Source organism: Notolepis coatsorum (genome assembly GCF_963971535.1).
Source record: "Notolepis coatsorum genome assembly, chromosome: 3".
Taxonomy (NCBI): Eukaryota; Metazoa; Chordata; class Actinopteri; order Aulopiformes; family Paralepididae; genus Notolepis; species Notolepis coatsorum.
The window spans coordinates 78,200,444-78,272,532 of NC_140167.1; the positions used below are offsets into that span (position 1 = coordinate 78,200,444).

Sequence of the window (72,089 nt, forward strand, 5' to 3'; positions counted from 1 at the left end):
ATGTACTAGATACTAACCCTGACACCTTGAAACAGGTCATATACATGTACTAGATACTAACCTAACACCTTGAAACAGGTCATATACATGTACTAGATACTAACCCTGACAACACCTTGAAACAGGTCATATACATGTACTAGATACTTTGATTGATTGATTGATTGAATTGATTGATTGATTGATTGATTGATTGATTGAAAACTTTATTAACAGATTGCAGAATGGGTACAATACAGTACAGCTCAATACACACAATTGTTAAGGGGATGCAGACCAGAGAAAGACTTTCGTCTTGTTTACATCAGGGTCCCCCATTTTCAATTCATCAGGACATATATGACATACATGACATACAGATAGTCAGTACTGCTACATCTATACATTTATGACATACCAGATTTGCAAATACAGTACTGTTTGTGATACAGAAGGAGTCAAGAAAAGGGAGTATATACATTTGACGTAGAAACTGTACATTGGAGGAGGTTGGGTGGGGGGGGGGGTTGGGTACATTGGGATATTGACAACCATACTGGGTAATTTACATTGGAGGTGGTTGGGGGGGGGGGGGGGCACACTAACCCTAACACCTTGAAACAGGTCATATACATGTACTAGATACTAACCCTGACACCTTGAAACAGGTCATATACATGTACTAGATACTAACCCTGACACCTTGAAACAGGTCGTATACATGTACTAGATACTAACCCTGACAACACCTTGAAACAGGTCATATACATGTACTAGATACTAACCCTAACACCTTGAAACAGGTCATATACATGTACTAGATACTAACCCTGACAACACCTTGAAACAGGTCATATACATGTACTAGATACTAACCCTGACACCTTGAAACAGGTCATATACATGTACTAGATACTAACCCTGACACCTTGAAACAGGTCATATACATGTACTAGATACTAACCCTAACACCTTGAAACAGGTCATATACATGTACTAGATACTAACCCTGACACCTTGAAACAGGTCATATACATGTACTAGATACTAACCCTGACAACACCTTGAAACAGGTCATATACATGTACTAGATACTAACCCTGACACCTTGAAACAGGTCATATACATGTACTAGATACTAACCTAACACCTTGAAACAGGTCATATACATGTACTAGATACTAACCCTGACAACACCTTGAAACAGGTCATATACATGTACTAGATACTAACCCTGACACCTTGAAACAGGTCATATACATGTACTAGATACTAACCCTGACACCTTGAAACAGGTCATATACATGTACTAGATACTAACCCTGACACCTTGAAACAGGTCATATACATGTACTAGATACTAACCCTGACACCTTGAAACAGGTCATATACATGTACTAGATACTAACCCTAACACCTTGAAACAGGTCATATACATGTACTAGATACTAACCCTGACACCTTGAAACAGGTCATATACATGTACTAGATACTAACCCTGACACCTTGAAACAGGTCATATACATGTACTAGATACTAACCCTGACACCTTGAAACAGGTCATATACATGTACTAGATACTAACCCTAACACCTTGAAACAGGTCATATACATGTACTAGATACTAACTCTAACACCTTGAAACAGGTCATATACATGTACTAGATACTAACCGTGACAACACCTTGAAACAGGTCATATACATGTACTAGATACTAACCCTGACACCTTGAAACAGGTCATATACATGTACTAGATACTAACCTAACACCTTGAAACAGGTCATATACATGTACTAGATACTAACCCTGACACCTTGAAACAGGTCATATACATGTACTAGATACTAACCCTGACACCTTGAAACAGGTCATATACATGTACTAGATACTAACCCTGACACCTTGAAACAGGTCATATACATGTACTAGATACTAACCCTAACACCTTGAAACAGGTCATATACATGTACTAGATACTAACCCTGACACCTTGAAACAGGTCATATACATGTACTAGATACTAACCCTGACACCTTGAAACAGGTCGTATACATGTACTAGATACTAACTCTAACACCTTGAAACAGGTCATATACATGTACTAGATACTAACCTAACACCTTGAAACAGGTCATATACATGTACTAGATACTAACCTAACACCTTGAAACAGGTCATATACATGTACTAGATACTAACCCTGACACCTTGAAACAGGTCGTATACATGTACTAGATACTAACCCTAACACCTTGAAACAGGTCATATACATGTACTAGATACTAACCCTGACCATGAAAACACAGCTAGCCTGCAGCAATAATATACATGTCTAGAAACATACTCAACTTCATAACATGATGTTATAATGGACTGGATCGGTTTATTGACTAGTAATATTAGATGATGTTATAATGGACTGGTCCTGGATCAGTTTATTGACTGGTTAATATCAGAGGATGTTATAATGGACTGGTCTTGCATCAGTTTATTGACTGGTTAATATCAGATGATGTTATAATGGACTGGTCCTGGATCAGGTCCTGCTGATGTGATGTTTGTTTTGTATCTATAGGATGGGGCTGTTTATTACGCCGCCAAACTGACCGCCCACATCTCTCCTCTACCAGTCTGCAAGGGCTGTAAGAGTAAGTACACAGACAGACAGACATACATACAGACAGACATACAGACAGACGGACATACAGACAGACATACAGACAGACATACAGACAGACGGACATACAGACAGACATACAGACAGACGGACGGACGGACGTTTCTCCCTCTCTCTTCTACTTACACAGTACCGTATTTGTATGTCATAAATGTCTTGATGAATTGAAAATGGAGGACCCTTACAGTATGTAAACAAGACGAAAGTATTTTTCTGGTCTGCATCCTCTTAGCAGTTGTTAGTATTGAGCTGTACTGTATTGTACCCATTCTGCAATCTGTTAATAAAGTTTTCAATCAATCAATCAGATCGGAATCTAACCCCGCCCCTCTCGGTCCCGTCCCCAGGTAAGGACTACCGAGGCGTGGTGGCCAATGAGAGGCTGTTCCAAGTGCCTTCTGGGTGCAGCTTTAAGTGTAACTCTCAGAGTGTGTTGGTGATGTCATCTCAGCTGACAGTCAAGCTGGGTCCTGTGCGGATCCAGGCATTCAATGCAAGAAGGCTTTGTCAGTATTCCAATGTACAGTGTACAGTGTCCCCCACCCACCCCCTACCCAACCCCCCACCTCCAATGTACAGCCCCCCCCCCCCCCCCCCCCCCACCCACCCAACCTCACCCCACCTACCCAACATCCTCCAATGTACAGTTTCTACGTCAAACGTATATACACTCTTTTCTGGACACTTTTAGCTCCACAAATCATGTTAAACCCAGATTCGGCTCAAACAAGGGACTAAACACGTTTCGCAATTATGCCACATCAATGTGGAACGCCCTACCCAAAGCTGTAAAGGAATGTGAATCACTACCCACTTTCAAAAAAACTCTCAAAGAACACCTACGGGAGACTGCAATTCGAAACTGGCCCCTGTAAATGTCCTAACACAACCCCCTCCAATGTACAGTAAATGACCAAGTATGGTTTTGTCAATATTCCAATGTACAGTTTTGCTTGTACAGTTGTACAGTTCGTTTCGATTAATTAACTACAGAAAGAATTAAAAGTTCAAAAAGAATTGATGCATTTAATCGCATGATGATTTTTCTTTATTGTGTAAGAATATTGCCTTTCAAAGGAGACCAGACTCATGCATGTGCTATAAGTATAAAGTATAATAAATCGCAAATAACTTTTTTTCTTTGTCTGGTTTGTTCATAAAAATAAATAAAAATAAGAGAAATTGAGATCAATCAAGAGTTTATTTTTTTCCAATGGTCAACTGTTCTGGAATGTACTTGAAAGTACTGCGTTTTACTTTTACCTCGAAATTGCTTGAGTTTACAAACGGTCCTTTGCGCTATATATATATTATTCCTAAAATTGCTGCACTTTGTTAGAAATTGCATTGATCTGTTGGTCTGTGTAGTAGCTAATACATGATTTGCTGCTTAAACGTATGTATAATGTATATTTATTGATTCACTCGTATACCAAAATTCATTTCAATTGAAAAATGTTGCTTTTCGCATCAAATATTGATATGCGATTAAAATGTGATTAATTTAAATTAATTAACTATAAAGTCTCGAATTAATTCGATTAACATTTTTAATCGAGTCCCACCACGCTTACAAATGAAAAGGTAATGAGTCCTATATACACTACTATACAATATACTATACCATATAGTTATACTATATGACTAAACTATCCTATACTAACTATACTATACAAAAACATAGTTATGTTTTATTTCTTTTCTTTAAAGTGACCTTTTTCTTTGTATTTAAAGTGACCTGTAGTGTGTTTGTGTGTTAGATAGTGCAGGATGTGTGGTGTGTGTGTGTTCATGTGTGCCTGAATTGTATATGAATGTATACAACCTAGGGCGGCTACGTGGCGTAGTGGGCAAGGCGCTCGCCACGAATGCGGAGACGCTGGGATCGCCTGTTCGATCCCAGCGCTCCACATTGCTTTCAGTTTAGCTGGTCGTCCGTACTAATACACATTGGCCGTATTAGGGGGTGGGAAACTGATGGGTGGGGATCGGGCGTTGTGGACAGCGACTCCTACAGGTCGGTTGGTGCGCCTGCGCAGTAGAATCAGGAAGTGTCGGGGGCAGCGTGAGCCTCCCACGCGTTACTCCTCGCCACTGAGAGATCGACCTGCGCAGGTGAAAAGATGTGACTGCTGTTACCTCAAGTACCGGAGGGGACTTGTGCTATGTATGACTTAGTCCACATTGCAGCCGGCTTGTGGGAGGCAAGAAACAGCGTTCGTGACAGGGGAGGGTTGAATTGGATGACACGAAAATTGGGATGGGAGAAAATATAGAAAAATGGGAGAAAAAGTGGATAAAAAAAAATGAATGTATACAACCTGTCTTTAACTATGTCTATGAATGTATACAACCTGTATAACTTATGAAGGATTCAATTATTAGTTAAACAATTATATTTCTTGTTATCCATTCTGGTTTTTAGGTGTTTTATTCAACTAAATTTAAATTAGAGACCTCCTCTCCTCTCTCTCTCTCCTCTCTTCTCTCTCTCCTCTCCCTCCTCTCTCTCCTCTCCCTCCTCTCTCTCCTCTCTCTCCTCTCAGCTATAGAGTGCTGGGCAGACATTAAGAAGCGAGTGATTCCTATCGTTGTTGGTTCTGCGGTGATGACGGTCCTCCTGATCACCTTGATGAGCTGGCTGATTTGCAGGGACCACCGCGGACAATCAGGCTACAACGCTATCTGACATCATCACAACAGTATCTGACATCATCACAACAGTATCTGACATCACCACAACAGTATCTGACATCACCACAACAGTATCTGACATCACCACAACAGTATCTGACATCACCACAACAGTATCTGACATCACCACAGCAGTATCTGACATCACCACAGCAGTATCTGACATCACCACAACAGTATCTGACATCACCACAACAGTATATATATATTTTTTTTTGAACAAATGTTTTTTTATTTTTATTTTTGACATGACATACAAACATTTACAGTAGAAATCCACTATAAATCACAGGGCTATTACCGACATAATACTAACAATAATGACAGCCCGGTTTTTTAAATTAAAATAGATGTAGATTAAAGATTAAAGATATACACAGATTAATTACAATACAATACAACACATAAATGCTCTTGCTCGTTCTTCCCCCCCCCACCGGACCCCCTTGAATACATACATCCATTATTCCGTTTGATACCAAGTGTAACTGAGGGGTACAATTCCCTGACTGTATTGTTAGATATGATACTTACTACCACTACCTCTTGTACTTTAGACTCTGGCCACCCAGTACTAGGCATAAATAATTATGGTAAACACTCCCACGTAGATGAAACGATCCAACACAAATGTACCAAGTCGAAAGTCTGCGTTTAATAATAATTAATACATAGCAAAAGGTATGTAGAGCAATCACTTAATTACATTTATGATTTGAAATAGGATGCACTTTTATGGCAAATGAGTATTCGTTGGTATATCAATAGAGAACGTCCAATCTCTGGTGGCGCAGGCGGTAAATATACAACCTGGAATATTTAAGGAATAATAGCAATGATACTTTAATGATTATAGAACTGGATACACTAGGGGGGGATTCCGGTCGCTTGTAAGACAACTGGAGAAGGGGGGGGGGGGTAGAGTCTGGCTGTATCCGTCTGGCCGAGGGTATCCTGGGAGAACCCACGGTTGTGCGGCTCGGTGCCTCAGCGATCCTCGATCCACAGATGAAAGCAGTTGGACTCTCTGTGGGCCGGCTTCCTCCGGTCCACGATGGAGAGACGTGAAGCGACCTCGTCGTGTAGAGCGTCTCCTCACCTGTCGTCCTCTCTGGGGGGGGGGTTTCCAACACACGGCAGTGTTGGTCTTTATCCATAGAATAATCACTGTATACAAAGCATAATCCGTGCCTGGGAAGGCGGGCTGTCGTCGGTAGAATAATCCGGTATGCAGGTCCACTCGCTCGTCGGCTCTGGGGCTCCTCGGGTGCAGCCTCACATGGGGTCGGCCACCCTGGATAAGCAGCCAGTTCTACCCGAAACGATGGGGGTACTGACTACGATAGTATTCTCACCACACGAAGCACTACATATGAATAGACTATTATTAGCTTAATAGACTACGTCCAACTCGACGATATAGTGCCAAATATGACTATTCAAATATTAATATACACGATGTCTCAATACCGATGGTAGGCCGAACTTGGCCTTACTCCCACACGTGGCGTCGCGGGGAGGCTTTACGTCTGTCACTCTATTGGAGGGTAAGAAACTGGACTAAAAAGAAGTCCTACTTTAGTAGCGCAGTATATATACGCACTATGAACAAATAGTACCATTAGTGGTGCGGTAGCCAGATTCCTACGCGGAACTAGGACTTGTTCGTACATGTTGAGCGGTACGTTTGAACTGGGTCTGGGGGGTATGGCAGCCTGGCACCAAGGTCTCGACCAATAGTAGAATGGAGACTATTATGGGATGTTCAGTAGGCTAGATTGGATATTCAATGCATATTGTACAAGGAATATACAAGGGATATCAGGGAATATTAGAGAATATACAAATACAATTAAATATATATATATAAATAAATATATATATTCGGTTTAATCTGGCCCTTCACAACAGCCACCCCCTGATTGGTCCCAGACCTAATCAGTTAAGCAGAGACAGATTAATCGCGTTGTCTATTTACACATAAGGGTTTGCTGTAGGGGTCAGTCAACTTCACAAAGTCATAGGGTTATAGGGTCATGGTCATCATCGATTGTGTCTGGGAGTCGGGGCAGTTCTATGAGCCTCGCCACGGGACGGGTGTAAGTGCGACCCTGGACAAGCACTTCAGCTGCTCGGACCTTGCCGTCGGCACCGGTGATCACTTTGCTTACGCGGCCGGCCGGCCACATAGCTCTGGGCAGTGATTGATCAATAATCATGACGACTGTTCCTTCTGTCAAATTGTCTCTCTCCCACTTCTGGCGGGTCTGTAGAGACGGTAGGTAGTGCAGTAGGAATGTCCTTTGTTGTGCACTCTCTATGGTAGTGCAATCATCTATGTTGGGGTCTGCGGAGATAACAGTGCTCAATCCACAGAACATAGGTTTCTTATTCTCAGCCTCCTCTTGACTGGCTTCCCTCGGGATAGGCGTGGGCCACTCTCCTTCCGGGAGCTTTAGGAATGCTGGGCCGTCACTGTAGACATTGCGACGGGTGAGGTCATCTAGGGGCATTCCCCGGGTGATGACGTCAGCTGGGTTCTGTTTTGTGTCAACGTAGCGCCACTCTGTTTCTCCGGTTAACTCTTCGGTTAAGTCTTGAATCTCGGTGACTCTGACTCCCACGAAGACTTTGTACTTGCATGAGTCCGATTTGATCCAGGCGAGTACTGTCGTGGAATCTGACCACAGGATTGTTCTAGACACCGGTATGGTGAGCTCACGTTGGATGAGCGTGGCTAGGTGCGCTCCGGCTAGGGCTGCGCAGAGCTCTAGACGTGGGATAGATTGTTGCTTGCGTGGGGCTATTCTCGAGCGGGCGAGGACAAATGCTGTGTAGATCTCTCCCCCCTCTTCTTGGGCCCGCAAGTAGGCTACTGATCCGTATGCGACCTCTGAGGCGTCACTGAAGACGTGTAAGTCCATTTTACATGTCTCTGGCCTCACCGTGGGTGGGAAGTAGCTTCGGCGCATATTAACGCCTGGGAGTGAGTGGAGCTCCATCTCCCACTCTCTCCAGGTGGATGCAAGGTGTGCGGGAATGGGGTCGTCCCAGCCCTGGTCCTTGTCCCACAATGCTCGTACAATCATTTTTGCCCTGGTGGTGTACGGTAGAATACATCCTAGCGGGTCATATTGTCGGGCGAGTGTTGTGTACACACTCCGTCTGGTGGTCGGCGCCGCCGCCGGCCTTCCCTGCTCCGTAGTCAGGGGCTTGTGTCTGTAGTGAAGCGAATCTGTTTTGAATCGCCACACCAATCCCAGGGTCATCTCCTGGGCTTCTCCCGGGATTGTAGCCATCCAGGTCTCGCTGCTGGCTGCCTTGTCCTCGGAGGAGAGGCTGCGCAGTACTTGCGGATCACTGCTGGCCCACTGCCTGAGATCAAAGCCGCCTTTGATCAATGAGGCGCGGAGTTTAATCAGGAGAGCCTCGGCTTCTTCCTGGGTTGAAAGGCTTTGTAGACAGTTGTCTACGTAGAAGCTGTTCTTTACGCTGTGTCGGACCTCTTCGTCCGCTGCTGGGTCCTCTGCTACATGTTTCTGTAGTGCAAATGTAGCACAGCAGGGGCTGCACGTCGTTCCGAAGGGGAGGACTTCCCATTGGTAGATGGCTGGGTGCTCATCTCCTGGCTTCTCTCTCCATAGGAACCGTAACAGGGGCTTGTCCTCCTCTACTAATCTCACCTGCAGGAACATTCCTTTAATGTCCCCGCTGATGGCCACCTTTTCCTGGCGGAAGCGGAGTAGAACGCCGAGTAGGGAGGGGCCGAGTGTGGGACCGGGCAGTAACTCTTTATTCAGATTTTGGGATCCGATCTGGTAGCTGCAGTTAAATACTATGCGGTCTTTACCGTTGTGATGGACCTTGTGGTGAGGCACGTACCACGATTCAGTGGTCTGGTCAGCCTCTTTAATGTCCATCTTTGTGACGTGTCCCGCTGTGATGAGCTTCTCAATCTCGGCGCGGTATACACTCTCTTGGGCGGGGTTCTTGGCTAAGCGCCGCTCCGTGTTCAGCAGGTACCGTTCTGTGGCGTCTGTCTTGGCGTGGAAAGTAGGCATTCCTTCTCGCCGCAGGAGTGGCGTGGCGTATCTCAACACGCCGTTGACCGGGACTCTCTTGGTCCCTGTCTCGAGGAGGTGAATGGCGTAAATGTCATCTTTAGAGCGAATGTCTTTCTTTCCGTTCTTAAAGGGCATTTGTTCCAAGGTCCATAGCCGCTCTACGTGTTGCAGGAGTGCGGTTTCTCCCTCTGTGACTCGGGAGTGGAGACATCTAGTGGCTGTACTTCGGTTGAGAGATTTGGCGAGCGGGCCTTGGAGAGTCCATCCCAAACGGGTCTCGACTGCTGCAGGACAGCCTCGGGGTCCGGTATGAACCCGGTCTATCGGGACAATGAGGTCTGCATGGTCGGAGCCTATCAACAGGGTCGGCATAGCATTGTCTATGAGCGGGATCGGTAACTTGCGCAGATGTGCATATTTCTCCATCAGCTTGGCGACGGGGTATGTGTACCGCGACAGTCCTATTTCTTGGCTGGTGAAAGCGTCTGTAATCTGGTACCGTCGCTCAGGCTGGCCGCTTGCTGCGATAGAGAATGAGACATTCTCGCCCTTTATCGTCTTCAAATCTCGTCTTATTGTCCGAATTGTCATTTGGGTTTCGCTTCCCCGCAGCCCTAGCTGGGCCGCAGCGGAGGCGAGCAGAAGGGTCTTCTCTGACCCGTCATCGAGGACGGCGTAAGTGTCCAGGACTTTATTCTGGTAGCTTAGTGTCACACGCACTACTTTTAGGAGTACTCGGGCTCCACTGCTGCTGGCGGGATCGATGTACATGACACTCGCTTTGCTGCTGGATGGTGCGGGTGAAGGGCGCCGTCTGTTACTGTCGTGAAGTATGTCCAGATGGGCTCCATCGCACTTGGTGCACCTTTTCTTTAAGCGGCATTCGGCTGCCATGTGTGAGCGCGCACAGCGAAAACAGCGCTTGTTGGACTTTATCCATTGACTTGCTTCCTCCGCGTTCAGCTTGGGGAAGGAGTCACATTGCGCTAGCCAGTGTTCTTTCTCACAGTAGGGGCACACTATCTTCCACTTCTCCGTTCTGGAGGGGGTACTGTGGCTCCTGCTGCTCGGTACTGACTCCGATTGGTGCATCACAGTCACCGATCTTCTTCCATCATTTAGTCGTCTGGTTCCTTCTCTGGAGCCAGGGGTGCTCCGTCCGAATGTATCTAGCCGTAGGCTGCTGACTTCTCTCGCCAGGAAGTCTGCTAGATCGAGGAGGTTCGGTTCGGGGCCATTCGGGTCTCGGTGGTCTCTCTGCCGCCTAAAACGCTCCTGTCGAGCGGGCGGCAGCTTCTCCAAGATCCTTTCCACATTTGAGTTGGCGTAAAGTTCATGCCTCCCCTTCTCTCTCTGCGCTCCCAACATCCCTACCAGGGACTGCACTCTGATGGACAGGTCGTCCAGTGCTCGATTGTCTATTGCTGGGGGTAAGCGGTCGATGTGTCGGATCTCCTGGATCACGTAATCCCATATGCGCCCATACCTCTGGTCCAATGCTACCAGCGCTGCTGTGTATGGGGTGGTGGAAGTCGCGTAGGCGAGCGCTATATTATGTGCGCGGGGTACCTTTAAGTGCTTCAGTAGGATGGCGTATTTATGGCGTTCATCCAATACATCCACCAACATGGTCTCCAGACACATGCGGAGTTCTGTATACTGGGCCCGGTTCTCTTGGGTGAAGTCGGGTACCATAGGCGTGCCAATGTATGACGCTGACTGTGGATACATCGGCGAGCGTTGGGGGAGAGGCCTCCTAGGCGAGTCTCCTCCCGCTCCTTGGTATGGGCTGGTACCGGCAGTGTACCATGGCCCGCTTGTCCAGGTGCTGTTCCTCGGTGCGGGTCGTGCGTCGTGCTCACCCGTGTATAGAGTCGGGGGTCTGTAGCGCAGCTCCGCGGGAGTATAGCCTGGGCTGTACCGGACCTCCTGGTCCGGTAGAGTACTGTGCTGTCGTCGGGCGTGGTTCTCCTCCTCTTCCTCTTCGTCTTCAGTTAGGTCATCCAGTGCTTGTAGTCTCTGGTTTAGCCTCTCCACAGGATATGCTGCTCCTTCCCGGTTGCTAGGTCTCGCTTGGACCGGTGGGGGGAGGTGGTCTGTGGGGGGTATAGACCTCGTCTGTTGGTCAAGTTCAGGGTTGTTTACTCGGCTAGGGGATGCCGCCCTGGAGGTGTGTCTAGACGAGTTCCTGGAGCCTCTGGCGGAGGGAGAGGGTGTTGTCCGTCTGATCAGCTGTTCTATTAGTTGCGCTTGCTGTCTGTCGCGCTCTGCGTCCCGTAGAGCACCAGCAGCTGCTCGCTGGCTGTCTGCTCGGTCTCGGGCCACATTCTCTTCCATCTGAATGCGTCTTATTTCTAGACGTATATGCTCTTCTTCGCTCCGCTGCTGGATCTGCAGTCGGTCGCGTTCAGCAGCGGCGTTCAGGCTGATGAGGAAGGCCTGCTGTAGGGTCCTCTCTGCCTCGCTGGGAGAAGGCGGTTGTATAGGGGAGCCTTCCCTCGGGGTACTCCTTGCGGAGCCTTGGAGCTCTATCTCCACGGTGCTCTCCCCGTCTTCTTCCGTGCCGAGTTCTCTCTCGGTAGCGTTGTATTCCTCCCGGGACTCATCGGGGACTACTTCTTCAGTACTGGCGGGGTGTGAAGTCATGTCTGGTTCCCACTGGTCCCCACCGTGAGCTTGGTCAGTTACATTAGAACCCGTAGGGGCCTCTATGGTCGGGGTAGTCTGGGCGTTGGGGTTAGACATACTTTTACTTTCTAGTTTTACCGCGTTTACTGTTAGTAGAAGACTAGGTTGTTGACTGACAGCGTAAGTACTGAGGGAGCCGTCGTTCGCGCTGCGGGCGTTGGTTAGGAGGATCGTTTCGTGGAGTGTTCATCATAGGCCATTTCAATATTAATAACACTATATTAATATTACACTAATTACCATCCGGCTCGAAGGACCAATTGTAACTGAGGGGTACAATTCCCTGACTGTATTGTTAGATATGATACTTACTACCACTACCTCTTGTACTTTAGACTCTGGCCACCCAGTACTAGGCATAAATAATTATGGTAAACACTCCCACGTAGATGAAACGATCCAACACAAATGTACCAAGTCGAAAGTCTGCGTTTAATAATAATTAATACATAGCAAAAGGTATGTAGAGCAATCACTTAATTACATTTATGATTTGAAATAGGATGCACTTTTATGGCAAATGAGTATTCGTTGGTATATCAATAGAGAACGTCCAATCTCTGGTGGCGCAGGCGGTAAATATACAACCTGGAATATTTAAGGAATAATAGCAATGATACTTTAATGATTATAGAACTGGATACACTAGGGGGGGATTCCGGTCGCTTGTAAGACAACTGGAGAAGGGGGGGGGGGGGGTAGAGTCTGGCTGTATCCGTCTGGCCGAGGGTATCCTGGGAGAACCCACGGTTGTGCGGCTCGGTGCCTCAGCGATCCTCGATCCACAGATGAAAGCAGTTAGACTCTCTGTGGGCCGGCTTCCTCCGGTCCACGATGGAGAGACGTGAAGCGACCTCGTCGTGTAGAGCGTCTCCTCACCTGTCGTCCTCTCCGGGGGGGGGGGTTTCCAACACACGGCAGTGTTGGTCTTTATCCATAGAATAATCACTGTATACAAAGCATAATCCGTGCCTGGGAAGGCGGGCTGTCGTCGGTAGAATAATCCGGTATGCAGGTCCACTCGCTCGTCGGCTCTGGGGCTCCTCGGGTGCAGCCTCACATGGGGTCGGCCACCCTGGATAAGCAGCCAGTTCTACCCGAAACGATGGGGGTACTGACTACGATAGTATTCTCACCGCACGAAGCACTACATATGAATAGACTATTATTAGCTTAATAGACTACGTCCAACTCGACGATATAGTGCCAAATATGACTATTCAAATATTAATATACACGATGTCTCAATACCGATGGTAGGCCGAACTTGGCCTTACTCCCACACGTGGCGTCGCGGGGAGGCTTTACGTCTGTCACTCTATTGGAGGGTAAGAAACTGGACTAAAAAGAAGTCCTACTTTAGTAGCGCAGTATATATACGCACTATGAACAAATAGTACCATTAGTGGTGCGGTAGCCAGATTCCTACGCGGAACTAGGACTTGTTCGTACATGTTGAGCGGTACGTTTGAACTGGGTCTGGGGGGTATGGCAGCCTGGCACCAAGGTCTCGACCAATAGTAGAATGGAGACTATTATGGGATGTTCAGTAGGCTAGATTGGATATTCAATGCATATTGTACAAGGAATATACAAGGGATATCAGGGAATATTAGAGAATATACAAATACAATTAAATATATATATATAAATAAATATATATATTCGGTTTAATCTGGCCCTTCACAACACCAAGGATTAAAAGTTCATATAATGCTTTATCCTCTCCACCACTTCTAACCAGATTGCTATGCTGGCTTCATTAACACCTATAATTCGTGCTGTAGATATCTCTAGATAAATCACATCAAGATAGGTAAGAATCCATACCCTCCGGCACATTTTATCAGGTTGAATCCAGCGTGATGCTATTCGCTTTTTGGCAGCCGTAAGACCGGACAAGATTATCCTTTTTACAAGTACAGAGTGTGATAACTGAGAGACATCATTCAGCAACAATACAGAAGGCATTACAGGTATTGTCAAAAACAAAAATCCTGATAATAGTGTGGTTATTTTTTCCCAAAATATCTTAACAGGCGGGCATTCCTAATACATATGCATAAATGTACCACTATCACCGTTTGTACATAAGGAACATCGAGAGTCTTGTTTAAGCCCCATACGGTTCAGTCGAATAGGAGTTAGGTAAATCCTATGAATAAAATTAAGATTAATCTGTTGATGATCTGGGTTACATGACGATAGCCGAACGTTTGCCCAGACTTAAGTTCAGCCCAATCAAAATCTACTTCCAAGTCTGGTATATCCCTCCTCCAAACTGAGTCTAGGGGAAGGACTTCATACGAAGATGTAAGTAAGTGACGGTAAAAGTCAGAGACAAAACCTCTCGATGTCTCCCTTTCATAAAAGAATTTGTGATATCTGTGGTGCTCAAGTGGTACCTTTAATGGGACTCCATGAGCCTTCAAACATGCTAATAACTGTCTGTAGAAATAATATGTGGAACTGGTGAGGTTAAATTTGTTATGTATATCTTGATAGCTACAGAAACCCCGTTCGTTGAAGATATCTCCCAATGTATGTATGCCATTCTTTTCCCATTTGGGAAATCTGATTATCTGTAAATGTCCTTTTGTTTTACATCATGTTTCATGAATCTTCTCTGTGCTGTCGTTCTCATCCAGAAATAATGTTCGAAAAATAAAATAAAAATACTTTTCTCATGTCCCTCTGAGTTTGTGTGTGTGTGTGTGTGTGTGTGTGTGTGTGTGTGTGTGTGTGTGTGTGTGTGTGTGTGTGTGTGTGTGTGTGTGTGTGTGTGTGTGTGTGTGTGTGTGTGAGAGAGAGAGAGAGAGACACACACACACAGAAAGAGGGGACAGAGAAAGACAGAGAGAGAGAAAGACAGATAGAGACAAAGAGAGATAGAGAGACAGAGAAAGACAGAGAGAAAGAAAGAGGCAGAGAGAGATACAGAAACAGAGAGAGAATGCAAGAAACAGAGAAAGAGACAGAAAGACAGAGAGAGAGACATTTACATTCAGTCATTTAGCTGACGCTTTTATCCGAAGTGACTTACAAGTTCTGTACGACAAGCCATCAGGAACCCCCTCCAATGTACAGTAAATTACCAAGTATGGTCTTGTCAATAATCCAATGTACAGTGTTGTTTGTACAGTTGTACAGTGTCCCCCACCCACCCCTCCTACCCAACCCCCCCCCCCCCACTCCTACCCAACCCCCCCCCCCCCCCACTCCTAACCAACCCCCCCCCCCCCACCCACCCAACCACCTCCAATGTACAGTCCCCCCCCACCCCCACCTACCCAATCCAATGTACAGTTTCCACGCCTAATGTATATACTCTTTTCTTTCTGGACTCTTTTTGTATCACAAACAGTACTGTAATTGCAAATCTGGTATGTCATAAATGTATAGATGGAGCAGTACTGTCTATCTGTATGTCATGTATGTCATATATGTTACGATGAATTGAAAATGGGGGACCCTGATGTAAACAAGACGAAAGTCTTTCTCTGGTCTGCATCCCCTTAACAATTGTATGTATTGAGCTGTACTGTACTGTACCCATTCTGCAATCTGTTAATAAAGTTTTCATTCATTCATTCATTCATTCATTCATTCAAGGCACTATCAGCTCTATCAGCTGAGTAACAATGTTCATCAAAGTGTTGAGTGCTACAGTGTAGGTTCGTTTATTAAGGGTTAGGGTTCGATTTAAATTTTTTAAATTTTATTTAAGATAATGGTTGAAGAAGTGCGTCTTTAGTCGATGGCGAAAGATTAGACGGGTTTCGGCTGTCCTAACTAACTGGGGTGGGTAGTTCATTCCACCATTGTGGGGCATGGACACACACACAGAGACAGAGAGAGACAGATAAAGAGACATAAAGAAACAGAGAGAGGGACAGTGAAAGACAGATAGAGACAAAGAGAGAGAGAGACACACACACTAGACTAGAGTTAAAACTAGATAAACTTGACAAACAGCGCCCTCGACTGTCTCTTTGCTCTAACTGCATGCTCTCTCCCCTCCTCCGGATCCACGCTTCTCATAGGCTAGTAATAACACTACGGGTCTCTGATTGATTGATTGAAAACTTTATTAACAGATTGCAGAATGGGTACAATACAGTACAGCTCAATACACACAATTGTTAAGGGGATGCAGACCAGAGAAAGACTTTCGTCTTGTTTACATCAGGGTCTCCCATTTTCAATTCATCAGGTGTCCTCTAGGAAGGACATATTAATGAACACACTATTCTAATGTTATGTATCTGTATTGAAATACCATAGCTCCCCACATATCTTTAATAATCCCGTATATCAGTATAACCTAATAGAAATTTTAAGCAAATTGTACATGTGTACAGTTTGAAAACTGTCCCGTTTCATAAACACAATCCCGGGTTTCTCTCCCAACTAAACACATCCATCGAGTAGCGTCCAGCTTCAGCGGCGGAGATCCTCTCACTGGGCAAGAAACTTCCGTACTTTCCGCCAGGCTGCCATAGGCTTGCCCCTTGAGAGGATTCTCCGGAGCTGCAGCTGGACCCTATTGCATCCATCCATCCTTTCACCCAGTTAGCTGTAGGTGTCTGTTAGCCTGCTAGCTAGTAGCGCTTAGCCCAGCAGACATGGCTGCTGTCATACTGAAGTTCCCAACCCTGCAAAGTCTGAGGAGATTCACTCAGTAAGACCGACTTTATTCTGACGTCTGCTTGTTATTTCAACTGTAACGGGTTTGCTGTCTGTCTGTGTATCTGAGCTACATAGTTAGCTCTGCTATTAGCCTGCTTAGTATTCTAGTGTATTAGCTACACAGCTAGCTTAGCTCAGTAGCTAACAGGCAGGTGCTGAGAGTCGCAGTTAGTTTGTTAGTTAGTTTAGTTGTTTAGTTGTTTGCTTCACGGCTTTAGTCTCAGTGCATTTAGCTCATGCTAAGTTCCCATATGGATCTCAGGCTGGCATCCTCAAGCTAGTTGGTTATCTGTCCATCTGGTTCACTGCAAGGTTAAATAAAGGTAGCTAACGGCTAGCCAGCTGGTGTCGCTAATGCTAGTTGCAACTTGCAGGTACACTTTGTTTTGGTGTCTAAACTGTAGTCACTACAGTAGTAAGTAAGTATTTATAAAGCACCTTTCATACATGTTATGTAGCTCAAAGTGCTGAGTAGTGTAGTCAGTGGACTGGATACTGTAATGTTGCTGTGGTATTATATTCACCTGACACCTACAGGATGGTTAGCCTGGCGAGCCTCCTTCCAGGATCAAAACTAACTGCAAATAAAGAAACATCAACGTTTGAATGAATGAATGAAAAACTTTATTTAACAGATTGCAGAGTGGGTACAATACAGTACGGCTCAATACATACAATTGTTAAGGGGATGCAGACCAGAGAAAGACGTTTGTCTTGTTTCATGCAGGGATATTTAAATAGCACACAGTGCGGTTGTATGTAAAGTCATGTAGTGTAATTAATCCTAGCTGCTCTAGGATCTGTTTTGTCCTACACAGTACACCAGACAACTGACAAAAGAAGCCACTCAACTCCTCATGCAATCAATACTCATGTCTCGCCTCGACTACTGCAATGCACAGTGCTCGCTGGTCTACCGACCACCGCCATCAAGCCACTTCAACTCATTCAGAACACAGCCGCCCGCCTGATCTCCAACCTACCAAAGTCAGCCCATGTTACCCCACTTCTTAGGGACCTGCACTGGCTCCCCATCGCTGCACGAATCCCCTTCAAGGTCCTTGACCAGGCATATCGCGCAGCGAAGGGAATGGCTCCCTCCTACCTCCGGTCAATGGTCTCTAACTACACACCCTCAGGACCCCTATGTTCTACATCTTCTAACTACACACCCTCAAGACCCCCCCGCTCTACATCTTCTAACTACACACCCTCAAGACCCCTCCGCTCTACATCTTCTAACTACACACCCTCAAGACCCCCCCGCTCTACATCTTCTAACTACACACCCTCAAGACCCCTCTGCTCTACATCTTCTAACTACACACCCTCAATACCCCTCCGCTCTACATCTTCTGGCCGCCTCAGACCTACTTCTATCCCAGCTCCGTGAGGGTCATCAAAGCTGGCTATTCTCCGTCCTCGCTCCACAATGGTGGAACGAACTTCCCACCACAGTCAGGACTGTACTGTCTTCTACTATCATGATGACATGCACTCTTCCACTAATTACTGTTCCTTGCCTATGTTACTACCTACTATACTAATATGTCTCTACTACTATGCACTCAACACTGCAGCACCCAAGTTTCAACACTATTTGATGAACATTGTTACTTGGCTGAAAGAGTTGTACCCTTCCTGCTGACTTGTCGTACAGAATTTGTAAGTCGCTTTGGATAAAAGCGTCAGCTAAATGACAATGTAAATGTCTAAATGTAAACTGGTACAATCTGTTCTAACTAATCTTTTTCTTCATTTGACTGATTCTACGGGTAAAGTGGTAATCAGCTGTGTGTGTACACACATACGCATTTACCATTTATATACACACACACACACACACACACACACACACCCCTCACCCTGCCTGTGTGCTGGGGTGGTTATTGTGAGCTGTTAGCCTGTAGGTTCATCTGCTCTCTATTAAACCCTCTTTCCTCTCCTTTCTCCCTTCTCCTCTGCTCCCATTCTGTTCTTTTCTAGCCCTCACAGGAAGCTGTCATGGACCAAAGAAAACACAAGGTTTATCACAGGAGGTGAGTAAAGCGCTAACCCTTCGTATGGTGTGTTTACTGATACCAATACCGGTAGAGAAGACAAGATAGTAGCAGTAATAGATATAAGGCAGTAGTAGTAATAGTTGTAGTAGATATTAGGGATGTGCATGACTGACCAAAATAATTTTCGAATAGTCTACTGTTCTTAACACTTTCGCGGCCACTGGGATGAGTTTAATTAATCTCAAGAGGACCGGGGAATGTAAACAGACGTGGGGCTGTTTGTAGAGCTAAATCTATACTTTATAGTATTGCTGTCTGTCCATTCTCATTGTGAATTGAGACCATAAACCGTCCCTTCAAAATGGCTTAAAGAAAAAAAAATCATCAATACGTTCTCATTTTATAGCGCAGTGAATATAAGCTTTATACCGGATTTGGTCTAGTATATTTCCTGGAAGCCGAGATAATGGGCTAATAACGTTAAATCCAATGGCATTTCGGTTATAGATACGCTCCAGTTAAAACTCAAACTGCATATGTTCGGTACGATCCTCACGCATGTATGCATGAAAGGGGGGGGGGGCGGGGGACGTCGTTTCTGATTATTGATTAGCAATAACCGCGTTAGCCTAGGGCTGGGCGATATAACGATAACTATCGCAATCAATTATTTCCTCGAAATAAACATGAAACGTGGTCGCAAAGTTTCGATATATCGATTTTCCAAGCTTGGATATCAGCACACGCGCACTAACAACCAATCAGTGAAGGAGATGGCGACAGCGAAGGAGACCCGCGGTGCACCTCTGGGTAGTAAACAAGGCTGCTAGGATCATTAGCTTTCACGCCGCTATTTTATAGTTTACGTGCGGAGTGGGTGTGTGGCGTGAATTCTGGGGGTAACTGTTAGAGTAGTGTGGGGTAATAGGGTATGCTGCGCCGCGGTGGACGTCGTTGCAATGTATTGGGGCGGAACGGAGTATTTTAGGGTGATAGTTAGTACATTGGAAACAAGGCTGGCTAGGATCATTAGCTTGCACGTCGCTATTTTATAGTTTACGTGCGGAGTGGGTGTGGTGTGAATTCTGAGGTAACGGTTAGAGTAGTGTGGGGTATGCGGTGGACGTCGTTGCAATGTATTGGGGCGGAACGGAGTATTTTAGGGTGATAGTTAGTACATTGTCCTGGGATACACCGCTTGCTCTGGCTAACTGTGTTAGTTCCATTCTTATAATGCATATGATCCAGTGGCGGTAGGTTGCCCCCTGGTGGAATATAATAATCTATGCACTGGGCCGTGTTTACTGCGTAGAGGAACGGCGCCGGGCATAAGAAGTTAATTAAACTTGACAGAAATTATATCGACACGCTGGATTCGCCTGTTCGAATCCAGCTCCCGGTGTTGCTATCAGCTTGGCTGGCCTCTCACACTAATACAATTGGCAGTATTAGAGGGTGGGAAAGCTGAAGGGTGGGTCCTGGGCGTTGTGGACAGCGACCCCTACAGTTCGTTCGGGGCGCCTGCTCAGCAAGGGTAGGAACTAGGGAGAGATAGTGCGGCCTCCCACACGCTACACTCTCCCCGGTGAGAACCTGCGCGGCCAGGCTGGCCTGCCGGCAGGCTGCACATGCGTCGGAGGAAAGCATGTGACAGTCTCCCGTCTCTCGGACCAACAGTAGGGGAAAGTACGCAACAACCAGGAAGGCTGGGATGGGAGAAAAATCGGGAAAAAGAGGGGAAGAAAGATCATCAAAAAAATATATATATATATATCGACGATAATTATCGATATCGAGTGATATGAGAATAATTTTATTATTTTATCGCGATAACGTTTTTGGCCATATCGCCCAGCCCTACGTTAGCCTGATAGGCCGAACGCCTGGATGGCTATCAAAACAAGGCCCGATCGGGATGTACTTTACGTGAAAAAGATCTTACCGCGGTCCGGTGGGATCCCCCCGAGCATTTCCCCGTTATCGATCACCATCTGGTAGATCGATATGTCCATTGGCTGATGATAAATCCCCTTATTGCATGGTGAAATCTGCGATGCAAAACGTAATCCAAGCTACAGGCTGCAGATCCAGAATCCTGCTAACTGAAATCTCCATTGAAAGTAAAAAAAAAAATAGTCCACCGTTCGGCCACAGGGAACACTGCATTATCGCGATAGCGCCCCTAAGAGGATCTGGCCGGTATTGCACTTTGTCGAATTCAAAGAATAGGGTACATCTGCAGTGCCGCTCGGCGACCTTGAATAGGTTATTAATATGGAATAAAAGCAATAACAACTTGCCACGGATTTATCCGTGCTTCTGTCCACAACGGGTGGAATCGAAACACGGATAAATACGTTGTTTGTCCCCATTGTGTTAAGACCGAATATTTGAAAATTCGCCCCCCCCCCCCCAAAAACACACGAAATTGTTATTTTCTGTTTCAGTTTAAATTCTGTTATTATTTTTAATAGAATGGATAATTAAAATCAAAGGGTATTGCACATAAATAGGCACTTCAGATAATCCTTCAGAATGTTGATCGGCTCAGCTGACCGACAATAAATCAAAATGGCACCATTCACCATCGTAGCCTACAATAACAGCATTGCATTGGCTTATCAACCGGTTTTAATAAACAAACAGAAACAGTAGCATGTGCATCTTTTAGATAAATTAGTAGTAGTAGTATGGAAATTAGGCTGCCTCTAAATATACAAATTAATTAAATAAGAATGGTTTGCTTCACTTAAAAAAAATATATATATATATACATATAGGTGCAGCTCAGTAAATTTGAATATCGTGGAAAAGTCAATATATTTAGCTGTATTGATGCAGTAATTTGTGCAAAAGGAGCCCCAACCAAGTACTGAGTGAACATACATGAACATACTTTTCAGAAGGCTGACATTTCTATATACAAATATTTATGTCTTATGTAATAATCAAACTTTCTGAGATACTGAATTTTGGGCTTTCATGAGCTGTAACCATAATCAAAATTAAAACAAATAAAGGCTTGGAATATTTCACTTTGTGTGTAATGAATCTATACTCTATGAGAGTTTCGCTTTTTGAATTGAATTACTGAAATAAAAAAACTTTTCCACGATATTCAATTTTTTTTGGTCCACTTTTTCTCCTTATTTTTCTCCCATTCCAATTTCGTAATTCCAATTCTTCCCTCCCCTGTCTTGAACGTTGCTAGACTATGCCTCCCACTGGTCGGCTGTAGTGAGGATAGAAGCCTTGCATCACGTGTCCCCTCCGGTACACGAGGAGGCAGCCTGTCGCATCTTTTCACCAGACAGCTCGAACTCTCAGTGGCGAGGAGTAACGCGTGGGAGGCTCACGCTGCCCCCGATACTTCCTGTCTCTGCTGTGCAGGCGTCACCCAACCGACCTGTAGGAGTCGCTGTCCACAACGTCCAATCCCCACCCACCGGCTTTCCCACACTCTAACACTGCCAATTGTGTTAGTATGACGGCCGGCCAAGCCGGTAGCAACGTCGAGAGCTGGCGAATGTAGAGACTGGCACAACTATTTGAAAATTCAATTTCTAACTCATCCCTAGTAGATATAAGGTAGTAGTAGCAGCAGCAGTAGTAGTAGCAATAGCAGTAGCAGTATCACTATTAGTAGTAGTATCACATGTGATTGACTGCTTGTGGTGTGTACTGTAGGTGTGGGTCGTATAGAGAAAGTGTTGATTGCCAACCGAGGGGAGATCGCGTGTCGAGTGATGAGGACGGCAAAGAAGATGGGTGTTCGCACTGTGGCCGTGTACAGTGAGGCAGACAGACACTCCATGCATGTTGCTATGGTGAGACTACACTGTCTCTGTCTCTATCCCTGTCTCTCTCTCTTTGTCTCTCTATCCCTGTCTCTATCCGTCTCTCTCTCTGTCTCTATATCCCTGTCTCTCCCTCTGTCTCTATCTCTATCCCTGTATCTGTCTCTCTTTCTCTCTCCCTCCTCTATCCCTGTCTCTCTGTCTCTATTCCTGTATCTGTCTCTCTCTCCGTCTGTCTCCATCTCTCTCTGTCTCTCTTTCTCTCTGTCGCTCGCTCTGTCTCCATCCATCTCTCTTTGTCTCTCTGTCTCTCTCTTTCTCTCTGTCTGTCTCCATCTCTCTTTCTCTCTCTCTGTCTCTCTCTTTGTTTATCTCTGTCTCTCTCTGTCTGTCTCGTCTCTGTCTCTCTATGCTGCTATGACTCCTGACTTTAATAAAGGAACAGTTGACTTGTCTCCTCCATGCTGCTATGACTCCTAACTTGTTGTCTCTGCAGGCGGACGAGGCCTACCACATCGGTCCTGCTGCCTCCCAGCAGAGCTACCTCTCCATGGAGAAGGTTCTGGAGGCGGCCAAGACCTCTGGCTCACATGTAAGTACTCTTAAATAACATGTAAGTACTCTTAAATAACATGTAAGTACTCTTAAATAACATAACATGTACGTACCCGTACGTATTACAATTGACTCGAGCCTAGTAACGGACACAATATTTCTGACACTGGGAATACATTCCCTGAGATCCATAGAGGTCCCTAGATACCAAGAACATGCAAATGGACCTTGTAGAAGTGGAGCAATCTTACATTAACTTGGGTATGTATTTTTAGGTGGGTTTTCTGAAAATATGGCTAGGGCTTAAGAGGTTAATAACATGTAGGTACTCTTTAATAACATGTAAGTGCTCTTTAATAACATGTAAGTACTCTTAAATAACATGTAAGTAAGTTGCATTATATTAAAATCCCATGTAAGTACTCGTGTGTGTGTGTGTGTGTGTAGGCGGTCCACCCTGGCTATGGTTTCCTGTCTGAGAACACAGAGTTTGCTGAAGCCTGTAAACAAGAAGGAATCATCTTCATTGGACCTCCATCCTCTGCTATCAGAGACATGGGCATTAAGAGGTACCCCAACCCTCCCACACACACACCACTAACCACCTATTGGCCCTTAGAGCCACCCACCATAGAGCCATATTTGTCTTTTTAGGGGGGGGGGGGGGGATATACCTGGTCAACAGTAGGTCATCTGAAAGTCTTATGTTATATCAGTAGACATTGATATCAGGAAGAGGGTGATTGATGAGTCAGTAGACATTGATAACAGGAAGAGGGTGATTGATGAGTCAGTAGACATTGATAACAGGAAGAGGGTGATTGATGACTCAGTAGACATTGATAACAGGAAGAGGGTGGGACATTGATAATAGGAAGAGGGTGATTGATTGATAGCAGGAAGAGGGTGATTGAGTCAGTAGACATTGATTACAGGAAGAGGGTGATTGATGAAGATGGTTGTATTTTTGTAAATGGCTTGATAGAATAAAGTACTTTTAAAAATGTAAATCTCTTTCTTTCTGTCTCTCTCTTTCTCTCTCTCTCTCTAGCACATCCAAATACATCATGTCAGCTGCTGGGGTGCCAATCATTGGTGGTTACCATGGTGATGACCAATCAAACGAGAGGCTCCAAGCAGAGGCTACTGCGATTGGCTACCCAGTGATGATCAAGGCGGTGCGGGGAGGAGGGGGGAAGGTGAGGTCTGTCTGTTTGTCTGTCTGTCTCTATGTCTGTCTGTCTGTCTGTCTGTCTGTCTGTCTGTCTGTGAGTCTCTATATGTCTTTCTGTCTCTATATGTCTGTCTCTGTCTCTATATGTATGTATCTCTGTCTGTCTGTCTCTATATAGTCTGTATGTCTGTCTGTCTGCCTGTGTCTGCCTGTCTCTATATTTCTGTCTCTGTCTGTATGTCTCTATATGTCTGTCTGTCTGTCTGTCTGTCTGTGTGTCTGTGTGTCTCAACCTCCCCTTCCTCTCAAAAATAATTGAGCGAGCCATTGCCTCCCAATTAAAATCCTACCTCGACAACAATAACCTTTATGATACATTTCAATCCGGATTCCGCACCAAACACAGCACCGAAACTGCTCTTCTAAAGGTCACCAACGACATACTCCTCTCTGCCGACTCTGGTTCCCTCTCCATCCTCATTCTCCTAGACCTCAGCGCTGCTTTTGACACCATCAGTCACCCCATCCTCATCACTCGTCTCCAGTCCTCCGTTGGCATCTCCGGAATCCCCCTCACCTTGCTCCAATCATACCTCTCACACAGGCACCAATTCATCTCTATCAACAACTGCAAATCCCCCACTGCCCCCATCACTCATGGTGTCCCCCAAGGCTCAGTACTTGGTCCCCTGCTCTTCATCCTCTACATCCTTCCACTTGGTCTGATTCTCCGCCAACATGGCCTGCGTTTTCACTGTTATGCAGACGATACTCAGCTCTACCTCTCCACCAAGACTATCACTCCAGCCACTCTCTCCACCCTCAGCACCTGCCTCACAGACATCAAAACATGGATGCAAAATAACTTTCTTAAACTAAACTGCAATAAATCAGAAATCATCATTATCGGTCCAAAATCCCTCACCAGCCACACCCAGGATTTCACCCTAAATATTGATGGTACCATTGTCACCCCCTCCACTCACGTCCGTAACCTTGGCATCATCCTGGACTCCACCCTTTCTTTCCTCCGCCATGTGAACCACATAACCAAATCGGCCTTCTACCACCTCCGGAACATTGCTCGTCTCCGCCCCTCCCTATCACTCTCCGCTGCTGAAACACTGGTTCATGCATTCATATCATCAAGACTAGATTACTGCAACAGCATCCTCTACGGCTCACCAAACACTATCCTCAATAAACTCCAATATGTCCAAAACTCTGCTGCCCGCATGCTCACCTCCACCCGTCGCTCTGATCACATCACCCCTGTCCTCCACGACCTCCACTGGCTTCCAATCAAATACAGGATACATTTTAAAATACTACTCATCACATTTAAAGCCCTCAACAACCTTGCCCCTCCCTACCTGTCCGACCTCCTCCACCGTCACACGCCCACCCGTCGCCTTAGGTCTGCAGATGCCAACCTCCTGACACCTCCCACGACCAGGCTCCGGACCTGGGGCGACAGGGCCTTTGCTGCTGCTGCCCCCTCCCTCTGGAATGCCCTCCCCAGCCATATCCGTGATGCAAACACCCTGACATCTTTTAAATCAGCCCTCAAAACTCACCTTTTCAATCTTGCTTTTGACCTCTAATTCTGTCTGTGTTATTTTATTTTTGTCATGTATTATTTTTGTTCTGTTTTTTGTTTTGCCATAGTTTGTCTCTCCTGCCCATGTAAAGCGTCTTTGAGCACCTGGAAAAGCGCTATATAAAATAGATGTATTATTATTATTATTATTATATGTCTGTCTGTCTGTCTCTATGTCTGCCTCTCTCTATATGTCTGTCTCTATGTCTGTCTGTCTATATGTCTGTCTCTATATGTCTGTCTGTGTCTCTCTATATGTCTGTCTCTATGTCTGTCTGTCTCTCTATATGTCTGTCTCTATATGTCTCTATGTCTGTCTGTGTGTCTCTATATGTCTGTCTCTCTATATGTCTGTCTCTATGTCTGTCTGTCTCTCTATATCTCTGTCTCTATGTCTGTCTGTGTGTCTCTATATATCTGTCTCTATATGTCTGTCTCTATATGTCTGTCTGTGTAAGTTAGTACCACATGTTTTGACTGAATCAACTGGGTTATTATTATTATTATTATTATTACCATGATGATGATGATGATGATTATTATTACTATTATTATTTTTACAATTGTCATTATTATTAGTATTATTATCATCATTACTATTATTATTATTTGATATGTAGCTGAGAACAAAAATCCTTCAATGTCATATATTATTGATGCACAAGTTGGGTAACTCTGTATGTGTGTTTATATATCCTCTTAAAGGGGAACTATTTTACTATTTCTTTCACTATTTGGGCACTTTTACACAATTCCTGTGAGTCTATGGAACACCTCTGTAATATATATATTTTTTTTTATTCATTGTTTTGTATTTCTAATCAAGTCCTCAAAAACAGCATTTTTCTACCTCAAGATTTCGAGCTGTTTTGAGCCTGGGCTGCAGGTGCCACCTAAACCACTGCAGAGCGTCGTCGTCTATCTCAACATTAACATGCAGCAGTGACTATATGACATCACATATAGGCACATTTTCAAACGACTCAGTTCAGTGAGGGTGAATATTGTGAGAGGAGAATTGGAAGAATGCGCCAATATGAGAATTTTGAGACATAGATCATATTAATATAAGTTCACATAGCTAGGAAACAATGCTAAACACTCAAAAAGGCCATTTATAAGATAGTTCCCCTTTAACACATTGGGCGCCGGGCATTGTGCCCATCATTATACCCAGTCTGCCAGCACTGTAACCCTATGGAGATGTTTACCTTCTTTGCAGGGCTATAACTTTTAAAATATTATTGCTATATTGACATTACTATGGCCCATTCAACATCGATTATCTATCGTTCCGGATGTGGGAACGTTATATTTTTTCATTCATACATTGTTGTGTTAATACCTTCGAGAATATAAGTATGTTTTTAAGCTTTTCTGCTGTAATTCCAAAAACGCTAGTTATAGGCCCTGACGCATATGATAGATTATCGATTGGCGTTTCTTTCCTATACACGCTATATTAAAAAATTCAAATGTATATCATCGGTATACATTATGCTTCATCATGCGTGAAGGAAAGGGGGGGGGGGTTGTTTATAATTCCTTGATCGTCAGTAACGGCTTTATTTAGTATGGGTTGATATATTGATCAGACTGATTGCAAACAAGGAAATGGACAATCGGGCTGAAAATAACGTTAGTGTCCTCTTACCGTTCGCCGATGAGACTGGAGGAAAAATATCCCAATTATTTGACACCGATCTCCTAGATCCATTTCTGGTTTGTATGGCGCAATAAACGGCGAAATCATATCGATTATTGCGTTTCGAAAGCGATCCAAATGCGAGTGTTTGTCTGGATCCACGTAACAAGATATGACTGCCGGAGGGATTTCCTCGATGCACCGATTGCCACTTCCGGTTTGACGTGAGTGTAACTCGCCCGACCATCCACCAGGCGGCGGTATTGAGGCATTGCAATCTCAGACAGGGTGCCGCTGCAGTCCGGAGGGAGGCTGGATGAATTATGAATGCCATGGCGAAAAAATGAAATATTGATCCCAAAAACGATTTACGCCGTTGTTGGCGTTCAACGCATGGCGGGCAATAACGACTTACACCGTTTATGGCGCACAATGTGTTAAGCCCGATGGGTCTGGTACCGGACCCAAAATGACATCACGCCATAAATCTATCTCTACATGTCTGGTTTTCTTTACAGACAAATCAAAAACACACTTTTGTGGACTTACAAAAAAGAAAAAAAAGAAAAAAATCACAAATGTACATATTCAGGGGCGGCCGGGTAGCGCAGCGGACTAAGCGTCTGTCTATCACCACAGAGACAGTGGGATCGAATCCAGCTGTGGTGCTTCCGGGTTGGCCGACCGTCCATACTAACACAATTGGCAGTGTTAGCGGGTGGGAAACCCGGCGAGGGTGGGTCCTGGTCGTTGTAAACAGCGACTCCTACAGTTCAGATCTGGGAGAGGTAGTGTGACCTTCCACACGTTACACTCTCCCAGTGAGAGTCCGTGCTGCCAGGTGAAAAGAAGTGGTGGGCTGGGTACACTGTGTCGGAGGAAGCATGTGATAGTCTCCGCCCTCCCGGACCGACGGTAGGGGGTAGAGTGCGCAACGACCAGGAAGGGGATTGGGAATTGGCATAACGACTAACATTGGGATGGGAGAAAAACGGAAAAAGAAGGGGGAAAAAAAGATTAAAAAAAAAAAAATAAAATGTACTTAAAATGTTCAAGGTAAGCTCACACACAAAATCCACACTTAATGACCGAAAAAAGGAATAGGCTGAAGGCGAAGCACATTCTTATTTTTGCCTATCCTTTACAATTCTTAAAAACTAAATATATTTTAATATTGAAAGAAAAAAAAATTAGAATATGCTGCAAGATATAATTTTTTGAAAAAAAACAAATGTTTGATGTTTTACTCAAAACTGTACTCCTGATTTTTTTAAGGCTTTTTTAAATCTCCCCTGAGAAGTACACAACTTCAACCCGTCACTAAGGCTATTCCATAGTTTAACTCCCAAAATGTAAACGCATCTTTTACATTAGTTCTTACTTTTTTACATGATTTAAGAATAAATAACCCTCTTAAATTATACTTTCCTTCTCTTGGTTTAAAGAGACATTGAATACAAATGGGTAGGCTTTTTCTCTTAGCACAAATTTTTTTCCATGGTTTTTATGTACATCATCATCATTGAACAATCATACAGGAGAGAAAAATGGAGAGAGAGACGTGGGCATATAGGAATGGCGAGGATGTAAAGTATGTTAGACCTGCTGCTTGCAGAGTTTACATAGAAACAGCGCGACTCGCAAGAGGAGTTGTCACAGGCTGTAGGACGCAGGGCTGAAGAGCTAGATGTCATAGCTTCTAAAATTGAAGGTGGGGGGTATCGGGCTCAGGCGTTCAGCCCCTCCCTTCCAGCTGGAGTTGACGTGAAACACGGAAGTTATCAAATGCGAGCGAAACGCACACTGTCGAGTCCTGGCTCTAGGCAGAATCATGAATAGTGGTTTAAGATAAGTTATTTATATTTTGAATGTGATTCATTAGATTACACGTTGCACATGTTATGACTTTGAACGTCTGCCATTTCCACCGCAAAAGGCATACAAGTAACAACAATACGATCATGAATATGCAAATCGAATATATTTGTGTGTGTATATTTATATATGTGTATATATACTGTATATGTGTGTCTTTATGTGTATTTGTATATGTGTATCTATATATATGTGTGTATTTATATGTGTGTGTGTAGGGGATGCGTATAGCGATGTCAGAGACAGAGTTCTTGGAACAGCTGGAATCTGCCAGAAGAGAAGCCAGGAAGTCATTCAACGATGATGTCATGCTGGTGGAGAAGTTTGTAGAGGACCCCAGGTAATACACACTAACACACACTAATACACCCTAGGGTTGGGTACCGTTCACTTGGGAATCGATACCGGTACCCGACGGTACCCTTTTCCGTAGCCCCTTTCGTGACTGTGATGCACCGAGTGAATACACAGTCCCTTGTCCAACCATGTAAAAATCCTACAATTAAGTCTGTCTCGCTTTTCTATATCAAAACGCTTCTCGTACAAGTATCGCAGAGACATTTCAAAGGTACTCGCAGTTGCACGAGGGTTTCGGACAGACAAACGCTAGGGTTTGAAAGCTCGGCGTTGCTAATAAACATTTTAAATATTTTTTATAAACTGGTCAACACTGGGCACATATTGATCTAACGTGAATCGGTAATCTAGTACCATGTAATTCGGTCGATACCCTTAAAAGTACAGAGTTCGGTACCCATCCCTAATACACACTAGCACACACTAACACACACTAACGCACACTAATACACACACTAATACACAAACACTAACACACACTAACACACACTAATACACACTAACATACACACTAATGCACACTAATACACACACTCTTCTCTTCTCCTCTGCTTTCTCTCCTCTCCTCTCCAGACACGTGGAGGTGCAGGTGTTTGGAGATCACCATGGTAATGTCGTCTACCTGTTTGAGAGAGACTGCAGTGTTCAGAGGAGACACCAGAAGATTATAGAGGAGGCACCAGGGGTGAGAGACCTAGAGAGAGACACAGGGAGAGAGAGACTCAGAGAGAGAGAGAGATACACACACACAGAGCGATAGAGATAGAGAGAGAGAGACACACACACAGAGAGAGGATTGTTTATGATTGAAGGATTGTTTATGATTAAAGGAGTGTTTATGATTGTAGGATTGTATAGGATTGTTTATGATTGTAGGATTTTATAGGATTGTTTGATTGTAGGATTGTATAGGATTGTTTATGATTGTATAGGATTGTCTATGATTGAAGGATTGTTTATGATTGAAGGATTGTTTATGATTGTAGGATTGTATAGGATTGTTTATGATTGTATAGGATTGTTTATGATTGTAGGATTGTATAGGATTGTGTATGATTGTAGGATTATTTATGATCGTAGGATTGTTTATGATTGTAGGATTGTTTATGATTGTATGATTGTTTGAGTGTATGATTGTTTAGGATTGTAAGACTGTTTCTAAATGTGTGTGTGTGTGTGTGTGTGTGTGTGTGTGTGTGTGTGTGTGTGTGTGTGTGTGTGTGTGTGTGTGTGTGTGTGTGTGCGTGTGCGTGTGCGTGCGTAGCCTGGTATCAGTGCAGATGTCCGCAGGAAGCTTGGAGAGGCTGCAGTCAAAGCAGCCAAGGCTGTTGACTATGTAGGAGCAGGTAAGACACACACTACTATAAACACATGCACACTACTACATACACACGCACACTACTACTACACACACACACACATAAGCACACTACTAAACACACACATGAACACATGCACACTACTACACACATACACACTACTACACACACATACACACTACTACACACACATAAACACATACACACTACTATACAAACATACACACTACTACATGCATGCATAAACACCTACACACTACTACACACACATAAACACATACTCACTACTACACACACGCATAAACACATACACACTACTACACACATAAACACATACACACTACTACACACATAAACACATACACTACTACACACATATAAACACATACACACTGCTACACACATATATACACACATACACACTACTACACACATAAACATATACACACTACTACACACATATAAACACATACACACTACTACACACACACAGACACACAAACGCACACATTTAGCATATAATGTCTATTCTAGGTACAGTAGTTTATCATTTCTCTCTCTACTCTAGATACAGTAGAGTTTATATTATCTGTCTCTATTCTAGATACAGTAGAGTTTATATGATCTGTCTCTACTCTAGATACAGTACAGTTTATATTATCTGTCTCTATTCTAGATACAGTACAGTTTATATTATCTGTCTCTATTCTAGATACAGTACAGTTTATATGATCTGTCTCTATTCTAGATACAGTACAGTTTATATTATCCGTGTCTATTCTAGGTACAGTAGAGTTTATAATGGACTCTCAGCACAATTTCTACTTCATGGAGATGAACACCAGACTGCAGGTTGAACATCCCGTCTCTGAGATGATCACTGGTACTGACCTGGTGGAATGGCAACTCAGGGTATTATATATTACGTTCTACTATGTCATATGTTATATTATATTATGTTATACTATGTTACGTTATACTATGTTATATATATTGTATTATATTGTTATGTTATATTGATAGAGTGGCAACTAGGAGAAAGAAAAAGAGACACAGAGATATTGGTATATAAATATAATTGTGTTTGTATTATGTGTTTGAAGCCAAGTGTAACCTTAAACTGACTTGTACATGCCTTACCCTCTGTTCTATTCTATCTTATCTCATCTATCTTATTCTATCTTATCTTATTCTATACTGTCCTATTCTATTCTATCCTGTGCTATTCTATCATATCCTGTTCTATACTGTTCTATCCTGTTCTATTCTATCATATCCTGTTCTATACTGTTCTATTCTGTTCTATTCTATAATATCCTGTTCTATACCGTTCTATTTTATTCTATCCAGGTAGCAGCAGGGGAGCGCTTGCCCCTCCTCCAGGATGACATCATCTTAAGGGGACACTCCTTCGAGGCCCGTATCTATGCTGAGGACCCTAACAACGACTTCATGCCAGGGGCGGGGCCTCTGCTCCATCTTTCCACCCCCCAGGCTGACGCACACACACGCATAGAGACCGGAGTCAGAGAGGGTAAGACAAACAGACAGACAGACAGACTGTATGTGTATATCTGTGTGTGTGTTTTTGTATGTATGTAAATATATGTGTATGTGTATATCTTATGTGTGTATGTATCTGTGTATGTATTTATATGTGTATATCTGTGTGTGTGTGTGTGTATATATATATATATATATATATATATATATATATATATATATATATATATATATATATATGTGAGTATATCTGTTTGTGTATGTATATATGTGTGCATGTGTATATATTAAGGCTGTCAAAGCTGTCAAACGCCAGATTATATTAACCCTTTATTCGCCAATGACGTGTTACCACGTCATTCTCCGCCATGCGTAATCTGCCAATGACGCCATAAGGCGTCTTTGAGATCAATATTTCAAAAATCTGTGATGGCAATCATATTTCACCCACGGAGACTTGAGATCTCCTGTTGATCTCCTCTCAACTCTCCAACGGTTCAAGAGCGCCATCTGGTGGCCGATCGGCGGATCGCCCAAACAGGAAGTGACGCGCCGGAAGTGGTGCTCATCCATATTCGGTCCGGGCACTCGCTATCGTTAGCGGGACTCCAGCTCGACACACTGGACAGCGATCCGTTGCCAATAACTCGATAAACAACATGATTTGGACGCATATAGCATTATACAACCTGGACATGGATTGCGTATATCAACATCCCATAATCGTGAATATTATGATCCATATAAACTGCTGTGATCTATGTATCGCCCATACTACATGAATGATTTCAAGTCAAGTCAAGAGTTTTATTTGTCACGGCATACAAGTATACAATGAAATGCGGGTGGTCTTGCCCGCAACGATGTGGAATACAGTAGTACAACATATAATAGAATCCAATAAAACAACATTGTGCAATAAACAGGTAACATAGTGGGGCATCTCTGTATTTGTACATAAGTTATTTACAGAGCATGGAGGACATGCTAGGTCCTTTGGTAGTGCAATACAGTAGTGCAGTAGTTAAATACACATTTAACGTCGGCCACGGACTTATAAACCCCCCCCCCCCCCCCCCCCCCTCCGGTCACCAGCAGATGATGAGGCATGACGATTAGGACCTTGCACAATTGAAAGTTTTAATATGACGTCAATCGGTATCAAACTACATTTGATGATGTAATATGTATTTATAGCTATAACTCGCGTTCTGCAGAATGCTGCAGAAAACGATAAAAACATATTTATACTTTAGACCGTATTTTAGTATGAATATGTGAATGAAAAAGTAGAACGTTGCTACATCCTAAACGATAGATACTTGACGTTGAATGGGCCATAGTAATGTCAATTTAGCAATACAATTTAAAAAGTTATAGCCCTGCAAAGAAGGGGAACATCTCCATAGACTTACAGTACTGGCAGACAGTGGATTAAGATCAGAATAATCCCTGGCAGATAAAGTGTTAACGCCACTATTTTTTTAACTCACAATTAACTTTTTTTTTTTTTTTTTTTTTTTTTTTTATATACTAGACTTCACTCAGGTGTATTATTGATACTCTCATTGATACTATGTTTGTTTCTGACTCAAAGTGTGTGTGTGTGTGTGTGTGTGTGTGGTGTGTGTGTGTGAGAGATAGAGAGAGAGATAGAGAGGGGGGGTGAGAGAGATGAGGAAGGGGCAAGAGAGAAATATAATAATATAATATAAATATCGCGATATATTTTAATAATCGATATCGAATATCGAAATTTAAAAAAAATCTAAAAATCGTTTTTTTTTTTTTTTTTTTACCTGCAACAGGGCAGTTTTAAAACCAGAGACAGTGGACAGACTTGTCTTTCTTGCCTGCAACTTAAAGTAATGGCTTTGCTTGTCCAAATGACAATACTGACCAAATTCAGATTTCTTTTTCTCTTGTCCATTTATCTAGAATAGAGACAGATCATATAAACTGTACTGTATCTAGAATAGAGACAGATAATATAAACTGTACTGTATCTAGAATAGAGACAGATAATATAAACTGTACTGTATCTAGAGTAGAGACAGATCATATAAACTCTACTGTATCTAGAATAGAGACAGATAATATAAACTCTACTGTATCTAGAGTAGAGAGAGAAATGATAAACTACTGTACCTAGAATAGACATTATATGCTAAATGTGTGCGTTTGTGTGTCTGTGTGTGTGTAGTAGTGTGTATGTGTTTATATGTGTGTAGTAGTGTGTATATGTTTATGTGTGTAGTAGTGTGTATGTGTGTATATATGTGTGTAGCAGTGTGTATGTGTTTATATGTGTGTAGTAGTGTATGTGTTTATGTGTGTAGTAGTGTGTATGTGTTTATGTGTGTAGTAGTGTGTATGTGTTTATGCGTGTGTGTAGTAGTGAGTATGTGTTTATGTGTGTGTAGTAGTGTGTAGGTGTTTATGCATGCATGTAGTAGTGTGTATGTTTGTATAGTAGTGTGTATGTGTTTATGTGTGTGCAACAGGGCAGTTTTAAAACCAGAGACAGTGGACAGACTTGTCTTTCTTGCCTGCAACTTAAAGTAATGGCTTTGCTTGTCCAAATGACAATACTGACCAAATTCAGATTTCTTTTTCTCTTGTCCATTTATTTTGTTTGCTTTCTAATTTAAAATACATTTTGAAACCGTCTGTACACAGTAGGCTATGTGTGCTAGCAGAACTAGACTCCAGTCACGAGTAGGGATGCTCGATATTGGCTTTTTTACCGATACCAATATTCCGATATTGTCCAACTCTTAATTTCCGATACCGATATCAACCGATACCGATATATGCAGGGTTTCCCCCCCAAAAAACGGAATAATTTCAGGTAACTAATAATTTCACTGGATATATATATAACAAATATTGTTATTGTTTTTTTTTTTTTTTTAAACCGATACCGATATTTTCCGATATCACATTTTACTGCCGATATCGGCCGATAATATCGGTCGGCCGATAATATCGGACATCCCTAGTCATGAGTCACAGTGCACATGTTTGTCCACCAAAAAAGCGCCAAAAGATAGAAAATAAACTAGCAGAGCCAGAACTGTTCAACTCCTCTGGAGCCACAGCCAGCAGAGAAGCCGGTTTACTTTAGCTTTTAAACCAGCTGCAGCCTGAGAACTGGAGTGTGAGGGGATGTAACACTAAAGATGGCAGCAATGACAAAGAATTGCTGCAAAATAAACATACATCTGTTGTTAAATTTTTTTTTTTTTTTTTTAATTTTTTTTGATACTTATAACAATTCGATAATTATCGATATCGAGAAATAAAATAAAATTATCATATCGTTATCGCGATATGATTTTTTTCCATATCGCCCAGCCCTAATTTCATGCACTTTATTCATTGTTTTAAATTATTATTTTCTTTTAAGTAATTTTTTGCATCACTCTGTTTTGAATTTGATGCAAATTTGCAATGCATGAGGGTCATCCTTTTGTGTTAAATGGCTGCATAAACCAAGCATTTGTTGACTCATGTTAAGAGTATTAAAACTTGGAACTTGAAAAAGATCTGTTTAACACTTTGGATGCCCAACCCGAGTTTTCTCGGGTTTACCCCCCGCCGGTTGAATGCCCATAACGAGAATATTCGTTTTTTTTTATTTATTTTTTTTATTAGCGATCTGAATTCATATTTCATCAACCGAGTCTACCGTTGGTAAATCAGCCACCCCCGGCACTCGGATGTGAAAAAAGCGCCCCCTATCGTCTCCCAGATGGTAATTCACCCTTTTGGATTGGACTCAATGAAAATGCATGGGGAAAAAAGACCCAGACTCCACATTTTACTTCTCACGCAAGCAACCGGGGCCGATCAACTTCATTCTGGACCCTCAGAGCAGCGGGGATTATGTGTTTTACTGTATACGCAGTGGATCAATAAAAGGATCGATTTTTGGAATGGTCGATCAGGAATTGGAATAATCCATTTGGATACCATCTGATCTCAGGTAAGGAATCTATTTGACCAGTATTAGGATAATCAGACCTTTTTTCACGGAGATATAAGCTTTCCCCCTATATGTGATATGGCTGTTTTGACTGTGCGAGTGATCAGGAAATAAGAGAATAGATTTACAGCTTACTTATACTATCGATAATCTAGCGTTTATTTGAAAACGATTCATAAATAGGCCGAACAATGACAACGTTCTAGAATATTACAGTACATCAGCTTTTAGCAGGGATTCTTTTTTTCTTCTTCTTGAAAACGAGGGCTTTTCAAAATGATATAAAACGGAAATGAACCGATAAAAAAACAATCCGCTTCGACAATGTTGACTGGAAATGGGTCATTGATAATGCGACGGGCAGATTAGACACATAGCCATAATTTAAAACATAGATTAGGCGATATTAACATTAACATTGAAGTGGTGCTGGGCATTCAAGCACTAAATGTGCGCCCCCTGCTGGGCATTCAAAGTGTTAAGGTAGATAAAAAAATAATAAAAAAAAATTATTAATTTGCGATTAATCACGAGTTAACTATGGACAATCATGCGATTAATCGCGATTAAATATTTTAATCGATTGACAGCACTATATATATATATTAGTGCTGTCAATCGATTAAAATATTTAACTCGATTAATCGCATGATTGTCCATAGTTAACTCGCGATTAATCGCAAATTAATAGATTTAAAAAAAACAAAAAAATTTAACAGATCTTTTTCAAGTTCCAAGTTTTAATACTCTTATCAACATGCGAGTCAACGAATGCTTGGTTTATGCAGCCATTTAACACAAAAGGATGACCCTCATGCATTGCAAATTTGCATCAAATTACATTTTTTTTTAAAGTTAATCGTGAGTTAAAAATAATAGTGGCGTTAATAGAATCGGGCGATAACGTGTTAATACCGCGTTAACATATATATATATGTGTGTATTCTAGGTGATGAGGTGTCCGCTCACTATGATCCAATGATCGCTAAGCTGGTCGTCTGGGGAGAAGATCGTCCTGCCGCTCTGAAGAAACTACGCTACTGTCTACTGCAGTATAATGTAAGATATACACACTACACTACACTACTGTGAGGTGTCGCTCACTATGATCCAATGATCGCTAAGCTGGTCGTCTGGGGAGAAGATCGTCCTGCCGCTCTGAAGAAAACTACGCTACTGCTACTGCAGTATAATGTAAGATATACACACTACACTACTGTCAGTATAATGTAAGATATACACACTACACTACACTACTGTAGTATAATGTAAGATATACACACTACACTACTGTACTGCAGTATAATGTAAGATATACACACTACACTACTGTACTGCAGTATAATGTAAGATATACACACTACACTACTGTACTGCAGTATAATGTAAGATATACACACTACTGTACTGCAGTATAATGTAAGATATACACACTACACTACTGTACTGCAGTATAATGTAAGATATACACACTACACTACTGTACTGCAGTATAATGTAAGATATATACACACTACACTACTGTACTGCAGTATAATGTAAGATATACACACTACACTACTGTACTGCAGTATAATGTAAGATATACACACTACACTACTGTACTGCAGTATAATGTAAGATATACACACTACACTACTGTACTGCAGTATAATGTAAGATATATACACACTACACTACTGTACTGCAGTATAATGTAAGATATACACACTATACACACTACACTACTGTACTGCAGTATAATGTAAGATATACACACTACACTACTGTACTGCAGTATAATGTAAGATATACACACTACTGTACTGCAGTATAATGTAAGATATACACACTACTGTACTAATGTAAGATATACACACTAAACTACTGTACTGTAGTATAATGTAAGATATACACACTACACTACTGTACTGCAGTATAATGTAGATATATACACACTACACTACTGTCAGTATAATGTAAGATATACACATACACTACTGTACTGCAGTATAATGTAAGATATACACACTACACTACTGCAGTATAATGTAAGATATACACACTACACTACTGTACTGCAGTATAATGTAAGATATACACACTACACTACTGTACTGCAGTATAATGTAAGATATACACACTACTGTACTGCAGTATAATGTAGATATACACACTACACTACTGTACTGCAGTATAATGTAAGATATACACACCTACTGTACTGCAGTATAATGTAAGATATACACACTACACTACTGTACTGCAGTATAATGTAAGATATACACACTACACTACTGCAGTATAATGTAAGATATACACACTACACTACTGTACTCCAGTATAATGTAAGATATACACACTACACTACTGTACTGCAGTATAATGTAAGATATACACACTACACTACTGTACTGTAGTATAATGTAAGATATACACACTACACTACTGTTCTGCAGTATAATGTAAGTATATACACACTACACTACTGTACTGCAGTATAATGTAAGATATACACACTACACTACTGTACTGCAGTATAATGTAAGATATACACACTACACTACTGTACTGCAGTATAATGTAAGATATACCACTACACTACTGTACTGCAGTATAATGTAAGATATACACTGTACTGCAGTATAATGTAAGATATACCACTACACTACTGTACTGCAGTATAATGTAGATATACACACTACACTACTGTACTGTAGTATAATGTAAGATATACACACTACACTACTGTACTGCAGTATAATGTAGATATATACACACTACACTACTGTACTGCAGTATAATGTAAGATATCACACTAACCACTACACTACTGTACTGCAGTATAATGTAAGATACACACTACACTACTGTACTGCAGTATAATGTAAGATATACACACTACTGTACTGCAGTATAATGTAAGATATACACACTACTGTACTGCAGTATAATGTAAGATATACACACTACACTACTGTACTGTAGTATAATGTAAGATATACACACTACACTACTGTACTGCAGTATAATGTAAGATATATACACACTACACTACTGTACTGCAGTATAATGTAAGATATACACACTACACTACTGTACTGCAGTATAATGTAAGATATACACACTACACTACTGCAGTATAATGTAAGATATACACACTACACTACTGTACTTCAGTATAATGTAAGATATACACACTACACTACTGTACTGCAGTATAATGTAAGATATACACACTACTGTACTGCAGTATAATGTAAGATATACACACTACACTACTGTACTGCAGTATAATGTAAGATATACACACTACACTACTGCAGTATAATGTAAGATATACACACTACACTACTGTACTGCAGTATAATGTAAGATATACACACTACACTACTGTACTGCAGTATAATGTAAGAATACACTTTTCACATCTCATCCTCCTTTCTCTCCATCCCCCTCTCTCCCCCTCTCTCTCTCTCTCTGCCTCTCTCTCTCTGCCTCTCTCCTCTCTCTCTCTCCTCTCTCTCTCTCTCCTCTCTCTCTCTCTCTCTCTCTCTCTCTCTCTCTCTCTCTCTCTCTCTCTCTCTCACTCTCCCCTCTCTCTCCCCTCTCTCTCTCTCTCTCTCTCTGCCTCTTCTCTCTCTGCCTCTCTCTCTCTCTCTCTCTCCTCTCTCTCCTCTCTCTCTCTCTCTCTCTCTCTCTCTCTTCTCTCTCTCTCTCTCTCTCTCTCTCTCTCTCTCTCTCTCTCTCTCTCTCTCTCTGCCTCTCTCTGCCTCTCTCTCTCTCTCTCTCTCTCTCTCTCTCTCTCTCTCTCTCTCTCTCTCTCTCTCTCTCTCTCTCTCTCTCTTCTCTCTCTCTCTGCCTCTCTCTCTCTCTCTCTCCCTCTCAGATCGTAGGTCTGAACACCAACATAGACTTCCTGTTGAGTCTGTCAGGTCACCCTGAGTTTGAGGCAGGTAACGTGACCACAGGGTTCATCCCTAAGCACCACGCCGCCCTCTTCCCCCCAGCAAGGCCTCTGTCTGGGGCCACGCTCTGCCAGGCCGCCCTGGGCCTCATCCTGCAGGAGAAGACACACACTGAGCGCTTCCTACAGGACTCCAGCGGTGAGTGGAGATGATGGTTATTTGGCTGGTTGGATCACTGGGTGGATGGCTGGTTTGTTTGTTGGTTGGTTGTTTAATTGGTGGGTTGTTGAGAGGTTAATTATGCGCGTGGTCAAATCTGAATGGTTCATACAAATTCATTGTTAAAGCGTTGCTAATCAAGTACAAATTCAGGTTCAGGAGTTTGGTAGGACTTGATGTCTCTGGCCAGGAGAAGAACCAAGCTCCCCACAATTCGGCCGGCTGGTTGGTTGGTCAGTCGGTTGGTTGGTCGGTCGGTGTTATTAGTAGGGTTGAGTACCGAACTCTGTACTTTTAAGGGTACCGACCGAATTATACAAAGTACCGATTCACGCATATCGGCGGTCGCTTCCTCCGCTGATCCATACCGAACTGTTCCCTCCTGGTAGACAACTCTTAGCCTGGCCGGGAAGCCTATAACTGTTCCGCAACTGTAAGTTACTTCCGGGGTAGGCCTGATTGGCCCCGACAGGCACGTGACGCGCAACTTTCTCTGCCGCGCGGCACGCTCCGCGGAGCGGAGCGGCAGAGCTTGCGGAATTATGTCACCGCCCTAATCCGCCATGATTTTCATTCGGCGCTTCAGCTCACCTGGCAGAGCAGCGGTCCTGCGGTCCGTTCTTGACGAGTTCGAATCCCATCAAATTTTTTTTTTTAACGTGATTTTTTTTTTACCGTGTATTCTTTCGCCGGTTAAGGTTAGGCATGGTTAAGGTTAAGGTTAAGGTTAGGCATTGTTTCGGAGTTGGTTAAGGTTAGAACGGTTAAGTTTAGGCGCTGTTAAGGAGCTGGTTATGGTTAGAGTTTGTCTTAGAGAATGGCAATATTCTTTCTATAGTTAAGGTTAGGCATGGTTAAGGTTAAGGTTAAGGTTAGGCATTGTTTCGGAGTTGGTTAAGGTTAGAACGGTTAAGTTTAGGCGCTGTTAAGGAGCTGGTTAAGGTTAGAGTTTGTGTTAGAGAATGGCAATAGACAGCCTATTTCCGCGCGACAGCTCTCAGCAGCCTCGTTGCGCGTCCTGAGTTTGCCGCGTCACGTGCCTGTCGGGGCCAATCAGGCCTACCCCGGAAGTAACTTACAGTTGCGGAACGGGTACAGGCGGCCGGGAACGGAGTTTGAAATACATTTTTTCTTCTCCTTCAGCACCGATTTCGCTTCGCCTTATTCCCTTCGCTTTTTCAAAGCATCAGGCGCATAGACATGATAGAGGTTTACCCTTCTCCCGAAAAGTTGAAATCCCCGCTTCTGCCATGCCAGTTTCAGTATTTCTTCTTTCATCCTGTAGCTTGACATTTTGACTACAATGGACCTCGGTGAGGCGCCTGAGGGCGGCTTCGAATTTAGCGGAGATTGCGTTCGTCACCAACGCTGGAGACGCTGGGTTCGCGTGTTCGAATCCAGCTCCCGGCGTTTTCACCAGCTTGGCTGGCCGTTCACACTAATACAATTGGCAGTATTAGGGGGTGGGGAAAGCTGGCGGGTGGGTCCTGGGCGTTGTGGACAGCGACCCCTACAGTTCGGTCGGGGCGCCTGCTCAGCGAGGGTAGGATCTGGAGAGAGGTAGTGCGGCCTCCCACACGTTACACTCTCCCAGTGAGAATCTGCGCTGCCAGGCTGGCTGCCGGCTGGCTGCACATGCGTCGGAGGAAAGCATGCGACAGTCTCCGGCCTCTCGGACCAACAGTAGGGGAAAGTGCGCAACAACCAGGAAGGGGGTTGGGAATTGGCAAAACGACTAACAGTGGGATGGGAGAAAAATCGGAAAAAAGGAGGGGGAAAAAAATATTTTTTTATAAATTAACGTCAATAGCGCTGCTAGCCGGGGGAGCTAGCTGGCTATCTCCGTCTTCTTGGAGTAACTCATACTGCATTGACTTCTTCGTCTTTCCTTTAGGCATTCTCAAGACCCACAATCTTGCATCAAATTGTCACAAAATGTTTTGCTGATTCGAGTCGTAGTGGGCTACTTCTGACTTAATTTGTCGGGAGCGCGTTTTCTTATGCTGCCATCTCCTAGCTTGCTAACCCGGACGTCCCATGAACCTGTACTTTCATATCATGTAATACATTTTTTTAAATAAATTAAGATCCCTCTAAAGGACCCAGAGTCTGTGCTGGGTCACATATCACAAAATAGCTCAGACCTCAGAGGGTAATACATTTGGTGAAGAGGTGAGATTTGAGTTGTGATTTGAAGGAGTCCAGGGATGTAGCGTTGCGGATGTCTGGAGGGAGGGAGTTCCAGAGGGTGGGTGCGGCAACACAGAAGGCTCTGGGACAGACAGTGCGCAGGTTGGTGGTGGGGATGGAGAGGAGACCAGAGGACTGCAGCCTCCGGGGTGGGATGTAGTGATGGAGGAGGTCGGCTAGGTACCGGGGGGCAAGGGAATGAAGGGATTTGTAGGTGATGAGGAAGATCTTAAAGTCGATGCAGGACTCGACTGGAAGCCAGTAGAGGTGGATGAGGGTGGGAGTGATGTGGTGCCAGGGCTTGGTGCGGGTGAGAACCCTAGCAGCTGAGTTCTGAACATATTGCCCTACAAGGACTGCACTAGGGTCCAGACGGAGGGGATGAAGGGGTGAGTGTCTCTGTGACAGAGTCGGGGAGAGATGGGCAGAGTCTGGAGATATTTTTGAGGTGGAAAAAAGCAGATTTGGTTATTGATTCGATGTGTGAATTAGGGTGGAGTCCAGTATTACACCCAGGTTTGCGGACTTCTGGGGAAGGGTGGATGGAGCAGCCATCCACTTCTAGAAGGAGATTTCCAACCTTCCGGAGCAGTGACTGCTTGGCCACAACCATGACCTCTGTCTTCTTGCTGTTTAGTTGACATTAAACATTTAAAAACATAATACATGATCATGTGATTTATTTTGTGTGTGTGTGTGTGTGTCTCTGTGGGTGTGGGTGTGTGTCTCTGTGGGTGTGTCTCTGTGGGTGTGTGTGTGTGTGTGTGTGTCTCTGTGGGTGTGTGTGTGTCTCTGGGTGTGTGTGCGTGTGTCTCTGTGTGTGTGTGTCTGTCTGTGTTTCTGTGTGTGTCTGTCTGTCTGGTGTGTGTCTGTGTCTCTGTGTGTCTGTGTGTGTGTGCCTGTGTCTCTGTGTGTGTCTGTGTGTGTCTGTCTGTGTCTCTGTGTGTGTGTGTCTGTCTGTGTCTCTGTGTGTGTGTGTGTGTCTGTCTGTGTCTCTGTCTGTGTCTCTGTGTCTGTCTGTGTCTCTGTGTGTGTGTGCCTGTGTCTGTGTGTGTCTGTCTGTGTCTCTGTGTGTGTGTGTGTGTCTGTATGTGTCTCTGTGTCTGTCTGTGTCTCTGTGTGTGTGTGCCTGTGTCTCTGTGTGTGTGTGTCTGTCTGTGTCTCTGTGTGTGTCTGTGTGTGTCTGTCTGTGTCTCTGTGTGTGTGTGTCTGTCTGTGTCTCTGTGTGTGTGTGTGTGTGTGTCTGTGTCTCTGTGTGTGTGTGTCTGTCTGTGTCTCTGTGTGTGTGTGTGTGTCTGTCTGTGTCTCTGTGTCTGTCTGTGTCTCTGTGTGTGTGTGCCTGTGTCTCTGTGTGTGTGTGTCTGTCTGTGTCTCTGTGTGTGTGTGTGTCTCTGTGTGTGTGTGTGTGTGTGTGTGTGTGTGTGTGTGTGTGTGTGTGTCTCTGTGTGTGTCTCTGTGTGTGTGTGTCTGCGTGTGTCTGTCTGTGTCTCTGTGTGTGTGTGTGTCTCTGTGTGTGTGTCTGTGTGTGTGTGTCTCTGTGTGTGTGTGTGTGTGTGTCTCTGTGTGTGTGTGTGTCTCTGTGTGTGTGTGTGTGTCCAGACCCCTCCTCTCCGTTCGGCTCCAGCAGTGGACGGAGACTCAACACCTTGTTCCACAGAAACATGACTCTACAGCCGGGAGACAAGAGTGAGCGGAATAATAATAATCATTATATTTACACCATAAAACATTGATTTGCTTCAATAACCATTCGTCCAATCAACGGATATGGTGCCATTTGGCCAGTTATAGTTATATTTGGCCAGTATATATATTTGTAGTTATATTTGGCCAGTATAAATATGTATAGTTATATTTGGCCAGTTTTGACTGTATATGTATAGTTATATTTGGCCACTGGCCAGTATATATATTTATAGTTATATTCTGCCAGTATATATATGTATAGTTATTAGTGCTGTCAGGCGATTAAAATTGTTTATCTAATTAATTACAGGATTTGTAATTAATTAATCGCATTTTATGCCTGATATTCTATATTCTATAATCATATTTCAAATTGCATGTGTCCGTATGGCAGAATTCAGTACTGTATCTACAAAACCTTCTGTTTAATCATCTTCCATTTATTAATTTGCTTAGATTTTTCAGGTCTGGTCAATTTTAGCATGGTGTTATTCACAGTCAAAGATACATTTTTTTATTGATATTCTCATTTGGTTCATTACAATTTACTCAAGCCTATAACAGACACAGTATTTCTGACACTGGGAATACATTCCCTGAGATTCATAGATGTCCCTAGAATCAGATACCAAGAACATGCAAATGGACCATATTAAAAAAACGTCTGTAAATGTGTATTCTACGTTCTTAAGGAATGAATGAGATAAAAAAATAAATAAAAAATGTAAATTAATTTTGAGTTAATTTTCATAACGCGATAATTTGCTGTGTAATTAATTAATCTAATTAATATAAACTGACAGCCCTAATAGTTATATTTGGCCAGTATAAATATGTATAGTTATATTTGGCCAGTATATACAGGTGCAGCTCAATAAATTAGAATATTGTGGAAAAGTCAATATATTTTGCTGTATTGATGCAGTAATTTGTGCAAAAGGAGCCCCAACCAAGTACTGAGTGAACATACATGAACATACTTTTCAGAAGGCTGACATTTCTGTATACAAATATTTATGGCTTATGTAATATTCAAACTTTCTGAGATACAGAATTTTGGCCTTTCATGAGCTGTAAGCCATAATCATCTAAATTAAAACAAATAAAGGCTTGAAATATTTCACATTGTGTGTAATGAATCTATAATCTATGAGAGTTTCGCTTTTTGAATTGCATTACTGAAATAAAATAACTTTTCCACAATATTCTAATTGATTGAGCTGCACCTGTATAGTTATATTTGTCTAGTATATATATTTATAGTTATATTTGGCCAGTATATATATGTATAGTTATATTTGACCAGTATATATATTTATAGTTATATTCTGCCAGTATATATATATAGTTATATTTTGTGTCTCTTTAGAGGTGGACGTCGTGGTCATATACAACAAAGATGGCAGCTACAACATGCAGGTGAGGGTTCCTGAATTTACCCAAGGGCATCAATAAAGAATTATGTTATTTGATCTTATATGATGGTGGCATTATTTTAAAATTGATCATCAAATAGATTAGGTTAGATAATATTAGATTTAATTTTATTTACACTCCTGAATGCAGGATGGGTCAGCCAGGGATAGAGAATAATTTATTACGTGTACAGCGCATGAGAACATGCTGTTTGTTGTGTTGAACAGTACAGTCAGTATGTTATGTGTTGAACAGTACAGTCAGTATGTTATGTTGTACAGTCAGTATGTTATGTAGTATGTTATGTGTTGAACAGTACAGTCAGTATGTTATGTTGTACAGTCAGTATGTTATGTGTTGAACAGTACAGTCAGTATGTTATGTTGTACAGTCAGTATGTTATGTGTTGAACAATACAGTCAGTATGTTATGTGTTGAACAGTCAGTATGTTATGTTGTACAGTCAGTATGTTATGTGTTGAACAGTCAGTATGTTATGTTGTACAGTCAGTATGTTATGTGTTGAACAGTACAGTCAGTATGTTATGTGTTGAACAGTACAGTCAGTATGTTATGTGTTGAACAGTACAGTCAGTATGTTATGTGTTGAACAGTACAATCAGTATGTTATGTGTTGAACAGTACAGTCAGTATGTTATGTGTTGAACAGTGCAGTCAGTATGTTATGTGTTGAACAGTACAGTCAGTATGTTATGTGTTGAACAGTGCAGTCAGTATGTTATGTGTTGTACAGTCATTTTAAAGTTCTCTGTGTTGCTAATGAGATAAAGTTTTCTATTTTCAGATTGGTGGAGATGTGTACCATGTGACCGGTGAGGTGGAGACTGAGGGCGGAGCTTCGTTTCTCCATTGTTCTGTCAACGGGGTGAAGTCCCGCCCCAAACTGGTCATCTTAAACAATACTGTCCATCTGTTTTCTATGGTACGTTCTATGTAGAACCCTTATATACCCTAGAACCATATGTGACCCGGCACGGTCTATATAGATGAAATGAGAGGATAGGTGACACACCAAAATCCATTCGGCCCAGTACTTTGTTGGCGGTGTGTAAATATGCCGAGAAACATTAATATCTTTGGAACTCTTTGTGTTAAATTGTATCTGATCGGGAGATGATCTTCTCTCTGTCACAATTGAAATTGTATTTCTCCATCGCACAAAAGCTGGCTGGCAGTCTCATTGAATAATCTACTCCAGTACGCACTCCGAAAGTCTGTAAACTTGTGCATAACAGAGTATAGAGAGATGGTTCTATAGCAGAGGTCCCCAACCATCGGGTTGCGGACCAGTACCTGGCCGTGGATCATTTGGTATTCATAAAATACTTCCAGGTATTTTACTTGCCAAATTGCCACTTCCTGCCGGGGCCTCACTCTTTAAAAAAAATAACTCTCCTGCCATAATGCTCCCCTTCGCGTAATTCACCTGTGAACTCTAGCACACCGTTACAGTAGGCCATATTAATTTGCACATGTATGAGTCTATTCAGATTAAGCACATTAGGCAGAATGCACTTTAAACCCTTACACCATATTTTTTACTTTGCACTACATGTTTACCTAATTTAATTTAAGTTGTGTATAATATATTTTTATAGTGTTTGGTCTTTTACTTTTTTACTCTTATGGCATGATTTATCTGAGCTGAGAAGAATGTGAAGTTTGCTTAACATGACTATAATGTCTGTGCCTCGTCATATATTTAAGCCCAGACTTGCCGTCCTGTAACACGGTTCATCTGTTATCAATAGTCTGTTATATCTTTCATTCATACCATTCTGTTATCAATAGTCTGTTATATCTTCCATTCATAACATTCTCTCTCTCTCTCTCTCTCTCTCTCTCTCTCTCTGTCTCTCTATCTCCCTCTCTGTCGCTCTCTCTCCCCCTTGCTCTCTCTGTCTCTCTCTCTCTCTCTCTCTCCCTATCTCTGTCTCCCTCTCTGTCTCTCTCTCCCTTGCACGCTCTCCCTCTCTCTCCTCTCTCCCTTGCTCTCTCTGTCTCTCTCTCTCCCTTGCTCTCTCTGTCTATGTCTTTATCTGTCTCTCTCTATCTGTCTTTATCCATCTCTCCCCCTTGCTCTCTCTGTCTTTCTCTCTGTCTCTCTCTCTCTCTCTCTCTCTCTCTCTCTCTCTCTCTCTCTCTCTCTCTCTCTCTCTCTCTCTCTCTCTCTCTCTCTCTCTCTCTCTCTCTAGGAGGGTAGTTGTGAGGTATCAGTTCCTGTACCAAAGTTCCTAGCAGGGGTCAGTGGTTCAGGGGCCCAGGGTGGAGCAGTGGCCCCTATGACTGGAACTATAGAGAAGGTAACACATTGTTACTAGTGCTGTCAGGCGATTGAAAAAATGTATCTAATTAATTACAGGATTTGTAATTAATTAATCTAATCACATTTTAATCGCATAACCATTTTATGCCTGATATTCTATATTCTATAATCATATTTCAAATTGCATGGATGGCAGAATTCAGTACTGTATCTACAAAACCTTCTGTTTAATCATCTTCCATCTATTAATTTGCTTAGATTTTTCAGGTCTGGTCAATTTGAGCATGGTGTTATTCACAGTCAAAGATAAAAAAAAAACTGTATTGATATTCTCATTTGGTTCATTACAATTTACTCAAAATAAAAATGTAATTCAATCAATCACCGCGCAGATTGATTGATTGAATGAAAATGTTATTAACAGATTGCAGAATGGGTACAATACAGTACGGCTCAATACACACAATTGTTAAGGGGATGCAGACCAGAGAAATACTTTTGTCTTGTTTACATCAGGGTCCCCCATTTTCAATTCATAATGAATTGTAAGTAAGGGTGCAACTTGCACCGTGCAATCCATTCTTTGTGGATCTAGCCCACAGTATTTCTGACACTGGGAATACATTCCCTGAGATTCATAGATGTCCCTAGAATCAGATACCAAGAACATGCAAAAAAAGTCTGTAAATGTGTATTCTACATTCTTATGGAATGAATGAGATACAAAAATAATATTATAAAAAAAAAATATATATTGTAATTAATTTTGAGTTAATTTTCATAACGCGGTAATTTGCTGTGTAATTAATTAATCTAATTAACGCGATAAACTGACAGCCCTAATTGTTACACATAGATCATATTGTTGTCTTGTTGTCTCCAGGTGTTGATCATATTGCTGTCTTCTTGTCTCCAGGTGTTGGTCATATTGTTGTCTTGTTGTCTACAGGTGTCGATCATATTGTTGTCTTGTTGTCTCCAGGTGTTGATCATATTGTTGTCTTGTTGTCTCCAGGTGTTGGTCATATTGTTGTCTTGTTGTTTACAGGTGTTGATCATATTGTTGTCTCCATGTGTTGGTCATATTGTTGTCTTGTTGTCTCCAGGTGTTGGTCATATTGTTGTCTTGTTGTTTCCAGGTGTTGATCATATTGTTGTCTTGTTGTCTCCAGGTGTTTGTGAAAGTAGGAGACCATGTGAACATAGGAGATCCTTTAATGGTCATGAACGCTATGAAGATGGAGGTAAGAAACATGCACACACATTACATTACAGTAGATTACATTACAGTAGATTACATTACAGTAGATTACATTACATTACATTAGATTCAAATGTATTGTCATCATACAGCACAAGTACAGTACAATGAAAATAAGTCTGGCATCCAACCAGAGTGCAAATGTAGCAGTAAAGTGCGAAAACAATGTACAGGTGATTAAAACTGGGTATAAAAAATATAAATTAGTACTACTGAGTAATAGTGCTAATCAGATGTATGTACAGAGTTGTAGTATTAATATGTACAGTGATACAGGTATAAAGACACTGGTAGTAAGTCATACTGAACAGCAGTGTAACTAGTAAGGGATATGTACAGATACAGTATATATATATAGTATCTACAGATATGTAAGAAGGATTATATGCAGTTATGTACAGACAGATGGATATATATATATATTATGGTCAGCTGTGTGGGAAAGTCCGTGGGAGAAAGTTGGTGTGTGTGTGCGTGTAGAGTCCAGCCCAGTGCAGAGTGCGCGGTTGTTAATTTGTTCTGTCCGCTTGTCATCATGCCTTTACAAGCTTCAACGTTTTATTCATCATCTAAATTTGGCAATACAAGCTTAATATTCAACGTTAAAGGTCACAGTAAGCCAGTAAAGTAAAGTAAATATATATTGAGCATAAATTTGTAAAATGTGCAACCATAGTTTCACCTAGTGGTATGAGACATATTCGTCGTATGGCTGGATGTACCGAACCGTGACGTCCGTATCGTGAAGTCGCGGGACGAATACACGTACCGTTACACCCCTAATATATACGGTATATACAGCATTATTGTACATGCTATCATACATAGTTATATGGGTTTAGGTTATATGCAGGTGTATACTGTAAGTAGGTATAATGGAGGATTATATGCAGGTATATTCGGACAGATATGGATAAGTATATATACATGTGGTAAATATATAATGTATATATATGGTATATACAGTGCTGTTGTACATGCTATCATACAGAGTATGGGCAGACTATAGTGGGTGGGTAGTTATTATGATTGATGACTGATGACAGTGTAGGGCAGTCCACAGTGAAAGCAGCAGGTATAAACTGAGTCGTACAGTAACAGAGCCTGGGGTTCAGAGTTCATATGGTGGGGGAGTGTTGCTAATGGGTGTGTGTGTGTGTGTGTGTTCTCTACAGCACACCATCAGGGCTCCTAAGGCTGGTCTGATAAAGAAGGTGTTCTTCAGCGAGGGTTCCCAGGCCAACCGCCACGCAGCCCTGGTGGAGCTAGAGGAGGAGGAGGAGGAGGGTGGAGAGGAGTAGACTCTCTCTGGAGGAGAGGGGGGAGGAGGGTGGAGAGGACTAGACTCTCTCTGGAGGAGAGGGGGGAGGAGGGTGGAGAGGAGTAGACTCTCTCTGGAGGAGAGGGGGGAGGAGGGTGGAGAGGAGTAGACTCTCTCTGGAGGAGAGGGGGGAGGAGGGTGGAGAGGAGTAGACTCTCTGGAGGAGAGGGGGGAGGAGGGTGGAGAGGAGTAGACTGTCTAATGGTGTGTGTGTGAGTTTCAGGTAAAGTTACTGTTGTCATGGAGATGTATACAGTGCTAGCTAGCAGATAGAATGTTGTAGATAAGAGTCAACATGGCGCCTGCAGACCAGAAGTCTAAATATGGACCTGTTCCTTCCATGACGTCAGATACGACATCTCTTCTAGTTCACCTGTAATAACCAGACGGGCCGGTTCACCTGTAATAACCAGACGGACCGGTTCACCTGTAATAACCAGACGGACCGGTTCACCTGTAATAACCAGACGGACCGGTTCACCTGTAATAACCAGACGGACCGGTTCACCTGTAATAACCAGACGGACCGGTTCACCTGTAATAACCAGACGGACCGGTTCACCTGTAATAACCAGACGGACCGGTTCACCTGTAATAACCAGACGGGCCGGTTCACCTGTAATAACCAAACGGACCGGTTCACCTGTAATAACCAGACGGACCGGTTCACCTGTAATAACCAGACGGGCCGGTTCACCTGTAATAACCAAACGGACCGGTTCACCTGTAATAACCAGACGGACCGGTTCACCTGTAATAACCAGACGGACCGGTTCACCTGTAATAACCAGACGGACCGGTTCACCTGTAATAACCAGACGGACCGGTTCACCTGTAATAACCAGACGGACCGGTTCACCTGTAATAACCAGACGGACCGGTTCACCTGTAATAACCAGACGGACCGGTTCATCTGTAATAACCAGACGGACCGGTTCATCTGTAATAACCAGACGGACCGGTTCACCTGTAATAACCAGACGGACCGGTTCACCTGTAATAACCAGACGGGCCGGTTCACCTGTAATAACCAGACGGACCGGTTCACCTGTAATAACCAGACGGACCGGTTCACCTGTAATAACCAGACGGACCGGTTCACCTGTAATAACCAGACGGACCGGTTCACTTGTAATAACCAAACGGACCGGTTCACCCGTAATAACCAGACGGACCGGTTCACCTGTAATAACCAGACGGGCCGGTTCACCTGTAGATCCAACATGATGACAGATAGATAGATAGATAGACAGACAGACAGACAGACAGACAGACAGACAGACAGACAGACAGACAGACAGACAGACAGACAGACAGACAGACAGACAGACAGAGAGATCATGACGACTCCTTCTGGGTCTCAATGTAAAGTTGCCTAAACACAGTCTAAAAAAATTGTTGATTCAAAAAATTATTATGGATACGTTTTCCTTTATTTTGTTTTCCTTCCCTTATCTTTTGTTGCGTAATTATGCATTAAAATGTGGATCTTTGTTTTCTCTCCATCCCACTGTTCTGGGTCCTGATGTAATGTTGGTGTTATTAATATATTGTAGCTCTTATGTCATTTGTTTAATTTAAATGTAAATGCAGCACTATTGGCGTATTACTAACTATTACTGACCACGTGAGAGCCTGTTTCAACACTCCGATCAGAGAAGCTAGGAGTTGATGGAGGTGATGGTCCCAGTGTGTTACTGGCAGTGGCGACTGGTCATTAGGGGCAGAGCCCCACCGCGTGTAGCTTTATGCCAAGCAAGCAGTGCAAAAATTTACCGTAGTGGCATGCAGTAATGCGCCTTTCATTTTCCGCCGCCCAGCGCCCAGGTCGCGCGGAAATAGGCTGTCTATTGCCATTCTCTTTGACAAACTCTAACCTTAACCAGCTCCTTAACAACGCCTAAACTTAACCGTTCTAACCTTAACCAACTCCGAAACAATGCCTAACCTTAACCTTAACCTTAACCATGCCTAACCTTAACCATAGAAATTATATTGCCATTCTCTTTGACAAACTCTAACCTTAACCAGCTCCTTAACAGCGCCTAAACTTAACCGTTCTAACCTTAACCAACTCCGAAACAATGCCTAACCTTAACCTTAACCATGCCTAACCTTAACCGGCGAAAGAATACACGTTAAAAAAAAATCACGTTAAAAAATATTTTCGATGGGATTCGAACTCGCCAGCAAACAAGCCATAGGATCCACAGCCATGTGTCCTTGCCAATTGAGCTATTGCTAGATACTGATTAAGGGGCGGTGACTTATATATATTGAGCTCCGCTCGTGTCGCGCATGCGCGGGCACCTCGCGCGAGCACGCCGGCGCACGCACGCACCTGAGCGAGCACGCCGCCGCCGGTGCACGCACGGTAGCATTTGTCTGAAAAGAAGGGCGCTTTACCGCACTAGCGTGCGGTGACGAATGCGGAAGCATTTTTGCACTGCTTGCTTGGCATTAACGTACAGGCAGCCCCACCTAGTGTCACCAAAAATAACTGCAGACAAATGTTATTCATTCTTAAAGATTTGCCTATTATTTGCTCTTATTATGTATGTATGGATAGATATAGCATCTTACTAAATTGCATATACATTTTATTAGTATTTTAGTTCATGCCATCTCTCTGCCTTGCTGTTTCAGATTGCGTCATTCTCCCGATCGTTAGGTCTCAAATAGCACGAATGGGGCTAGCCCTTCTCTATCAATGAAGGGTGTACTGTACGTGGGAAAATCCAAGTGCGCATGCTCAGGGTGTTTTATCATTCACAGTAGACCACATCAATTTGATGGCAAGTGGGGCTCGGAGCCGCTAGCCCCAAGTGTACGTCATTTTCGTATTTCAAAGTTGATTGGCTGGAATCGGATTACAGTCGGCAAAGAAGCTTTTTTGATTGCTAACGGCAGCTACTGTAAACTACCGAGTAGCTAGTGACGTTACGTGAAAATGAACAAGGTGGATTATTTACTCGAGCACAGGTTTGAAACTCTAAATTTGGAGGAGAAATTTGAAATCAAATGTCTGGGTCCACACCAAGCCACTGGATATCGTTATAACTCAAACAGCTTGCAAAGGTAACCGTTAACATCCATCCATGAGAACAACCTAGAAGAGGCTTTTACTGAGACCTGCTGATTTTCTGCTGAAAATCATCATCATAACCATAATAATCATGTCATATGATGACATCTGAGTCAGAGGAACTTTTCCACCTTAAAAAGGATAACAACTAGGGATGTCCGATATTATCGGCCAATATTGGCATTAAAATGTAATGTAATTATCGGTATCGGTTAAATTAAATTTTTTACATTTATTTAACCTTTATTTACCCAGGCAAGCAAGTAAGAACAAATTCTTATTTTATTTATTGTCAAAAGTATGCATAATGTTGTGTTAATTCCACGACAAGAGATATGTAATGTTAATTACCTGAAATTATTCAGTTTTTGGGGGGGGAAAACCCAGCATATATCGGTATCGGAAATTAAGAGTTGGACATTATCGGATATCGGTAAAAAAAAGCCAATATCGAACATCCCTAATAAAAACGTTTACTCGCAATACCATGGGACAGCCGCGACTTAACACATTGGCCAGCATCGAAAGCCAGTGCTGCCTTTCTCTTCAAGTGAGCCCACAGCTTTGGTGAGTGATATTTTAGTGTCATGTTTAAAGACAAGGTTGTTGACATAATGTGGTTGCCATAGAATCCCTAAAAAGTTGTCTGTGTGCTTTGATGTGGCCTTCAGTGGCGTTGAGCTCTATAATAGCAGTTCATTTAATCCATCACAAAGTGCAAAAGAAATCACCAGAATGCAATAAATAAGGTGTTTTTTTACACTAAAAACGTCCACTTTCACCCCCCCACACCGCCACGCCAGAAAAAATCATTGCCCCACTAATATTTTACATATAAAAACGCCACTGGTTACTGGACTTTGTTGTGTTTAGTGGTGATGGTTGCAGTGTGTTTATAGTGTTGATAAAGCTACTGTACAGATATGCTTGTTCTCTCACTGATTTGATAGACTTTTAGTTTTTTCTCTAAAAGCTGATATTGAATATGTTGGATACTGGAATAAACAAGTAAATAAACTTTTCACAAAATAATTGTTATAAATGTGTGTGTTATCATTTGAATTTGCACTTGAATGTACATGTAGCCAGGCATTATCATTATTATTCTCACCAGACAGATATGACAACTGTTCCCCTCAGTTATTAGGGTCGATATGGTGCCCCCTGGTGGTGTAATTTAAATAGGGAGGTGAGAATGCATTTTATGTTTTTCCCAAAATGCACTGATAACTTTTTTCTCTTTGTTCCTCATTGATTGATTGAAAACTGTATTAACAGATTGCAGAATGGGTACAATACAGTACAAGGGAAAAAAGAATACATTGCAACAGGCAGAATATACAGTAGTGTGGAGACGCCAAGAACAGAGAAACAAGCGTCTTATCGTCACTAGGCGTCCAATGATCGAAGGGTTTGTGGTTCGAATCCCGCTCAAGCCCATGTCCATCCCATTGCCGTTGTGTCCTTGGGCAAGACACTTAACCTACTTGCCTCATATGAATGTGTATGCATGTGAATGAATGTTGGTGGTGGTCGGAGGGGCCGTAGGCGTTGATTATTCGCCACGCTTCCGTGAGTCTGCCTCAGGGCAGCTCTGGCTGCAATTGTAGCTTACCACCACCGGGATGACTGTGTATGAACGAATAATGGACTCTGTGAAGCGCTCTGAGTCAGAGCAACAGTCAGTCAGAGAAGAGCGCTATATAAATCCAATCCATTATTATTATTATTACTAAGCCAATGAAATGGCTCTTCATAAAATAGTATCAAACCAAACAAGGTTAGAGTTTTATTTCGTTTTTTTAATGGCAGACTTAAAAGAGGGTCTAGAATTTCTGAGTTTGACAGTTTTAGAACAGACTCTTCTCCTGCCTCAACGGGTGGCTGTTGTGTAGGTCCAAAGGAATTTGATCACAGTCCCTGTGTGAGCACAAATATAATTGCCTTGTGTTAGCAAAAATAGCCAAAGTCTCACACTACCAATGGTATGGTTTAATGTGAAATTGTTGAATACTGTTCATTTTGAAAAGAATTATTTATTTATTATTTATTGGTTGGTTAATTCAGCTACAGGCAGAAACAAAATGGTCCATTAAGATTGGACAGAACATATTCTAAGCTCTAAGCTCAAATGTGTAAGTGAAATGTTAAAATATATCGTTAGAGATATTTGTAGTATGTAAAATATGTATTGAGTAGTCCAAGTGAACTGTTGATATGGACAACTGAGTGATTACTTGGCACATTTTATGCAGGCTGGTTTTCTGCTGAGACTGAACTACAGAGTGAATTGTGCTGCTTGAGTTGCCATCATCCCACTGCCTCCTCGTCTCCATCGCCACTCACTGGAACTTCGCGGCCATCTTCATCTTCAATCTTCATCTCCACTACTCATCAGGTTCAACCTGCTTGCTCTTGGATGGACAGTATTCCTTGTTACGGGTGGTGGTAGGGACTTGAGTGCACTCAAACTAATTGAACAAACGGACATTTAAGGTTCCAATTGGTATATGTGTAGTAAACATAGTTATCTTCATGCTATATGTAAATGGTAAATTTATATTGCGCTTTTATCCAAAGCGCTTTACAATTTGTTTCTCACATTTGACCCATTCACTCACACATTCACACACCGATGGCGGAGGCGACCATGCAAGGTGCCAACCTGCTCATCGGGGGCAGTTAGGGGTTAAGTGTCTTGCTCAAGGACACTTTGACATACTGCCCGGGAGGAGCGGGAATCGAACCGGGAACCTCCCGAGCCACTGTCGCCCCACACAGACTTACAGCAGGACATCTCTGTAGAGGACTGGGAGGAGCTTGTCTTCATGGAGACAGACTTACAGCAGGACATCTCTGTAGAGGACTAGGAGGAGCTTGTCTCCATGGAGACAGACTTACAGCGGGACATCTCTGTAGAGGACTGGGAGGAGCTTGTCTCCATGGAGACAGACTTACAGCGGGACATCTCTGTAGAGGACTGGGAGGAGCTTGTTTCCATGGAGACAGATTTACAGCGGGACATCTCTGTAGAGGACTGGGAGGAGCTTGTCTCCATGGAGACAGACTTACAGCAGGACATCTCTGTAGAGGACTGGGAGGAGATTGTCTTCAGGCGCAAACCCAGACTATAAATACTAGATGTAAATTATTTCAATATAAATGGCTGCTAATGACATATTACGCCTGTTAAATTACATCATTTTTATTCCAAATGACTGCACTAAATGTAAAGACAGTTGGTACCCTGTTTCCTTGTATGTGGGGATGTGAAAAATTCTAGAACATTTAGCGATCTGTTCTGCATGTTTTTCCATTAGGTTTATATTTTGGAGGGGAAACCCTTGCGAGCACAGGGAGAGAACATGCAAACTCCAGAAAGACCCGGGAGATACCCCACCTGGGTACCTGGCAACGCGGCAACCTGGTCCCCAAGCGGGAATCGAACCCTGGACCTTCTAGCTGTGAGGCGACAGTGTTAACCACTACACCACCGTGCCGCGCAATCTCAGTTGATTGATGTATTGCCATGGCCAAGAAAAATAATAAAGGAGAAATTGGACATCCTTGGCGTGTCGATCTGGATAGATTGAAGGGTTTTGAAAGTTTGTTGTATATTATATGATCTTATATAATATACAATATATAATATCTTATGGTTATTTCTTTCATTTGTTGTGAATTAGTATAGCATGACCAAAGAGACGTTTTCCCCCAACAAGTTAAGTGACTGGTTATGTATAACAGTCCATCCTCCTCCTGAGGACACTCACTCATTGCATTATAGGCCCTCTAACTTATTGAAAATATATAGACCTCGGGCCCTACCTACCGTAAATTAAGATATATATATTTATATTTTCTTTTCTCTTCCTTTCCCCTCCTCCTCCCCCCCACAGTGCCAACGGGTTTACTGATTACTAATATTTCCCAAATGAAGATACAAGAAATATAATAATAAACCCTAGATTTAAATATATTAATTGAAAATGGAGAGAAACTACCTGCACCATTCTGCTCGTCATGAATCTACAAGCATTTTATTTATCTGAATTTGATTTTTTTTTTATATTCTGAAAGCCCACAGCCTTTTTGTTTGCAACTCGATTAATTATATCAAGTGGAGAACGGAGAAAAAGTAATGCATTTATTTACCGAAATAAAAATGCTTCATATATATCTCTAATTATCTTCACCTCTAGAGGGGGGGGGGATACTACCTGCAGTGGAAAACGAACTAAGTACCAGGTACCACTACCAATAGCGAGTAGAGTCGAGTCAAGTAGTGGCAGTGGAAAAGCGGCATTAGTGATGTTTGTAGATTATTATATTTTTAAATACCTGCAGGAAAAAGGTCTTTATTTCTTTGTGATGACTATAATTGCTAAATAAACATTCTGGTTTATAACATGAATCAATTTGGTCTGGTTCAGTTTTATACAGGAATGTTATTTATAAACTTTAACATTCTGCGCCACGCAGTATGCCCATCTTTACCACTCTCTGCCCGTGCTGTATAACCCTATGGAGTGGCTCACCTTCTTTGCAGGGCTATAACTTTTTAAATATTATAGCTATATCGACATTACTATGGCCCATTCAACATCGGGTATCTATCGTTCCGGATGTGGGAACGTTATATTTTTCCATTCATACATTGTCGTGTTAGTGCCGTCGAGAATATAAGTATGTTTTTAGAGTGTATAGCAGTAATTCCTAGAACACGCGTTATAGGCCCCGAGTCCCGATGCGTATTATACATAATCGATTGGTGTTTCGTTCCTATACACGCTATATTAAAAAATTCAAATGCATATGATCGTTATACATTATGCTCCATCATGCGTGAAGGGGGGGGGGGGGGGGGGCGTTTATGATTCCTTGATTGTCACTAACAGCTTTCTTTAGTATGACACCATACGTTGATCGGATAGATTGCAATGAAATAAATGGACAATCGAGCTGGAATTAACGTTAGATTCCTCTTACCTGTGGCCGATGAGTCTGGAGATTTTTTTTTCCAATTATTTTATGACGATCTGCTAGATCCATTTTCCGTTTGTATGACGCAATAACGCCGAAAGCATATTGATTCTTGCTTCTCGAAAGCGATCCCATGCACTCGAGTGTGTATCTTGATCCACGTTACAAGATATCTCTGCCGGAGCATTTTCCCCGATGCACAGAGCGCCACATCCGGTTTAGAGTGGAGTGCAACTCGCCCGAAATCCACTAGGCGGCGGTATTGAGGCGTTGAAATATCAGACAGGGTCCAGCTGGCTCCCGGAGCCTTCCTGGATGAATTATGAATGCCAATAGCGAATAAAGGAAATAACGATCATAAAAACTAGTAAACTCGTTGTTGGCGCTATTCGATTGGCGGGCAATAACGAGTAAACTCGTTTTTGGCGCAAGATGTGTTAATACAATAAATATCGAGTCATAAAATATCGACATTATGCAAAAAAATATTGTGATATCAAATTTAGCCCATATCGCCCAGCACTATGTCGCACTAGTCAGGGCTGTGACTAGTCTGTAACAACAGGGGCGTCAGGGCTGTGACTAGTCTGTAACAACAGGAGCGTCAGGGCTGTGACTAGTCTGTAACTACAGGAGCGTCAGGGCTGTGACTAGTCTGTAACAACAGGAGCGTCAGGGCTGTGACTAGTCTGTAACAACAGGAGCGTCAGGGCTGTGACTAGTCTGTATCAACAGGAGCGTCAGGGCGGTGACTAGTCTGTAACACCAGGAGCGTCAGGGCTGTGACTAGTCTGTAACAACAGGAGCGTCAGGGCTGTGACTAGTCTGTAACAACAGGAGCGTCAGGGCTGTGACTAGTCTGTAACAACAGGAGCGTCAGGGCTGTGACTAGTCTGTAACAACAGGAGCGTCATGGCTGTGACTAGTCTGTAACAACAGGAGCGTCAGGGCTGTGACTAGTCTGTAACAACAGGAGCGTCAGGGCTGTGACTAGTCTGTAGCAACAGGAGCGTCAGGACTGTGACTAGTCTGTAGCAACAGGAGCGTCAGGACTGTGACTAGTCTGTAACAGGAGCGTCAGGGCTGTGACTAGTCTGTAACACCAGGAGCGTCAGGGCTGTGACTAGTCTGTAACAACAGGAGCGTCAGGGCTGTGACTAGTCTGTAACAACAGGAGCGTCAGGACTGTGACTAGTCTGTAACAACAGGAGCGTCAGGGCTGTGACTAGTCTGTAACAACAGGAGCGTCAGGGCTGTGACTAGTCTGTAACAACAGGAGCGTCAGGACTGTGACTAGTCTGTAACAACAGGAGCGTCAGGGCTGTGACTAGTCTGTAACAACAGGAGCGTCAGGGCTGTGACTAGTCTGTAACAACAGGAGCGTCAGGGCTGTGACTAGTCTGTAACAACAGGAGCGTCAGGGCTGTGACTAGTCTGTAACAACAGGAGCGTCAGGGCTGTGACTAGTCTGTAACAACAGGAGCGTCAGGGCTGTGACTAGTCTGTAACAACAGGAGCGTCAGGGCTGTGACTAGTCTGTAACAACAGGAGCGTCAGGGCTGTGACTAGTCTGTAACAACAGGAGCGTAAGGGCTGTGACTAGTCTGTAACAACAGGAGCGTCAGGGCTGTGACTAGTCTGTAACAACAGGAGCGTCAGGGCTGTGACTAGTCTGTAACAACAGGAGCGTCAGGGCTGTGACTAGTCTGTAACAACAGGAGCGTCAGGGCTGTGAAAAAACGGAACAGAAAAACAACTTCATGTGGTCAAATCCTTCTGTTTTAATATCGTCACTGAGAATTCAGAACATCTCCTCTTCAGAGCTACAGACCAGGTGGACACAGTCTCATCATATACAACAGAAAATACAAACAGAAAAAGAATGCAGTAATAAATATATTCCTTCTTCGTCAGAGACGTGGACATGTCCAGGAGGTCCATCGTCGGGTTCTCCGTCACTAGGCGCTGAGGAGCCTTGTAACAGCCTCGTGTGGTAACCATGGCAACAAAAACATCCCACCACGTGTTTCAAATAATAATCTGTGTGTGCGTAGAGGTATTCTGTACTACACTAGTAGGATGAGGAAGAGGAGGATGTATTCTGTACTACACTAGTAGGATGAGGAAGAGGAGGATGTATTCTGTACTACACTAGTAGGATGAGGAAGAGGAGGATGTATTCTGTACTACGCTAGTAAGATGAGGAAGAGGATGTATTCTGTAAGAAGATGAAGAGGTATTCTGTACTACACTAGTAGGATGAGGAAGAGGAGGATGTATTCTGTACTACACTAGTAGGATGAGGAAGAGGAGGATGTATTCTGTAAGAAGATGAAGAGGTATTCTGTACTACACTAGTAAGAAGATGAAGAGGAGGAAGAGGTATTATCTACACTAGTAAGAAGAGGAAGAGGAGGAAGAGGTATTATCTACACTAGTACCATCTTATTACTCAGTTTCTTCTCGGGGCTGTGATCACACCGGACGTCTTTTTCAACCTCGCCTCCTCCCAACTACACGCCTTGTGTTTTTGATGCCCTCAGTTGAAAAAGTCTCAACTTTAGCCGTGGAGCGCACCAACGTCAATGTCACCTTTCTGTCGATGGACCAATCAAATCCGATTACAAATCTGAGGTATCTGAAGAGAAATCAACAGCAAAACAAATCAATCGATAATGGCTCATTTAATAATGGCTAATTTAATAATAGCTAGGCAATTTCCGGCAGGCTCTGTCTCAACAGGTTTTGCCACGACCGACATTTGAACATCTAACGCCTGGAGGGCTGTGAGCTGTCGATGCTAACATTAGCTGAGGCAGCAGCGGTAATCAGTGGTGTCACTCGTTACGCCCTGTGCTCTTTCTATTCTCTATGTCCACCACCAGAAGAAGACGTCCAATCTGATCTATTCTCTATGTCCACCACCAGAAGAAGACGTCCAATCTGATCTATTCTCTATGTCCACCACCAGAAGAAGACGTCCAATCTGATCTATTCTCTATGTCCACCACCACCAGAAGAAGACGTCCAATCTGATCTATTCTCTATGTCCACCACCAGAAGAAGACGTCCAACCTGATCACAGCCTGACTCCTCATGACTCCCATCTACTTCTGAGAAAACATCCTTGTTTTAACCGGTTTCATGACGTACCTGATGAAACACAGGTGAAGACCGAACCAGAACACGTATCGTACCACAAACCATATCATCCTTCGGTCACGGTGAGGTTAGGAGGACAGGATGTGTTTCATGAGCGACAGGAAAGCTTCTTCTTTTGACCTTTAACCTTCAACCTGTGGGCAGCCAGTGGCCTCAACACTACTGGGGTCATACAGGAAGGTCAGCCTGGCCCTAAAGCAACATGGCTGCCATGAGGAGGAACACACCAACTCACACACACTTCATTAACAAGAGGTTAGTAACAGATTCACACACAGCAACTAAACAACAGTAATAATAATAATGATGATAATAATAATAATATTCAAATTATTTCAATGATGAAAGATGAGCGATGATTTGAGAAAAAACATTAAACAAAGTAAAAGGACACCAACTCAAAGTGACATTTGGAACGTGTGACTGGGATGCCGTCTTGGTAGAAGCTAGTACCTCTATCTGATACCTATTGATCTGGTATCTATTCATCAATCTCTGCTAGAGAGAAGAAACATTCTTCTGTCAGGACCAACGGATTTGTCCCAAAAAGACCTTTGATTTCTTTGTCAAGTTAGATTACAGTCAGTCGAGACAGAGAGACCTTAAAGACGTGATAAGAGGTCTTCAGTTCTAAGAGGTCTTCAGTTCCAAGATGTGTTCAGTTCTAAGATGTGTTCAGTTCTAAGATGTCTTAATTTCTAAGATGTCTTAATTTCTAAGATGTTTTTGGGGAACAAGGCCGTATGGAGAAGCAGGTTCCACACACACAGTACCAGCAGGCTGCCCAGACCTGTACCTTCATAACACACTATATATATGGCTTATTATAACAGACCCCTCTGACAGAGTCCAAGGCAGGAAAGCAGCTAAAAGGGTTCAACATGATAGAAGCTACTTCTGTACAATCAGGCACAAAAATCAACACAGCTTCAGTTGTCTTTGTTCAGACTCCAGTCTGAATCCTTTGGTCTTTGGTACCGTGGTAGGGACAGAACCGTCTGGTACAGAACCATCTGGTACAGGGGTACTGACAGAACCAGTAAGTCTACAAGGCTCTAGAAGTTTTTAAGTCCAGTTTTACAGGCTTCCAGTTGCTGCCAGGACCATTGGATCTGTAGGGCTATGGGTAGTCCAATAGATCTCCAGCTGTCAGGACCATTGGATCTGTAGGGCTATGGGTAATCCAATAGATCTCCAGCTGTCAGAACCATTGTATCTGTAGGGCTATGGGTAGTCCAATAGATCTCCAGCTGTCAGAACCGTTAAATCTACTGGGCTTCAGGTCGTCATCTCTTTATGGGTGAAAGGACAGTCTGGGAGGCAGAGATGATTATAGTCTTAATTTATCTGGAGAAAGTTTCTGGTAGTTTATGGATGCTAATGGCAGTCTGTGGATGTTTCTGGCAGTCTATAAAAATGTCTGGTCATCTATGAAGGTTAATGGTAGTCTACGGAAGTTAACGGTGGTCTATTGAAATTAATGGTAGACTATGGAATATTCTGGTAGTCAATGGAAGTTAATGGTAGTCTATGGAAGCAAGATGCTACAAGGTCCAGTTCACTCCCAAAGTCAGATCTTCAGATAGAGAGCCACCCGTGGCAGGTCTTGGTTGAGTCACAGTCTGTGGTCTACAGAGCTAACTGGTAGCTGTATTATGGACCATCGTAGATGTCTAGTAGGAGAGGCATGATCATTCAGCGTGGTCAGTCAGATACTTGTCCCGACAAAGTGGAATGAGATGAGAGTAGTTCCAGGGTCTCTCTCTCTTTAGCTCTTCTGAGATGTTTTTAAAGTTTGGTGAAAGCCACTGAGCACACTCTCCCTAGTCACAATCCTTTGCTTAGAGATACAGGATGGTGCATTTGGCTCTCAGGGAAGCCAAATGGTGTGTGTGGCTCTCGGGCAAGCTGAATGGTGCGTGTGGCTCTCAGGGAAGCTGAATGGTGCATGTGGCTCTCGGGGAAGCTGAATGGTGTGTGTGGCTCTTGGGGAAGCTGAATGGTGTGTGTAGCTCTCAGGGAAGCTGAATGGTGTGTGTGGCTCTCAGGCATGGGAGACCTCGATGGGAGACAGCGTCAGGATGCTGCGATCGTTGGAGTGGAAGTTCTCTGAGTCGCTCCAAGACCTGAAAACAGCAGGTAGGAGGCACAGGGTTAGGAGATCAGGGTGGGGGCACAGGGTTAGGAGGAGAGCAGGGTGGGGGCACAGGGTTAGGAGATCAGGGTGGGGGCACAGGGTTAGGAGGAGAGCAGGGTGGGGGCACAGGGTTAGGAGATCAGGGTGGGGGCACAGGGTTAGGAGATCAGGGTGGGGGCACAGGGTTAGGAGGAGAGCAGGGTGGGGGCACAGGGTTAGGAGATCAGGGTGGGGGCACGGGGTTAGGAGGAGAGCAGGGTGGGGGCACGGGGTTAGGAGGAGAGCAGGGTGGGGGCACAGGGTTAGGAGATCAGGGTGGGGGCACAGGGTTAGGAGGAGAGCAGGGTGGGGGCACAGGGTTAGGAGGAGAGCAGGGTGGGGGCACAGGGTTAGGAGATCAGGGTGGGGGCACAGGGTTAGGAGGAGAGCAGGGTGGGGGCACGGGGTTAGGAGAGCAGGGTGGGGGCACGGGGTTAGGAGAGCAGGGTGGGGGCACGGGGTTAGGAGAGCAGAGTGGGGGCACAGGGTTAGGAGATCAGGGTGGGGGCACGGGGTTAGGAGGAGAGCAGGGTGGGGGCATGGGGTTAGGAGGAGAGCAGAGTGGGGGCACAGGGTTAGGAGATCAGGGTGGGGGCACGGGGTTAGGAGGAGATCAGGGTGGGGGCACGGGGTTAGGAGGAGAGCAGGGTGGGGGCATGGGGTTAGGAGGAGAGCAGGGTGGGGGCATGGGGTTAGGAGGAGAGCAGAGTGGGGGCACGGGGTTAGGAGATCAGGGTGGGGGCCCGGGGTTAGGAGGAGATCAGGGTGGGGGCACAGGGTTAGGAGGAGAGCAGGGTGGGGGCACAGGGTTAGGAGATCAGGGTGGGGGCACGGGGTTAGGAAGAGAGCAGGGTGGGGGCACGGGGTTAGGAGGAGAGCAGGGTGGGGGCACGGGGTTAGGAGATCAGGGTGGGGGCACGGGGTTAGGAGGAGAGCAGGGTGGGGGCACTTGGGTTAGGAGATCAGGGTGGGGGCACAGGGTTAGGAGGAGATCAGGGTGGGGGCACAGGGTTAGGAGGAGAGCAGGGTGGGGGCACGGGGTTAGGAGAGCAGGGTGGGGGCACGGGGTTAGGAGGAGAGCAGGGTGGGGGCATGGGGTTAGGAGGAGATCAGGGTGGGGGCACAGGGTTAGGAGATCAGGGTGGGGGCCCGGGGTTAGGAGGAGAGCAGGGTGGGGGCATGGGGTTAGGAGGAGAGCAGGGTGGGGGCACGGGGTTAGGAGGAGAGCAGAGTGGGGGCACGGGGTTAGGAGGAGAGCAGGGTGGGGGCACGGGGTTAGGAGGAGAGCAGGGTGGGGGCATGGGGTTAGGAGGAGAGCAGGGTGGGGGCCCGGGGTTAGGAGAGCAGGGTGGGGGCATGGGGTTAGGAGGAGAGCAGGGTGGGGGCCCGGGGTTAGGAGATCAGGGTGGGGGCACGGGGTTAGGAGAGCAGGGTGGGGGCACGGGGTTAGGAGGAGAGCAGAGTGGGGGCACGGGGTTAGGAGATCAGGGTGGGGGCATGGGGTTAGGAGGAGAGCAGGGTGGGGGCCCGGGGTTAGGAGATCAGGGTGGGGGCACGGGGTTAGGAGGAGAGCAGGGTGGGGGCCCGGGGTTAGGAGAGCAGGGTGGGGGCATGGGGTTAGGAGGAGAGCAGGGTGGGGGCCCGGGGTTAGGAGATCAGGGTGGGGGCACGGGGTTAGGAGAGCAGGGTGGGGGCACAGGGTTAGGAGGAGAGCAGAGTGGGGGCACAGGGTTAGGAGATCAGGGTGGGGGCCCGGGGTTAGGAGAGCAGGGTGGGGGCACAGGGTTAGGAGGAGAGCAGGGTGGGGGCACGGGGTTAGGAGGAGAGCAGAGTGGGGGCACGGGGTTAGGAGGAGAGCAGAGTGGGGGCATGGGGTTAGGAGAGCAGGGTGGGGGCACGGGGTTAGGAGGAGAGCAGGGTGGGGGCATGGGGTTAGGAGGAGAGCAGAGTGGGGGCATGGGGTTAGGAGGAGAGCAGGGTGGGGGCATGGGGTTAGGAGGAGAGCAGGGTGGGGGCACGGGGTTAGGAGAGCAGGGTGGGGGCACGGGGTTAGGAGGAGAGCAGGGTGGGGGCACGGGGTTAGGAGATCAGGGTGGGGGCACGGGGTTAGGAGGAGAGCAGGGTGGGGGCACAGGGTTAGGAGGAGAGCAGGGTGGGGGCACGGGGTTAGGAGATCAGGGTGGGGGCACGGGGTTAGGAGAGCAGGGTGGGGGCACGGGGTTAGGAGGAGAGCAGGGTGGGGGCACAATGTGTTGCTGAGAGTGTGTGTGTGTGTTTGAGAGAGAGAGAACAAGTGAGGTGAAGGACAACTGTGGTTATTTTCAACCTAGACTCTGATCATACTGGTTCAGAGACCAACATCTCTCCTACAGGACAGCAACACAACACACAATAGCTTCTGGTAATTTCAGACTTAGAAATGTAATTTTATTTCAGACAGCTTGATGCCAGAGGTCAGGTTGTAAATAAACACAATGGTCTGGTAAAGACTTGAGTAGGAGGAGGAAGATGAGCAAGAGGAAGATGATGAGGAAGAGGATAAGGAAGAGGAGGAGGAAAAAGAGGAAGAATAGCAGGAGGAGGGGTGTGAGTGAGAGAGAGGGCAATGGACATGCTGTCAATTCTAATTCTATGCTGTGGTGATTATACTGGCTGATTAGACCTGCCTACACCCCCTACTCTACGGAGGACAGTGATGTTAAATGATACTGGAGGTATATAAAATGGTAAATGGTGTATTTATATATATGGTGGGAATGGTTGAATAACAAAAGTCTCTCAAATCATGATCATAAAATAAATATATATCCTAAACAATGATCATCATCAGCAACATTCTCACCCTCTCTCATTCTCACAAAGGTACACGTGTCCGAACCGAATCGTTTCAGTGTGTAACGTACCGAACCGAACGGCTGTGTACCGAACGAATACAACGGTATGTTAACCACCAACGGCCGCCCACCATAATTATTATTATTTTAAAAAAAAATCGATTATTAATTTCAATATAGAATATTTTTTGACAGCCCTACAAGTACAATTAGTTACTGCACACTACATCACCCCTGAGTGGAACATGGAAAGCCAAACTTTCCCCCACTGTACCGAAAACCGTACCGAACCGTGACTTCAAAACCGAGGTATGTACCGTACCGTGTTTTTTGTGTACCGTTACACCCCTAGTACTGTGTATACCTGTATGTCATGTATGTCAGAAATGTCATGATATATATCTGTATGTTGCATATGTCTTTAATGTCATTATGAATTGAAAATGGGGGACCCTGATGTAAACAAGACGAAAGGCTTTCTCTGGTCTGCATCCCCTTAACAATTGTGTGTATTGAGCCGTACTGTATTGTGTACCCATTCTGCAAGTTTCCAATCAATCAATCTAATGATCTAATGTTCTAATGTACGTTCAGCTCAGTTCAACACTGAGGACAATGTTTTTTTTTAACACCAACACACTCTGGGACACAGACAGCCAATAACAGAACAGAGAAGAACAGAATAGTGTAGAACAGAATATTGTAGGACAGAACAGAACAGTGTAGAACAGAACATTGTAGGACAGAACAGAACAGTGTAGGACAGAACATTGTAGGACAGAACAGAACAGTGTAGGACAGAACAGAACATAACATTATAGAACAGAACATTGTAGGACAGAACAGAACAGTGTAGGACAGAACAGAACATTATAGAACAGAACATTGTAGGACAGAACAGAACAGAACAGTGTAGGACAGAACAGAACATTATAGAACAGAACATTGTAGGACAGAACAGAACATTATAGAACAGAACAGGTCAGAACAGAAATGTGTGAAGACAGAACACTCACAGGCAGCAACAGTACATGAAGAGTTAAACATCATTATGAAGAGTTGACACACAGAATGACAAGGAGAGGAGAGGAGGATGAGAGAAGGAGAAGTGGAGGTGTGTGTGGAGGAGAGGAGGAGAGGAGAGAAGGAGAGGGGAGAAGGAAAGGAGAGAAGGTGTGGAGGAGGAAAGGAGAGAAGGTGTGGAGGAGGAAAGGAGAGAAGGTGTGGAGGAGGAAAGGAGAGAAGGTGTGGAGGAGGAAAGGAGAGAAGGTGTGGAGGAGGAAAGGAGAGAAGGTGTGGAGGAGGGGGCACAGACACATGTAGGTTTACATGGTATATAAAGTACCAAAGGCAACAAGCAGCCCCCATGCAACAAGACAAGAGTTAGGGAGCGCTGGGTTTACAGCCCTGGGTCACCTAGCTGGGTGGGTGTATCATATCCTGTCTCCATGCAGGACACCCCAGGATATAAACCAAGCGCTCCCAGAGTCTGCCTCTTTTCAGAAGCTGCTATAAGGCTTCAGGATCCAGTAGAAAAATGATTGAGATATACAGGAAGTAGCAAAAACACTGTCCGTGTCAACACTAGCCTTCCCAGCAGCCTCTCTGATTTAGGGCGTGGTCCCAGTGGTTGAAGGAGGAGGGGAGGGGGAGGGGCCAGTGATGTCACATCAGGGTGTGGTGACTAAGCAGAGAAACCTTTAACCTTGTATGAAAAATACTGATTATAATAAATACACCAGGTGTACTTTACTATACTGATTATAATACACCAGGTGTACTTTCCTATACTGATTATAATACACCAGGTGTACTTTACTATACTGATTATAATAAATACACCGGGTGTACTTTACTATACTGATTATAATAAATACACCAGGTGTACTTTACTATACTGATTATAATACACCAGGTGTACTTTACTATACTGATTATAATACACCAGGTGTACTTTACTATACTGATTATAATAAATACACCAGGTGTACTTTACTATACTGATTATAATACACCAGGTGTACTTTACTATACTGATTATAATACACCAGGTGTACTTTACTATACTGATTATAATACACCAGGTGTACTTTACTATACTGATTATAATACACCAGGTGTACTTGACTATTCCAGATACTAGATAATATCCTGGTCAAGGTCTTTATATCTACCTTACTATTCCAGATACTAGCTAATATCCTGGTTAAGTTATTATTTAAAAATTTTACCCAGGGACAGTGCACATTAATCAACACCTTCAGTTTCCACATCAATGTAAATGTGCCAGAATTAGCTAATGAGCTAGTTTTCATCTGTAGTCCCTGCCTACCATGCATGTCTTTATGGTGTGGGAGGAAACCAGAGTACCTGGAGGAAACCCACACGAACACAGGGAGAACATGCAAACTCCACACAGAACATTCCAGATACTAGCTAATATCCTGGTTAAGGTCTTTATATGTACATTACTATTTCAGATACTAGCTAATATCCTGGTTAAGGTCTTTATATGTACATTACTATTTCAGATACTAGCTAATATCCTGGTTAAGGTCTTTATATGTACATTACTATTTCAGATACTAGCTAATATCCTGGTTAAGGTCTTTATATGTACATTACTATTTCAGATACTAGCTAATATCCTGGTTAAGGTCTTTATATGTACATTACTATTTCAGATACTAGCTAATATCCTGGTTAAGGTCTTTATATGTACATTACTATTTCAGATACTAGCTAATATCCTGGTTAAGGTCTTTATATGTACATTACTATTTCAGATACTAGCTAATATCCTGGTTAAGGTCTTTATATGTACATTACTATTTCAGATACTAGCTAATATCCTGGTTAAGGTCTTTATATGTACATTACTATTCCAGATACTAGCTAATATCCTGGTTAAGGTCTTTATATGTACATTACTATTCCAGATAATAGCTAATATCCTGGTTAAGGTCTTTAAATGACATCACCAACCTCTCCTGCTCTCCTAGCTGTGTTGGGGCTAACATCAGAGCCAACATCAGAGCTACAGCAGCAGGGCCATTCAAGCAGCCAGATATATACATAGAGATTTACTCATTTCTATAACTGGAGACATATATATATATATATAAGTGGTATATACAGTATATATTTCTCTTTCCATTGGTCAAGCGAGGTATATAGTACCGGGCATAGTACAGAATATACAGTAGAGAATATACTCCATGGCAGTATCCTAGCGTTAAGGCCTATATGGACTGACTCTCCTCTCACTGAATATCCTCTTTAGATGGAGGAGAGGAGAGGAACGTCAGGTTGTAGTTTGGTTTGGTATTCAGCCTGCCAGGATCCATCCAGCTGAGCCAGAAATAAACAGCCAGACTCTCTAATTCTGTTCAATAGCTAATTTCAAATGGAAATAAACCATAGAACAAATAAATATACATCTAGTTTGTTATTGACTGAATTCCCCTGACCGTCCCTAAAGTATTTACATTATATATATAGATATATATAGAGAGAGAGACAGAGACAGAGATACAGACAGACACAGAGAGAGAACATATCTGTTCTGTTCTGCAGCCTAACAAATTGTGCTATGGGATGTGGAACAATTTGTTAGCAATGCTAGCACAAGTCAATGGGATGTGGAACAATTTGTTAGCAATGCTAGCACAAGTCAATGGGATGTGGAACAATTTGTTAGCAATGCTAGCACAAGTCAATGGGATATGGAACAATTTGTTAGCAATGCTAGCACAAGTCAATGGGATATGAAGAAGGTTTCATAACCCATTGACTTGCACAACTAACAAATGCTAAGAGGAAGCTAGTACATATTTATCAGCAATGAAAATACTCTCAAGAATGAAAAGGTTTAGTTACATTTTCCTATGGAAGACAGTGAGCAGACAGTGAGCAGACAGTGAGCAGACAGTGAGCAGACAGTCAGAACAGACAGTGAGCAGACAGTGAACAGACAGTGAGCAGACAGTGAGCAGACAGTCAGCAGACAGTGAGCAGACAGTGAGCAGACAGTGAGCAGACAGTGAGCAGACAGTGAGCAGACAGTGAGCAGACAGTGAGCAGACAGTGAGCAGACAGTCAGCAGACAGTGAGCAGACAGTGAGCAGACAGTGAGCAGACAGTGAGCAGACAGTCAGCAGACAGTGAGCAGACAGTGAGCAGAAAGTGAGCAGACAGTGAGCAGACAGTTAGCAGACAGTGAGCAGACAGTGAGCAGACAGTGAGCAGACAGTGAGCAGACAGTGAGCAGACAGTGAGCAGACAGTTAGCAGACAGTGAGCAGACAGTGAGCAGACAGTGAGCAGACAGTGAGCAGACAGTGAGCAGACAGTGAGCAGACAGTGAGCAGACAGTCAGCAGACAGTGAGCAGACAGTGAGCAGACAGTGAGCAGACAGTGAGCAGACAGTCAGCAGACAGTGAGCAGACAGTGAGCAGACAGTGAGCAGACAGTCAGCAGACAGTGAGCAGACAGTGAGCAGACAGTGAGCAGACAGTGAGCAGACAGTGAGCAGACAGTGAGCAGACAGTCAGCAGACAGTGAGCAGACAGTGAGCAGACAGTCAGCAGACAGTGAGCAGACAGTGAGCAGACAGTCAGCAGACAGTGAGCAGACAGTGAGCAGACAGTGAGCAGACGGTCAGAAGACAGTCAGAAGACAGTGAGCAGAAAGTGAGCAGAAAGTGAGCAGACGGTCAGAAGACGGTCAGAAGACAGTCAGAAGACAGTTAGAAGACAGTGAGCAGACAGTCAGAAGACGGTCAGAAGAAAGTGAGCAGACAGTGAGCAGAAAGTGAGCAGAAAGTGAGCAGACAGTGAGCAGACAGTCAGAAGACGGTCAGAAGACGGTCAGAAGAAAGTGAGCAGACAGTGAGCAGACAGTGAGCAGACAGTGAACAGACGGTCAAGAGAAAGTGAGCAGACAGTGAGCAGACAGGGACACTGTGAACACAG

The 72,089-nt window shown here is 43.6% G+C and overlaps 1 protein-coding gene across 1 annotated transcript; it reads left to right on the forward strand.

Moving 5' to 3' along the window:
• Window positions 1–16,649: 16,649 nt before the first annotated feature.
• mccc1 (methylcrotonyl-CoA carboxylase subunit) lies at window positions 16,650–50,856 on the forward strand (the record flags this gene model as incomplete). Its single annotated transcript, XM_084310051.1, has 19 exons — window positions 16,650–16,785; window positions 18,780–18,832; window positions 22,484–22,623; window positions 23,090–23,185; window positions 23,596–23,717; window positions 24,200–24,347; window positions 29,661–29,782; window positions 30,373–30,484; window positions 31,064–31,145; window positions 31,903–32,030; window positions 32,469–32,652; window positions 37,559–37,668; window positions 40,478–40,694; window positions 44,505–44,591; window positions 45,961–46,010; window positions 46,813–46,950; window positions 48,224–48,331; window positions 49,467–49,538; window positions 50,731–50,856. The coding sequence occupies exons 1-19, from the start codon at window positions 16,730–16,732 to the stop codon at window positions 50,854–50,856; spliced, it is 2,151 nt and encodes a 716-aa protein (XP_084166177.1). The 5' UTR covers window positions 16,650–16,729.
• Between the last annotated feature and the right edge of the window lie 21,233 nt (window positions 50,857–72,089).